Source organism: Gossypium hirsutum, chromosome D07 (genome assembly GCF_007990345.1).
Source record: "Gossypium hirsutum isolate 1008001.06 chromosome D07, Gossypium_hirsutum_v2.1, whole genome shotgun sequence".
Taxonomy (NCBI): Eukaryota; Viridiplantae; Streptophyta; class Magnoliopsida; order Malvales; family Malvaceae; genus Gossypium; species Gossypium hirsutum.
The window spans coordinates 31,850,126-31,922,214 of record NC_053443.1 but is presented as its reverse complement, the minus strand read 5'-3'; the positions used below and the strand labels follow the sequence as shown (position 1 = coordinate 31,922,214).

General features: G+C 33.8%; 1 protein-coding gene and 2 long non-coding RNA genes across 4 annotated transcripts; 2 read left to right on the top strand and 1 right to left on the bottom strand.

The window, feature by feature from the left end:
• Positions 1–33,534: 33,534 nt before the first annotated feature.
• On the bottom strand, positions 33,535–34,340 carry LOC121219054 (uncharacterized). The gene is made up of 2 exons (XR_005915610.1): positions 34,179–34,340; positions 33,535–33,911 (listed from the first exon to the last, which is right to left on the bottom strand). It is a non-coding gene; the product is annotated as an uncharacterized lncRNA (long non-coding RNA).
• A 6,186-nt stretch (positions 34,341–40,526) lies between these two features.
• On the top strand, positions 40,527–43,175 carry LOC107956157 (uncharacterized). The gene is made up of 4 exons (XM_016891891.1): positions 40,527–40,973; positions 41,061–42,139; positions 42,737–42,872; positions 43,041–43,175. Exons 1-4 carry the CDS (start codon positions 40,527–40,529, stop codon positions 43,173–43,175), a joined length of 1,797 nt encoding a protein of 598 aa, XP_016747380.1.
• A 12,455-nt stretch (positions 43,176–55,630) lies between these two features.
• On the top strand, positions 55,631–57,161 carry LOC107933958 (uncharacterized). Of its 2 annotated transcripts, none has more exons than XR_001693773.2 (4): positions 55,631–55,900; positions 55,981–56,156; positions 56,429–56,820; positions 56,928–57,161. It is a non-coding gene; the product is annotated as an uncharacterized lncRNA (long non-coding RNA). The 2 variants fall into 2 exon arrangements; XR_001693774.2 differs by having other exon boundaries at positions 55,634–55,900; positions 56,442–56,820.
• Positions 57,162–72,089: the final 14,928 nt, after the last annotated feature.

Below are 72,089 nucleotides of genomic sequence, written 5' to 3'. Positions count from 1 at the left end.
CTATATCTTTCCTAAGTTACACGTTGCATATCATTCAATAAGAAACAAAATCTCTCATCTGGTGGTCAGGAATGTGAGTAGAGTCTCATTATTGCATGTATAATACACAAATATATTGTGGTGTACTTTCAAGTAAATATTTTAGTATTAATTTTTTTGTTTATAAATAAAAACATATTTATATGTTTTTATTATTACCCCTACCTTCATATATAATTATTCTTTAATGCCGATGTGAAGCAAGTGATTTTAGGCATTGTTGAATATTATTAAAAAAAGATAGCATATTAAAGCATTAATAACATATTCATTGAGGAATATAGTTTTACTTCACCTAATTAATACAAAGTAGCATTGTTCAAAATAATAAGTAATTAACTTAATTAAAATAAATAAATTATTTTAATAATTAAAATATATTCCTAATAAAATATTTATAATATTTATTGAAGTATTTATGAAAAAATATAAAAATTGATATATTGTAAATTAAACCTTACATTATTAAATATTTATTTTTTTCTTAAAAGTAAAAAATTGACGATAATAATACGTAGATAATATATAATTACTATAAATATAATTATGTTAGATTATTTCAGATTATAAAAATATATTAATTATTCATAATTTTTTATATATGAAATATAAATGTAATTACATTACAAACACATTGAAAACAACCTCAAACACATTTAAATCATCTAAAAATTGCATACAACATCATATCTATTATACTTATCGAAAACTAGCTAGTTTTACCGAAAATGAGATATCACCACTCAAATCTAGTTCCTAAACTTTAATTTCGATTCCAAACATCCTAAATATCATCTAATTAATTATATAAATCATCGAATTACACTGATATATTTTTTTAGAAAAATCAAGCTTAAGTGATCATTAAATAAGGGAAAACATTCAATTTGCTTAAATTCATTAAGGATTTGTTAAATAAAGATAAAATAACTCTTAAATATATCAAAATGAGTTAGAAATAACTGTAAAACCGAAGCTTAGCCAAGAAATACGAGATCTACCATTTTCAAGCAAAAAATCAACTTAAAATCAATTAATATATTGAGATCTTGATTTAATCATTTAAATATCAAATTGAAATAACAACTCACTTAGTTTAATGAATAAAAAGTTTATATTAATTAATAAAAAGTGTAATACCCAATTTTAGCCCGGGCTCAAATATGGAAACATAATTTTTGAGGATATACAATCTTAGATATGATATGCAATCTTAGATATGATATATGCAATCTTAGATATGATATATACAATCTTAGAAGATATGATTTTGTAATCTTAGAGATTTAATTTGTAGATACCCTTTAATCTTAGCCATTGATGTAATTGATCTGTACCGTTGGATTTGGGGAGGCTTAGCTATAAATAGAGGCCTCTCCCTTCATTGCGAAAGAAAAGGAGAATCAATAAAAAAAATGGAGAACGATTGGCAGTTTTTTAAAGGTGGCTTACTGTTTTCTTTTTCTTCTTTTTCGATTATTTTTTACTTATTTACGATTTTAAAAAAGGGAGAAGGTGATACCACTGCGAATTTTATTTATTTATTTTATTTAGCTCTAATAAAGTGACGCGTTTCAAAGGATGGAGATATTGTCTCATTCGAGCCCTATGAGTTATTCGCGCCTTTTAATTGGGTCATTCATTTTTTTTAAATTATGTTGATTTTCAATTTAATCCTTAATCTTTCATTTTAGGTTTTTAGTCTATTTTATTAATTTTTTTATTTTTATTTTTATTATTATATTATATATTATTATTATACCTACATATATGTGCGCATATGCATGTTAATATATATACATATATATTTTAAACGTTTTAATATATATACATATTATATACCTACTTTATTATTATTTTATTTTCATAGTTTTTTATACATATATATATACACATTTATATTTCATAAAATTTATACGTTTGCCCATATTCTATGATTTTTATATGTTTATACATTTTTGTAATATATAGACATATATTTATACTCCATTCAAAGCTTATTATAAATATTTTCCACGTTTTATATTATACTTATATATTTCATTTTCTTGTAAATGCATGAATATATTTTATATGTATATATTTATATTTTCCTTGTTTTCATAAATGCATTATGTATTTTATATATATAACTTTTATAACCCAAAATTTTATGAGTAAATTATCTTTATGTCTTTTATTCTTCATAATTTCAAATGTATATATATTTTGTACCTTTTTCTCTTTATATTTTTTTTTGGTTTATTTCCTTCATTTGCTTATTGATTTATGTTTTCATTTATATTCATTTGATATTTTACATGTCGTTGTTTATGTACATCAATTTCATTTATTTCTATGTCATTCTTGTATTGATTATTACATTTTATATTTAATGTAGCATCACATCATTTTTTTTTCAATTTTAAAATTTTCAAAATTGATATAACACTCGTATTTAGGATTTTCAAGGAAATTGAGCCCTAACGTATTGGGTTCCGATTTTCTTCGTTAAATCCAACGATCGAGGGTCGCTCATTAATAAAAAATATATAAAATAAAAAGCTTGTTGTTGGGGAGTTAAATATGTTGTATCCTAATGTATTGGATGTGACGTATTGATTTCTCGAGATAAAATTTTTTGAAAAGATAATAATAAAGGAAATATTTCAAGTTTGGGATTTTGATGAATTGTGCCCTAACGTATTGGGCCGCGATTTCTTAAATCTTAAACAAATGAATATTCTTTTAAATTTTTATTACGCGAGTTTTAGACTAATTCATTTTTGAGGAAATTAGAATGTTGTGCCCTAACGCATTAGGTGTGACATTTTCTTTCTTCAAAATGATAAGGATCTTATTAAATAACGTTTTAAGTTTTTGCTAAGGATTATATTTTTCAAATTTTTGACATTAAGACACTAATTAATTAACTAGGTACCAATTTTGGGCGTTACGAGGGTGCTAATCCTTCCTCGTACGTAACTGACTCCCGGATCCGTTTTTCTAAAACTCGTAGACCAAAGACGTTTTTTTAGGTGATCCAATCACACCTTAATAAAAGATTGGTGATGACTCCCAATTTTCATTTTTTAAAGTCGACAACCTAAATTTTTTGTTTTTAAAAAATGGTTTCGACAGCTTGGCGACTTCGCTGGGAACTTTTTTAAAAAAATAAAAGAGTCGAGCCACAAAGTTGATTAATTTTTGTCTTATAGTCGAAAAAATAAAATTCGTTTTAAAAATCCTCTTGCATTCATGCTTAATTGATTTAAGTACTTTAAATTATTTTGCATTGTACATTACATATACTGGATAATTTTACCCTTTAAGTGGGAGCGAGAAACTACTCCTTCGTGAGGTTTTCACCACCGTATAGGATAGTGGATCGCTTTCGGAATACATCGGTACCTATGCCTTCGTGAGATTATCATCTCCGTATAGTCATATGGAAAATGTGTTCCCCTGAACCGAACTTGATCTATATGAGCCTATAATGGGTGAAGATCGAGGAATCTGCTGGTTCGGGTACCCTTACTTTAGAACCGAACCGCATATAATGAGCCTTAGGAGTCTACCCTAGGTAAAATCACACCGAATGCCTAGAGGTCACCCAAAAACTTGGTTTAAATTTATGATCATTTTGTTGTATTTTGTCCATTTTTGTTACGATTATAATTACTTCGGTTTGTAATTACTTTATTGGTTTGAATTTTGATGTTTTTGCATATTGCATTACATAACCACTCGATTATATCCTTTTAAGTGGGAGTGAGAAGCTATTTCCTTCGTGAGGTCTTCACCTCTGTGCAGGATAGCAGATTGCTTTTGAGATACATCCGTACCTATGTCTTTGTGAGATTTTCATCTCCGTGCAGCCATAGGAAAATGTATTCCCCTGAATTGAACTTGGTCCGTATGAGCCTATAATGGGTGAGGATCGAGGAATCTGCTAGTTCAGGTACCCTTACCTTAGAGCCAAACTACATATAGTGAACCGTAGTTGCCCACCTTAGGACTAATTACACCAAACCCTAGTGGTTTCCCGAGTAGGTACTTTATTCATTTGCTTTTACTTTGTACTAACTTGTTTTTTATGTTGTTTTTATTATGATTGCATTGTATTTACATCTTAAAAAGAGGTGTTGATTCATGTTCAGTTGCTAAATAGAGAGCTTGTCATAAGGAAATGGGTTTCTTGATAAAGGGGATGACAATATGGTTGTCCGAATATGGTCCAAGAACATGTGATAAGAGAAAGATGATAATTTAATGGAGGACTATACGACTATGGCTCTGTTGCCCAGGGATTCAAGATGACAAAGATTATTTGAGAGCTGCTAAACCTTCTTAACGAGAAGCCAACAAGCATCACGAGGATGAGTGAGCAATAAGTTACGGCCTGGATCGAGCAAAAAGGAGAAAGAAGACACGTTTTTTTGAAGAGTTAGTGAGATTTATCTTCACGCTCGAATGAAGAAGAGGATCGAATATCTTCGCCTATGAGGGCAAGGCCGTATAAATATCCACTTTATGTAAAGAGATTTGTTTTCTAGTAAAGTTTTCTAAATGGAATTGGATCAGAATCAACATCTCTTTATGCATTCATTGCATGCATTCGCGTTACATGACATCATACGCATTAAAATCCACTAAAAGAGCCTAATCGATTAAAATCATTCTTCAGCTAATTTGGAAACCAACCAACCTGCCAAACACCATTATAGTACCCGAGTAAAGTCAGGAGGCATGGACCAAAGATTGGAAAGAATAGAGCAAATGCAAGTACATATGCAAGAGCAATTAACCAAATTTCAACAAAATATGAAGGATCAGATGCTAGAATTCCAAAGCAATGTGATAAACCAATTAACCCAGTTATTGGCTAGAGGGTTAGAAGGAGAGGAAAACCCAGTGGTCCACTTTGGAGAGGATAAAGAAGACCCTAATTATCCCTCAAATTTTATCCCGATAAGTTTCCAGCTAGATATGCACCCACAAGGGGCACCCCTTACTATCAAATCCCAGCAATATCAGACCAATACCTTAACACCAATGAATCGCTCGACAGGCTCAAGATCCAATTTGAAGAATAATTTAGTTAATCCTATTGCTCTTGATAATCCAGCAGAAATAAAATAGGCGAGGGTAGAATACTCAGATACTATAAAGGCCCCAAAGAGAAAGGGGAATAAGGGGGATAATGCAGGCTGATATAACAAAGGCCACTCAAAACCAATCACTGTGGGCCGGCCAAAGACAGAAACCACCAGACATCAGAGTCCTTTAAAGCACGAATCTGGTGGGAAACCAGGTACTGAGAAACTCCAGTTCACACCAATTCTGATGGCGTATAAGGAGCTGTATCAAAGCTTATTCGATGCGCACGTTGTTGCACCTTTCTACTCAAAACCCCCACAACCTCCGTACCCTAAATGGTATGATACAAACACGCAATGTGATTATCATGCGGGAATTACGGGGCACTCAGTAGATAATTACATTACCTTCAAAAAGTTAGTTGAAAGACTCATCAATATAGGCGTTGTCAAATTTGATGGTTCATCCAGTGAAGAAAATCTGCTACCCAATCACATCGATGATAAGGTGAATGCAATGTATGAAGAAGTGTTAGGAAGCGTTCACATCAATGCCGTGCATGAAGACAACTGAAAAGGGTCCTTGTTAGATATTCGCCCTCATCAACTTGGAAGTGTTCTAAATAATTGGACTGAGAAAGAAATCCTTATAGTTTTTAGAGCTTATTTAGAGTAATACTCAAAACACTAGTTGCTTTTAGCCTAGAAGCAATGAGAACTTTTTGTGAAATAGGCTAATGTCTGAATGTTATTATTTTAATGAAAAACATCTTTGCATTTTGAGCAAATATTCTTCCATTCTTTTCATGTGAATAATTATTCTTTCATTCTTTTGAATCTTTCTTCCACATCATTCTTTCATTCATAATTATATTATATAAATAATTATTCGTAAATTCACACATTCTTTTGTATATTCTTTTGTGCTTACTATGGGTCCCTAGATATCAATGACATGAGTGATGCTGCTACTGACTCAGAATCTCCTTCTGAGCTAGACATGTGTTTAGAGGGATCTCATGACTTTGATGATGACATAGATCGTAGCCTATTTTTGGACCTGTTAAGGATGGTAGAACAAGTCGAGAACGGATCTTACCCTACAAAAACAAAAAAAAACTCCTCTGTCGGATTAATGCCTTTCTCCTAGGTCCATTGTGGAATTGCCTATTGAAGACAGGATTCTTTCTCTCTAAGTTTTTGGGTTAATTCCGATTGAAGAGGAATGTTCAAAGTTATCCATCATGGTCAAATGCGCCAAAAGCAAATGATGCTAGCTCACAAAAAAGGTCCGCCCTAGAGAATTCCTTGAGAGGGACCGGGTACTGAAGAAGATCCTTCCCATACAAAGAAGAACTTCATCCCAAGCTGCAAAAGATCTTATGTGGAAGGCCTAATCTAAAAAACGTCGATTTTGATCAGAAGGGATAACAGAGACATGCCTAATCCTATGAGTTCAGATTCAATTTTTTCAAAAAAAAAAAAGAAAGAAAAAGAAAGAAAAAGGAAAAGAAAAGCAAAAGGAGAGGCCAAGGTGAAAATTTGCAAAGGACGCCTTGAGACCAAAGAGGATTTGAGTTAAAAACCTGAAAAGGGCGGCTCAAATATTTGATCAGAATGGGACATGGGGTAATCAGAGCAGTTCAGATTTTGATTGGGGCATATGATGATCTTGCTATACTTGAATTAACAGGAAAGGGTAGGGGACATATTGGGGCATCGACAAAGAACTGTAGATCTCCTAAACACAGGTCAAACTCGGAATGGTCTTCAGAAAGTTTGTACAGAGAAGCTCAAACTGCGATATCTGGGGCATCCAATTTTTATACTATTTCTTGTTCTTGGAATACTTCATTATTTTCCAAAGATACATATTCCTAATCAATTTCTTTGTTTACTATTTTGAATAATCTATTCTTTTCGAGCTATGCTCAAAATTAACTTTATTCTTATCCATTGTTATGACCTTTTTGCAAGCATGTTGCATTGGAATAATGATTAATGGACTAATAAAACTTTCACAAGGGAAGTTTTGCATATTACTTTAGAAGTTTCTAAATAATACAGGAACCTAAAACAGGACTATTGTTTAGAATGCACCAAGTTTAAAGGTTGGAAATTTGAGAAGGAAAAGTCTAAATAAGGACTTTCTCTTCGGATTTTGTTGTCAAAAAGCATCGATTGAGCAAAATAACAAGATGTCGTGTCGGTGATAAGGCTTAAATAAACAATGATCACCAGGCAATAGGAAGAGGTTCCCTCGGAGAAGAAAGCCTTCATTTGAGCATAAGCCTTTGGTACAACACCATAGGCCTAGTGTAAAGGACCAAAGAACTTCACATTTTGTAGCCTTGAATTGTGATAAGAGTGAATTGAGAAGAAGTTGTATATGTCTACCCTCGGGTTGCAGTGGGAGAATAATGGCACAAAATTTGCGTCCTAGTGGATTGAACTTTGAAGTTTACAGTAGGGGCAATCTAACTAAATGGAAATGCCAGCTGAGCGAAGGCGTTACGGCGCGTCAGTGATAAAACCTTAATAAATGTCGAGCAATGATAAAGAAGGATTGCTGTAAAAAAATGACATTCCGTGTTCATGCAAACATCATTCATACATACCTAGTTAGGAGCATTTGACTCATTCTGATCATGACATCCTAATCAGTAGGCAAGATTAGGCTCATAAAATCAATTATACAGGTCATGTTCCCTAGAGAATAAACCGGTGAAACACCAAGCCCTGTCTCTCTGAGCAGCAGCGGAGAAGGTTGAAGATTGTAGATCTTATCTCCCTAAGTAGTAGTGGAGCAGATCGAAGACGACAAATCTTACTTTCCAAGATAGTGGGAAGCAGGTTTAAGCCACCAAGCCTTGCCTCCCTGAGCAATAGCGGAGTTGGTTGAAGATTGTAGATCTTTTCTCCCTAAGCAGTAGTGGAGCAAATCAAAGATGGCAAATCTTATCTTTCTAAGATAGTGGGAAGCAGATTTAAGTTACAAAGCCTTGTCTCTCTGAGCAGCAGTGGAGAAGGTTGAAGATTGTAGATCTTATCTCCCTAACCAATAGTGGAGCAGATCAAAGATGGCAAATCTTATCTTTCCAAGATAGCGGGAAGCAAATTTAAGCCACAAAGCCTAGTCTCTTTGAGCAGCAGTGGAGAAGGTTGAAGATTGTAGATCTTATCTCCCTATGCAGTAGTGGAGTAGATCAAAGACGGTAAATCTTATCTTTCCAACATAGTGGGAAGCAGATTTAAGCCACCAAGCCTTGTCTCCCTGAACAGCAGCGGAGTAGGTTGAAGATTGTAGATCTTATCTCCCTAAGCAGTAGTGAAGCAGATCAAAGATGGCAAATCTTATCTTTCCAAGACAGTGGGAAACAGATTTAAGCCACAAAGCCTTGTCTCTCTGAGCAGCAGTGGAGAAGGTTGAAGATTGTAGATCTTATCTCCCTAACCAGTAGTGGAGCAGATCAAAGATGGCAAATCTTATCTTTCCAAGATAGTGGGAAGCAGATTTAAGCCACAAAGCCTTGTCTCTCTGAGTAGCAGTGGAGAAGGTTGAAGATTGTAGATCTTATCTCCCTATGCAGGAGTGGAGTAGATCAAAGACGGCAAATTTTATTTTCCAAGATAGTGGGAAGCAGATTTAAGCCACCAAGTCTTGTCTCCCTGAACAGCAGCAGAGTAGGTTGAAGATTGTAGATTTTATCTCCCTAGGCAGTAGTGAAGCAGATCAAAGATGGTAAATCTTATCTTTCCAAGATAGTGGGAAGCAAATTTAAGCCACAAAGCCTTGTCTCTCTGAGCAGTAGCGGATAAGGTTGAAGATTGTAGATCTTATCTCCCGAAGCAGTAGTGGAGCAGATCAAAGATGGCAAATCTTATCTTCCCAAGATAGTGGGAAGCAGATTTAAGCCACAAAGCCTTGTCTCTCTGAGCAGCAGCGGGGAAGGTTGAAGATTGTACATCTTATCTCCCTAAGCAGTAGTGGAACAGATCGAAGACGACAAATCTTATCTTTCCAAGATAGTGGGAAGCAGATTTAAGCCACCAAGCATTGTCTCCCTGAGCAGCAGCGGAGTAGGTTGAGATTGTAGATCTTATCTCCCTAAGCAGTAGTGGAGCAGATTAAAGATGGCAAATCTTATCTTTCGAAGATAGTGGGAAGTAGATTTAAGCCACAAAGCCTTGTCTCTCTAAGCAGCAACAGAGAAGGTTGAAGATTGTAGATCTTATTTCCCTAAGCAGTAGTGGAGCAAATCAAAGTCGGCAAATCTTATCTTTCCAAGATAGTGGGAAGCAGATTTAAGCCACCAAGCCTTATCTACCTGAGCAGCAGCGGAGTAGGTTGAAGTTGCAGTGAAGCAAACTCAGCAAGCAAGTCTTATCCTCCTGAAGTTGCAGTAAAGTAGACTGAAGATGGCAAATCTTATCTCCCCGAAGTTACAGTGGAGCAGATTAGAGCCGATAATCCTATCTCCTCGAAGTTGCAGTGGAGCGGATCAAAACCTTGGATCTTATCTCTCTGAAGTTGCAGAGAGCAGATCGCGTCTAGTCTTATTTCCCTGAAGTTGCAATGGAGCAGACTAAGTAAACAAGTCTTATCCTCCTGAAGTTGTAGTGAAACAGACTGAATGAACCAATCCTATCTCTCCGATGTTGCGGTGGAGTGGATCGAGACACCAATTCCTATAACTTTAAAGATGCAGTAGGATGGATGTGGCTGCTTGAAGAAGAAGAGCACTAAGATCCAGCGTGACCGGGCAAAAATTGGCAATTTCTAAAGTCTTTGCTCCATTCCTGTTACATGACAACGAGCAAAGTAGGGCAGCTGTAATACCCAATTTTAGCCCGGGCTCACATATGGAAACATAATTTTCGAGGATATACAATCTTAGATATGATATGCAATCTTAGATATGATATATAAAATCTTAGAAGATATGATTTTGTCATCTTAGAGATTTAATTTGTAGATACGTTTTAATCTTAGTCGTTGATGTAATTGATCTGTACCGTTGGATTTGGGGAGACTCAACTATAAATAGAGGCCTCTCCCTTCATTGAGAAAGAAAAGGAGAATCAATAAAAAAAATGGAGAACGATTGGTAGTTTTTTAAAGGTGGCTTACTGTTTTCTTTTTTTTTTCTTTTTCGATTATTTTTTACTTATTTACGATTTTAAAAAAGGGAGAAGGTGATACCACTGCGAATTTTATTTATTTATTTTATTTAGCCCTAATAAAGTGACGCGTTTCACAGGATGGAGATATTTTCCCATTCGAGCCCTATGAGTTATTCGCGCCTTTTAATTGGGCCTTTCATTTTTTTAAATTATGTTGATTTTCAATTTAATCCTTAATCTTTCATTTTAGGTTTTTAGTCTATTTTATTAATTTTGTTATTATTATTTTTATTATTATATTATATACTATTATTATTATACCTACATATATGTGCGCATATGCATGTTAATATATATACATATATATTTTAAACGTTTTAATATATATACATATTATATACCTACTTTATTATTATTTTATTTTCATAGTTTTTTATACATATATAGATACACATTTGTCTTTCATAATATTTATACGTTTGCCCTATTCTATGATTTTTATATGTTTATACATTTTTGTAATATATACACGTATATTTATACTCCATTCAAAGCTTATTATAAATATTTTCCACGTTTTATATTATACTTATATATTTCATTTTTTTTGTAAATGCATGAATATATTTTATATGTATATATTTATATTTTCCTTGTTTTCATAAATGCATTATGTATTTTATATATATAATTTTTATAACCCAAAATTTTATGAGTAAATTATCTTTATGTCTTTTATTCTTCATAATTTCAAATGTATATATATTTTGTACCTTTTTCTCTTTATATTTTTTTGTTTATTTCCTTCATTTGCTTATTGATTTATGTTTTCATTTATATTCATTTGATATTTTACATGTCGTTGTTTATGTACATTAATTTCGTTTATTTCTATGCCATTGTTGTATTTATTATTACATTTTATATTTAATGTAGCATCACATCATTTTTTTTCGATTTTAAAATTTTCAAAATTGAGATAACACTCGTATTTAGGATTTTCAAGGAAATTGAGCCCTAACGTATTGGGTTCCGATTTTCTTCGTTAAATCCAACGATCGAGGGTTGCTCATTAATAAAAAATATATATAAAATAAAAAGCTTGTTGTTGGGGAGTTAAATATGTTGTATCCTAACGTATTGGATGTGACGTATTGATTTCTCGAGACAAAGATTTTTTGAAACTATAATAATAAAGGAAATATTTCAAGTTTGGGATTTTGAGGAATTGTGCCCTAACGTATTGGGCCGCGATTTCTTAAATCTTAAACAAATGAATATTCTTTTAAATTTTTATTACACGAGTTTTAGACTATTTCATTTTTTAGGAAATTAGAATGTTGTGCCCTAACGCATTGGGTGTGACATTTTCTTTCTTCGAAATGATAAGGGTCTTAATAAGTAACGTTTTAAGTTTTTGCTAAGGATTATATTTTTCAAAGTTTCGACATTAAGACACTAATTAATTAACTAGGTACCAATTTTGGGCGTTACGAGGGTGCTAATCCTTCCTCGTACGTAACTGACTCCCGGATCCGTTTTTCTAAAACTCGTAGACCAAAGCTATTTTTTTAGGTGATCCAATCACACCTTAATAAAAGATTGGTGGCGACTCCTAATTTTCATTTTTTAAAGTCGACAACCTAAATTTTTTGTTTTTAAAAAATGGTTTCGACAAAAAGTTAGAATTTCACCTAAATTTTGAAAAAATCGACGAGCTATGGATCGAATGCGAGCTAAAACGTGTGAGGATCTCTTAAGGATTTTAAGGATGATAACATGAGTGTTCCTCAATATTGAAAATAAATTTAGTGTTTACAGAGCTTAGGAATAAAAACGGATGAACTATCCTTTACCCATTTAACCCCCCGGTTTTCTCCCTTATCTGAATTGGTCCTTATTGTTCAATTAAAGCCAATTTCAAATTTATTTTCAAATCCAATCTCCTTTTTAAAATCCATTTTAACCAAATTAATTCTCGAACACTCAATTTTAATTTCTTAACCTAAAATTATAAATTCTATTTATTTTAAAATTTTGTTTAATTAATTCCTAATTATTTTAATTATATATCCCAATTCCAATTTCCAATTCACTAATCCCTGATTTACTTTCTCGACTTTTGGGATGTGACAATTCTACTGGGCCTAGGGGACGATGCCAGGACTACGCAAAGGAAGAGTGGTATCGGGTTATTATGTAAACAGTGGAAATGTGGCATAGTGTAGGATTACACCTTATGTGTATATTTTTATCAAACTTCTATTTTGTAATAAGCCGTGATAAGTCTATAGTAACAAGTTATTTTAAATATTTTCCGTTATTTTTGGATTTTAAGTCCTCCAGTTAAAGAAATAAATAAAATTAATATTTAAAGTGTTCAACTGATTTAAGTATTGTCTTTAATAACAACCAAGATCTGAGCTCGACGAATCAGGTTGGGTTAGGGTGTTACAAAACTCATGCCAAATGAGTGTTTAACACAAGCATTATTAACCACCGCTCCGTTCAAGTCAAGATATAAAGAAATAATTTAAGCAATTCATATCAATTCACAAATGATTTAAAAACTAATTTGTTCAAATGTGTATTAAAAAATAAATAATTTAAAGTAATCATATACTAATCCAAAATCAAATTGCAATCGTACATTAATACAAATCCTTTAAATAAAACATTTAAAAATAAAATAGAATAGTTGTTTTAAAAAGATATATAATTAAATTATTTTATTTTTTCAACCAAAAGAACTTGAATACGAAATTGACTAGTGAATCCACTTTTGAATCTAGTCTTTTCAAAAACACAAAATAAAATTATATATTCATTCAAGAGTAATATATATAATAAATAATTTTTTACAATCTTATTTAGTATGAAACTTATTTAGATAAATTTAACAGATCATTGTGAATGATAAAGACGAACAACATTGAAAAAGAAATTTCATTATACCTTTTTTTTTTGTTTCTAGAATTAGGCTTCATCTTCATGATTCCATGCAATGTTCCCCGACATTATAAAATTATTCTAAAGGTGAAGCTTACACTCTTCAACTTATAAGAGAATAAAAAGACATTAAAGTTGATATTGAACTAATTGATCCCTCTCAAAAACATTGGGGCAATTTAATACCTATTAAATTTGAAACTAAGTAACTAAGGAAAGTTAAGTATTAACCACTAAAATTAACATTTTCCATCAATTTACATAATTTTGATTGATATAATAAGAAATTAAACCCTCAACATTTACATATTCTAAAGACCAATATGTACGATACTTCATTGTATACTAGTTTAATATAGGTTTAAGATGTTGATTAAAAAAAATTAATACATATTGAACTCGCAGCACCACCAATACTCATTGATTACTATATTGCCGATTAATAGCATTTGTGAGATATGATAATTTGTGTATTTATATATATATTTTATAAATCCCTAACATATAATGATTGTGTTTATTGTAAAATATATTAATTCAAATTTTTGTAAGTTCGTAATTTATTCTATATTTCATTCAAAAAATAATTATATTATATTATATTAATTTTTAGTATATTTCATATAATATTCTATTTGCATTATTTTCTTATCTCTTAATATATTATATTTTAATTATATTAATTATATTATATTTACACATCATAATTGTATCAAAGTTACTAGATCTAGGATCGAGCAAAGACACAAAACCTTTGCGATCATGACAATGCAAAGCTAGATGATAAATCATGGTTAAGGCGAACCAAGTAGGTAAAAGGAGATAAAAAGTATTAATCATGTTGCCTTAATATGCAGAGCTTTCTACATTTATATAAGAAAGATACTGTCTTTCTACATTTCTTGTTGCTTAAACTGTAAAATGTGTTAATTTTTTTATAAAAAAATACATTTTAGAAATTGGACCAGGTAATCTAAGGTTTTTTTTCTCAATTAGTCGAATATTATGGAATGTGTGCACATCTGTGCACATCTGTGTTTGTGTTTTGGCAAAAAGAAAGACAGTTGAGCTCTAATCTCAATATGATACAATCTCAATTAGACTTGTAACGTTCTAGAATTTGGGCCTAGAAGTAGTGTGCCTTGAGCGTGGGAACTCATAAAAGTTTATGTGTGCGAGATAAAATCATAATTTAAGTGTAGCTTTGGTGGCTAAGTATTGGGCATATTTGGGAGTGCTTGTGAAGCATGGGTTCAAGTCTGAGTGTTTGCAAAATTTTAATTTGGGCTCTTAAGTGAACCTGGCTATTAACTTATAGGACTTATAATAATTAGTGGTTGTTTTATAAAAAAAAAAGAGAGAAGGGATCTAGTGGCAAGGTGGCAATACATGTGTAGGAAAGAGCCTGAGGTTCGAGGCATGGCGTGCGCAATTGTAAGATTTTGAAATGGGAAAAGTTGGAGTCGTTTGGGTGTGGTTGAATTGGTCATAAGAATTTGAATTGAATTTGAATGGGGAGTTGGAGTAAATCAAGGAGAAAATTTCGGTGGAGGGATTGGTGGAGTTTTTGAAGGATTTTAAAATGGGAGAAGTTGGAGCCGTTTGGAGGGAGTTTTGTTTAGGAAAATTCGGCTAGAGAGTGCATTGGGTGCATTTTCGACAACTGCTTTCCATTATGCCAATTTCTTTTATTTTCGCTCTTCTATCTATAGTGCCAAATATTGCCATAGACCTTTTTGGGTGTTTTTCCCGTTTTGGTTTTCTTTATTCTCCTCTCCCTGTTTCCTATTCTTCTTAATGTGAGCCGGATTCAACTTCTCTTTCTTTGCCTTCATTCTTTTTCCCTTCTCTATCGATCAAACGTTTCGACCTACAAGCGTTCTAACAAATGATTTCTCCAGCATCTGAAGTGCCGCATTTGTTCTTCTCTTGTGGGTTGATTGAGTTAATTCATTTAGTTGGCTCATTGTTAGGGGCAAGTGGTTATGTGCTTTCAAATACTGGCTGAATGTGCAGTTCTCTTGTTGGCCGTGTGTTTTCCTTAGGATAATAATTGTTTAACCTTTGTTATTGATATTGATGCTTAATAGATAATGTTGTGGTACAGATAAACCACAAGGAGGTGATATCGATTCATAACCAAACGACTTAGGAAGTATAAGTCAATTCAGTCAAGGTTCTACACTTGTGGGCTACTGTGTTTCTCTCCATCATGGTGTGTACACACACAATTCCCATTTTAGGGTGACAAAAGTCGAAATGCTGGGATGCCGAAATGCCGGATAGCCGACGATACGACAACGACTACTACATTGGCGCACGGACACTCGTATGGGGGAGTCGACACATTGAAAAAGGCCGCCATGAGCGATCTCGTGGACTTGACCGTTATTAGGCCTAATGGGCCGTTTTGGGTCGAGTGGGCTCGTGTGGGTAAATTTCGCTATTAAGTGAGAAATCGATAGACTTGACATGTCGCTGGTGGTCAGGAATGTGAGTAGAGTCTCATTATTCCATATATAATATACAAATATATTGTGGCGTACTTTCAAGTAAATATTTTTGTATTAATTTTTTTGTTTAAAAATAAAAACCTATTTATATATTTTTATTATTACCCCTACCTTCATATATAATTATTTTTTAATGTCGATGTGAAGCAAGTGATTTTAGGCATTATTGAATATTATTAAAAAAAGATAGCATATTAAAGCATTAATAACATATTCATTGAGGAATATAGTATTACTTCATCTGATTAATACAAAGTAGCATTGTTCAAAATAATAAGTAATTAACTTAATGAAAATAAATAAATTATTTTAATAATTAAAATATATTCCTAATAAAATATTTATAATATTTATTGAAGTATTTATGAAAATTATAAAAATTGACATAATGTAAATTAAACCTTACAATATTAAATATTTATTTATTTTTCTTAGAAGTAAATAATTGATGACAATAAGACGTAGATAATATATAATTAATATAAATGTAATTATGTTATATTATTTTAGATTATAAAAATATATTAATTATTCATAATTTTTTATATATGAAATATAAATGTAATTACATTACAAACACATTTAAATCATCAAAAAATGGCAGACCACATCACATCTATTATACTTCCCGGAAACTAGCTAGTTTTACCAAAAATGAGATTTCACCACTCAAATCTAGTCCCTAAACCTTAATTTTGATTCCAAACATCCTAAATATCATCTACTTACTGATATAAATCATCAGTTTTACCTAATTACACTGATATATTTTTTTAGAAAAATCAAGCTTAAGTGATCTTTAAATTAGGGAAAACATTCAATTTGCTTAAATTCATTATGGATTTGTTAAATTAAGATAAAATAACTCTTAAATATATCAAAATGAGTTATAAATAACTGTAAAACTGAAGCTTAGCCAAGAAATACGAGATTTACCATTTTCATGCCAAAAATCAACTTAAAATTAATTAATATATTGAGATCTTGATTCAATCATTTAAATATCAAATTGAAATAACAACTCACTTAGTTTAATCATAAAAAGTTAGAATCTCACCTAAATTTTAAAAAATCGACGAGCTATGGACCTAATTCGAGCTAAAACGTGTGAGGATCTCTTAAGGATTTTAAGGATGATAACATGAGTGTTCTTCAATATTGAAAAGAAATTTAGTGTTTAGAGACCTTAGGAATAAAAAAGGATGAACTAATTTCCAAAGAAAAACTTTAATTTGGTGTTTGGCAAATTTTTGAATGAATAATAGGAGGGAAGAAGAAGACTTGGAGGTTGTTAAATAGGCACCAAATTTTAAAAAATTTATCCTTTACCCGTTTAACCCCTTGGGTTTTCTCCCTTATCGGAATTGGTCCTTATTATTCAATTAGAGCCAATTTCAAATTTATTTTCAAATCCATTTTAACCAAATTAATTCTCGAACACTCAATTTCAATTTTTAACCTAAAATTATAAATTCTATTTATTTTAAAATTTTGTTTAATTAATTCCTAATTATTTTAATTATCTATCCCAATTACAATTTCCAATTCACTAATCCCTGATTTACTCTATCGACTATTGAGATGTGACAGTTCGACTGGGCCTAGGGGAGGATGCCATGACTATGCAAAGGAAGAGTCGTATCGGGTTAATATGCAAAGAGTGGAAATGTGGCATAGTCTAGGGTTACACCTTTTGTGTATATTTTTATCAAACTTCTACTTTGTAATAAGACGTGATAAGACTGTGGTAACAAGTTATTTTAAATATTTTCCTTTATTTTTGGATTTTAAGTCCTCCAGTTAAAGAAATAAATAAAATGTAATATTTAAAGTGTTCAACTGATTTAAGTATTGTGTTTAATAACAATCAAGATTTGAGCCCGACGAATCATGTCGGGTTAGGGTGTTACAAAACTCATGCCAAACGAGTGTTTAACACAAGCGTTATTAACCACCGCTCCATTCAAGTCAAGATATAAAGAAATAATTTAAATAATTCATATCAATCCACAAATGATTTAAAAACTAATTTGTTCAAATGTGTATTCAAAAATAAATAATCTAAAGTAATCATATACTAATCCAAAATCAAATTGCAACCGTACATTAATACAAATCCTTTAAATAAAACATTTAAAAATAAAATAGAATAGTTTTTTTTAAATATATATAATTAAATTATTTTGTTTTTTCAATCAAAAGAACCTGAATTCTAAATTGACTAGTAAATCCACTTATGAATCTACGCTTTTGAAAAACACAATATAATTATATATTCAGTCAGAGTAATATATATAATAAATAATTTTTTACAAAATTATTTAGATAAATTTAAAAGATCATTAAGAACCATAAAGACGAACAACATTGAAAAAGAAATTTCATGATTCTCTTTTTTTTTTTTTCTAGAATTAGGCTTCATCTTCATGATTTCATGCAATGTTCCCTTACATTATTAAGTTATTCTAAAGTTGAAGCTTGAACTCCTCAATTTATAAGAGAATATATTTGAAACTAAGTAACTAAGAAAAATTAAGTATTAACCACTAAAATTAACATTTTCCATCAATTTACATAATTTTGATTAATAGAATAACAAATTAAACCCTCAATATTTACATATTCTAAAGACCAATATGTACGGTACTTCATTGTATACTAGTTTAATATAGGTTTTAGATGTTGATTAAAAAAACTTCATACAAATTGATTGTGTATTTATATTTTTTTAATATAAATCCCTAACATATAATGATTGTGTTTATTGTAAAATATAATAATTCAAATTTTTGTAAGTTCGTAATTTAGTCTATATTTCTTTCAAAAAATAATTATATTATATTAATTTTCAGTATATTTCATATAATATTCTATTTGCATTATTTTCTTATCTCTTATTATATTATATATTGATTATATTAATTATATTATATTTACACATCATAATTGAATCAAAGTTACTAAATCTAGGATCGAGCAAAGACACAAAACCTTTGGGATCATGACAATGCAAAGCTAGATCATAAATCATGGTTAAGGCGAACCAAGTTAGGTAAAAGAAAGAGATAAAAAGTATTAATTATGTTGCCTGAATATGCAGAGCTTTCTACATTTATACACGAAAGATACCGTCACATATTATCAAAATATACTTTAACTTCGGCACCTGGCGAGTCTTGAGCAGCCACGATTCCAAGGATTAACAGCTTCTTGGAGAAGGCGACGGTAGGAAACAAGACCGGAGACCTCTGGATGGTGGATTGTCATTGCTGCATCAATTCGGATCACTTCTTCCATCACCACTATACCAATTAGAGCCAAACAAATTAACCATGTTTTCACGTTTGAGACTCCCATGATTGGTCTTTGGTTTCATTGGAATAATTTTCATATTACCTATTTATAGGGTTTTGGAATGAGACCGTATTTTAGAAATTACGTCAAATTAGGTGATATTGTTTTTATTTTTCTCTTTTCTTAATTTCTTGTTGCTTAAACTGTAAAATGTTTTACTTTTTTATAAAAAAATACATTTTATAAATTGGACCAGGTAATTTAAGGTGTTTTTTTCTCAATTAGTCGAATATTATGGAATGTGTTCGTGTGTGCACGTGTGTGTTTGTTTTTTGGCAAAAAGAAAGACAGTTGAGCTCTAATCTCAATATGATACAATCTCAATTAGACAATCTCAATCTGGTGGCTAGGAATTTGAGTAGAGTCTCATTATTCCATATATAATATACAAACATATTGTAGTGTACTTTCAAGTAAATATTTTAGTATTAAATTTTTTGTTTATATATAAAAACATATTTATATATTTTTATGATTATCCCTACCTTCATATATAATTACTTTTTTAATGCCGATGTGAAGCAAGTGATTTTAGGCATTGTCGAATATTATTAAAAAAAGATAGCATATTAAAGCATTAATAACATATTCATTAAGGAATATAGTTTTACTTCATCTAATTAATACAAAGTAGCATTCTTCAAAATAATAAGTAATTAACTTAATTAAAATAAATAAATTATTTTAACAATTAAAATATATTCCTAATAAAATATTTATAATATTTATTGAAGTATTTATGAAAAATATAAAAATTGACATATTGTAAATTAAACCTTATATTATTAAATATTTATTTTTTTCTTAACAGTAAATAATTGACGATAATGATACGTAGATAATATATAATTAATATAAATGTAATTATGTAAGATTATTTCAGATTATAAAAATATATTAATTATTCATAATTTTTTGTATATGAAATATAATTTTACTTATTACAAAAATAATTAAAATTTACTATTTTAAAAAGTAGTATATAATTTTTCTTTTACTCTTTCTGGTTAAGGGAAATACAACAGTTTAAATAGAGAATAACTCAATATAAAATTTGACCTTTTCATTTATTATTATATAAATTAATTTAAAAACTTTTATTACTAAAAAATAGTATTCTTATATAAATTTGATAACTTTTATTATCAAGTAAATTTTAAATTAATTATTTTAGAACACCAAACCACTCACCTTGCAATCTTGACTTTTAATAAGCCATTGTTTGCCTTTGTCCTTGCTTGTAGAATCTCTCAACGAGTTTGACACTTTTTCACACACACTAATTACATTAAAAACACATTATAAACAACCTCAAACACATTTAAATCATCTAAAAACTGCATACCACATCACATCTATCATACTTACTGGAAAGTAGCTAGTTTTGCCGAAAATGCGAGCTCACCACTCAAATCTAGTTCCTAAACCTTAATTTTGATTCCAAACATCCTAAATATCATCTAATTACTGATCTAAATCATCAATTTTACATAATTACACTGATATATTTTTTTAGAAAAATCAAGCTTAAGTGATCATTAAATAAGGGAAAACATTCAATTTGCTTAAATTCATTAAGGATTTGTCAAAATAAGATAAAATAACTCTTAAATATTTCAAAATGAGTTAGAAATAAATGCAAAACCGAAGATTAGCCAAGAAATACGAGATCTACCATTTTCAAGCCAAAAATCAACTTAAAATCAATTAATATATTGAGATCTTGATTCAATCATTTAAATATCAAATTGAAATAACAACTCACTTTGTTTAATCATAAAAAGTTAGAATCTCACCTAAATTTTAAAAAATGGACGAGCTATGGAGCTAATTCGAGCTAAGACGTGTGAGGATCTCTTAAGGATTTTAAGGATGATAACATGAGTGTTCCTTAATATTGAAAAGAAATTTGGTGTTTAGAGATCTTAGGAATAAAAAAGGATGAACTAATTTTCATAAACTGATCAAATCACTTGTACCACTGCCTCGGAGATTGTTTCAATCCATAAAGCGACTTTGTCAGCTTGCAAACCTAATTTTCTTTATCAGAAACCTTGAATCCATTTGGCTGAGTCATATAGATTTCCTCTTCCAAATCACCGTGTAAAAATGCGGTCTTCACATCGAGCTGGACTAGTTCAAGATCATATTGCACAACCAAGGCAAGCAAAATCCGAATAGACGAATGCTTCACAACTGGAGAAAACACTTCATTGTAGTATATTCCTTTTTTCTGAGCGTAACCCTTTGCTACCAATCTAGCCTTGTATCGAACTTCATTTTTACTAGGAAATCCTTCCTTCTTTGCATATACCCATTTGCATCCAATTGCCTTCTTTCCTTTGGGTAGTGTCACCAACTTCGAAGTTCTATTTTTATGAAGAGACTGCATTTCTTCATTCATAGCTTGCTTCCACTTTACACCATCAGGGTTACTTCTTGCTTCTGTGTAAGTTGAAGGAATATCATCATCTGCAATTAGAAGTGCATAGGCCACCATATCATCAAAGCGAGCAGGCATACGAATCTCTCTTATTGGCCTCCTATATGCAATTGAATCATGTTGCTGTAGAAGTTCTTGGGTCGAAACTTCTTCCTCTTTTGTTCCTTCAATATTAGCTGGATCATCATTAACCTTTTCAAGCTCCACCTACTGCAAAGTGCCACTGGTTTTGTTATCCTTTTGTGAATCCTTGTTCTTCATCATGGTTGATTCATCAAAAGTCACATCTCTACTGAAAACAATCTTCCTTCTATTAGGACACCAGAGACGGTATCCTTTTACTCCACCAGTTATACCCATGAATAATGCTTTCTTTGCTCTTGGGTCTAACTTAGATTCTTTTACATGATAATATGTAGTGGAACCAAAAACATGTAAAGAATCATAATCAGTAGCAGGTTTACTAGCCCACCTCTCCATAGGAGTTTTTCTATTTATTGCAGCTGATGGCAATCGGTTAATTAGATGGCACGCATATGCAACTACCTTAGCCCAAAATTCCTTGCCCAATCCAGCATTGGAAAACATACATCGAACTTTCTCCAGTATAGTCCGATTCATACGTTTTTCCACCCCATTCTGTTGTGGTGTATCTCAAATAGTGAAGTGTCGCACAATGCCCTCATCTTGAAATACTTGTAGAAATGGATCATTCTTGTACTCAGTACCATTTTCTGATCGAAGTCGTTTGACCTTTCGACCAGTCTGGGTCTCCACCATCTTCTTCCATTTCAGAAATGCATCCAAAACTTCATTTTTCCTTTTCATTAGATACACTCATACTTTTCTTGAATAATCATCAATAAAAGTAGCAAAATAGTGCATACCTCCCAAAGAAGCCAGTTTACTAGGTCCCCACACATCACTGTGAACGTAGTCTAGAATTCCTTTTGTATTGTGAATTGCTGAACCAAATTTGATCCTCGTCTGCTTGCCCAGAACACAATGTTCACAGAATTCCAATTTTTGCAAGAATTTGCACCTTTCAACAAGACTTGCTTCGCCAAACTCTGCAAACTTTTTCACCAGCATGTCCCAATCGCAAAGGCCATAACCTGGTAGCCTTTGAATCTGCATCTTTCGCAGATGCTGTTGGTGTTGATCCAATAAATGTACTTCCATTTAAATAGTACAGGTTATTCGTTCTTGTGCCTTTCATCACCGTCAATACCCCAGCTACTACCTTTAGTAATCCATCTCTCAAAGTGATTGTGAGCCCTTTAGATTCTAGGACCCCTAATGAGATGAGATTTTTCTTCAAGCTGGCTATGTAGCAAACATCTGTCAAGACTTGAACTGAGCCATCGTGATTCTTCAATTGGATTGTACCTACTCCAATTGTCTTACAAGCGCTGTCATTTCCCATAAAACCAACTCCACCTTCTAGTTCTTTAAGACTAAAAAACCAATCCTTATTATGACACATATGGTAAGTACATCCTAAATCCAAAATCTACTCATCTGTATGACATGCCATTGCCATGCCAACCAAGCTAAAGTCTGACTCATCATCATGCTCTGCTACACATGCATCAGGAATAGCCTTGCCCTTTTGTAACTTAGGACAATTCTTTTTTTCTCACGATAAAAAGCACATTCATCTTTGGCAGGTCTCCTTTTGGACTTACTCCTACCAAATTTGTTGTTGTGCGAACAACCTCTTACTGTTCACACTTCTGTAGTTGTATCTCTGTGATCTTTTTTATCTTTCTTTCGAGTCTCAGATCTATACAACGCACTACAGACTGCATCAAATGTGATTATATCCTTCCCATGAAGCAATGTGGTGGTAAGATGATCATATTCATCAGGAAGAGAATTCAACAACATTAATGTCTTGTCTTCATCTTCAAATTTCTCATCCAAATTTAGCAAGTCTGCTAAAATTTTATTGAATGAGTTCACATGGTCATTCATCGACATACCGGATGCATACGTGAATCGATAAAGTTTCTTTTTCATATAAAGCCTATTTTCAAGACTTTTTGTTAGAAACTTTTCTTCTAGTGTATCCCACAACTTCTTCGATGATGTCTCCCTCATGACACAGTACTTCTGCTCTTTGGCCAAACATAGGCGAATTGTTCCACATGCCTGTCTATTGATCTTGGCCCACTCCTTGCCATCCATCTTCTCAGGTTTTTCTTCAAGGGCTATATCCAGCTTTTGCTGACATAAGACATCTAGGATCTCACATTGCCACATACCAAAATTATTGGTACCATCAAATTTCTCTACTTCAAATTTTGCATTGGTCACAGTAGTTTTTCCTGATGACGATGCTTTTTCCATTTTTCTCCTCAATCCCAACTATTGTACGTGAACAGTGCCGTGAACAATCGTATTCCCCAAGTATGAATCTAGCTCTGATACCAATTGTTGTGCGGAAGCGTGTAAAAGAGTAAAATTATTGTACTAAAAAATCACACTAAGTTCGATTCCCAAGAAAGAGAGGTGGATCACAAGGATCTCTTAAGTACCAGGTCTTTCCTAGCTAGAATATCCCTCAATCGTAATTTAATAGCATAATAAATCATTACAATCACTCTCACAATTCATGTAGAATAATACAATAAAGAACACAAGAATTTAACGAGGTTCAGCAAATTTTGCCTACGTCCTTGGACACTACCAAATATATTTCAGTCTAAAATACAAGTGAGAATTTACAAAGAGAGAGAGAGAGAGAGAGAAAAAACAATGCCTTAAGTAGAGAAGGGCAAATTTGGGATGATGAAGAAGAGAAATGGTTAGGCCTATTTATAGTTGAGATTCAGGGATCAAAATTGCAATTAACTTATGCCAAATCTCAATCCCACTTTTGGTGCCTTAAATCCCAGATTTTGATACCCATATCTTTCTGATACCCATAACTTTCTGATACTCATATCTTTGACTTTTTATAAATATGGATGATTTCCACTACAAATTAATTCTCGAACACTCAACTTTAAGTTCTTAACCTAAAATTATAAATTCTATTTATTTTTAAATTTTGTTTAATTAATTCCTAATTATTTTAATTATCTATCCCAATTATGATTTCCAATTCACTAATCTCGGATTTACTCTCTCGACTTTTGGGATGTGACAATTCTACTGCGCCTAGGCGACGATGCCAAGACTACGCAAAGGAAGAGTCGTATCGGGTTATTATGCAAACAATGGAAATGTGGCATAGTCTAGGGTTACACCTTATGTGTATTTTTTTATCAAACTTCTACTTTGTAATAAGCCGTGATAACTCTATAATAACAAGTTATTTTAAATATTTTCCTTTATTTTTGGATTTTATGTCCTCTAGTTAAAGAAATAAATAAAATGTAATATTTAAAGTGTTCAACTGATTTAAGTATTGTGTTTAATAACAGCCAAGATCTAAGCTCGACTAATCAAGTCGGGCTAGGGTGTTACAAAATTCATGCCAAACGAGTGTTTAACACAAGCATTATTAACCACCACTCCATTCAAGTCAAGATATAAAGAAATAATTTAAATAATTCATACCAATCCACAAATGATTTAAAATCTAATTTGTTCAAAAGTGTATTAAAAAATAAATAATTTAAAGTAATCATATACTAATCCAAAATCAAATTGCAATCGTACATTAATACAAATCCTTTAAATAAAACATTTAAAAATAAAATAGAATAGTTTTTCAAAAATATATATAATTAAATTATTTTATTTTTTCAACCAAAAGAACCTGAATTTTAAATTGACTAGTGAATCCACTTATGAATCTACTCTTTTAAAAAACACAAAATATAATTATATATTCAGTCAAGAGTAATGCATATAATAAATAATTTTTTACAAACTTATTTAGTATGAAACTTATTTAGATAAATTTAACAGATCATTATGAATGATAAAGACGAACAACATTGAAAAAGATATTTCATGATTCTCTTTTTTGTTTTCTAGAATTAGGCTTTATCTTCATTATTTCATGCAATGTTCCCTTACATTATAAAATTATTCTAAAGGTGAAGCTTACACTCCTCAATTTATAAGAGAATAAAAAGGAATTAAAGTTGATATTGAACTAATTGATCCCCCCGAAAAACATTGGGGCAATTTAATACCTATTAAATTTGAAACTAAAATTAACATTTTCCATCAATTTACATAATTTTGATTGATATAGTAACAAATTAAACCCTCAACAATTACATATTCTAAAGACCAATATGTACGGTACTTCATTGTATACTAGTTTAATATAGGTTTTAGATGTTGATTAAAGAAACTTAATACAAATTGAACTAGCACCACCACCAATACTCACCGAATACTATATTGCCAATTGGTAGCATTGGTGAGATATGATAATATCTGTATTTATATATATTTTATAAATCCCTAACATATAATGATTGTGTTTATTGTAAAATATAATAATTCAAATTGTTGTAAGTTTGTAATTTATTCTATATTTCTTTCACAAAATAATTATATTATATTAATTTTCAGTATATTTCATATAATATTCTATTTGCATTATTTTTTTATCACTTATTATATTACATATTAATTATATTAATTATATTATATTTACACATCATAATTGTATCAAAGTTACTAGATCAAGGATCGAGCAAAGACACAAAACCTTTGGGATCGTGACAACGCAAAGCTAGATCATAAATCATGGTTAAGGCGAACCAAGTTAGGTAAAAGAAAGAGATAAAAAGTATTAATCATGTTGCCTTAATATGCAGAGCTTTCTACATTTATATAGGAAAGATACTGTCTTTCTACATTTCTTGTTGCTTAAATTGTAAAATGTGTTAATTTTTTTATAAAAAAATACATTTTAGAAATTGGACCAGGTAATCTAAGGGTTTTTTCTCAATTAGTCAAATATTATGGAATGTGTTTGTGTGTGTTTGTGTTTTGGCAAATAGAAAGGCAGTTGACCTCTAATCTCAATATGATACAATCTCAATTAGACTTGTAACGCCCTAGAATTTGGGCCTAGAAGTAGTAAGCCTTGAGCGTCGGAACTCATAAAAGTTTATGTGTGAGATAATATCATATATTAAGTGTAGCTTTGGTGGCTAAGTATTGGGTATATTTGGGAGTGCTTGAGAAACATGGGTTCAAGTATAGGTGTTTGCAAAATTTTAATTTGGGCTCTTAAGTGAACCTGGCTGTTAACTTATAGGACTTATAATAATTAGTGGTTGTTTTATATCATAAAGAGAGAAGGGATCTAGTGGCAAGGTGGCGATACATGTGTAGGAAGGAGTTTGAGGTTTGAAGCACGACATGCGCAATTGTATTTTTATTTTGTTGCTTGAGCTGGGGAGGTTTTGGAACTGGACTGGAACTCTGTGGTTGAATTGGTCATAAGAATTTGAATTGAATTTGAATGGGGAGTTGGAGTAAATCAAGGAGAAAATTTCGGTGGAGTGATTGGTGGAGTTTTTGAAGGATTTTGAAATGGGAGAAGTTGGAGCCGTTTGGGGGGAGTTTTGTTTAGGCAAATTTGGCTAGAGAGTGTATTGGGTGCATTTTCACGAATTGCTTTCCATTATGTAGATTTCTTTTATTTTCTCTCTTCTATCTATAGTGCCAAATATTGCCATAGACCTTTTTGGGTGTTTTTCCCGCTTCAGTTTTCTTTATTCTCCTCTCCCTGTTTCCTATTCTTCTTAATGTGAGCCGGATTCAACTTCTCTTTCTTTGCCTTCATTCTTTTTCCCTTCTCTATCGATCAAACGTTTCGACCTACAAGCGTTCTAACAAATGATTTCTCCAGCATCTGAAGTGCCGCATTTGTTCTTCTCTTGTGGGTTGATTGAGTTAATTCATTTAGTTGGCTCATTGTTAGGGGCAAGTGGTTATGTGCTTTCAAATACTGGCTGAATGTGTAGTTCTCTTGTTGGCCGTGTGTTTTCCTTAGGATAATAATTGTTTAACCTTTGTTATTGATATTGATGCTTAATAGATAATGTTGTGGTACAGATAAACCACAAGGAGGTGATATCGATTCATAATCAAACGGCTTAGGAAGTATAAGTTGAATCAGTCAAGGTTCTACGCTCGTGGGCTACTGCATTTCTCTTCATCAAGGTGTGTACACACACTATTCACATTTTAGAACGACAAATGTCGAAATGTCGGGATGCCGAAATGCCAGAAAGCCGATGATACGACAACGACTACTACATGGGCGCACGGACACTCGTGTGGGGGAGTCGACACATTGACAAAGGCCGTCATGAGTGATATTGTGGACTTGACCGTTATTAGGTCTAATGGGCCGTTTTGGGTCGAACGGGATCTCGTGGATAAATTTCACTGTTAAGTGAGAAATCGATATACTTGTCATGTCGCACACATGACTTTGGTAGTTCTGGGCTTCGCTGGGCCAAAATGGGCAGTGTGGGCCCAATGGGAACGTGGGCCCCACATAGAGAAAATCTACGATAAGTGGCTATTAATGAACCGGGTTATGGTGTATACATAGCCGTATCTAATTTTGGAATGTTCTGGGCCTCGTTGGGCTGAAATGGGCTGGTGGGCCCAGTGGGCTTGTGGGCCACATGGATAAAATGTATGTGATGTGGTAAGTGTTGTTAGACTGTGATGTTTTGCATAGCTGGGGCCGTTATGGGCCTCGATGGGTCAAAATGGGCTGTGTGGGCCTAATGGGCTTTTGGGCCCACACGGGTAAAATCCTCTATCAGTTAGCATTGATGGCTTGGTTTATGAGGCTCGCGATACCGTATGTGAATTTGGACTAAATGGGCCACACGAGCGTGTGGGCCCATTTGGGCCCAATAGTGAGTTTTGGGCCCATATACATTGTTCTAGCCGTGTAGGTTATCTGAGTCACTCGAAGCGACGATAGACCTTTTAGGAGGTCGTAATAAGTATCGAGACATCAATATTTGTAAAATGATCGTAATGCCCCTGTAGTGTAAAATGATCATAATGCCCCTGTAGGGTAAAATAACCGTGATGCCCCTGTAGGTAAAATTATTGTAATACCTCTGTTAGGTGAATTAACCGATATACCCTTAAAGGGTAAAATGACTATTTTGCCCTCGAGGTTAAATGATTGATTTATCTGTGATGTAAGTGATTGATTTGTCCGAGATGTAAATGACTGATTTGTCTGTGATTTAAATGACTGATTTGTCTGTGATTGGTATGACTTATTTGTCTATGAATTGTATGACAGATTTTGAGCATGGCATTCTGCATACACGACATACTGCATGGGGTTAGGATACTGTTATGGAGGAAGTACTGTACTGGTGGCTCTGCCACAATCACTGTTACTGGTGGCTTGGCTACATATACTGTTACTGGCAGCTTTGCTACGGTAATGTTGCTGGCAGCTTTGTTGCGATGCTACTGATGGCTTTGTGCCGATTATGTTACCGTTACTATAGGCTGTGTGCCGATCATATCACTTCTACTGATGGCTTTGTGCCAATCATATTACTACTACTGATGGCTTTGTGCCAATCATATTACTATACTTATGGCTAGTAGTTATTCAGTTTATAGCTTATAGCTATCCTGTTTACGGCTCTTAGCCATTCTAATCACTGGCAGCTTTGCTGCGATATTGGTGTGTTGGCTGGGTGGGTCGATTTTATCCCCACATGGTATGTTAGTTGGTACGGGTGGTGTGTTGGCTGGATTGGGATGGGTTGTAAGATTGCATTGTTGCATTTCTAATACTGATTCTGTCACTGTATTGGGCTTAGGCCCACACTACAGTTTTATTGTTTTGGGCTAAAGCACATATTGTTCTGTTACTATTAAAGGACTTAGACTAATTCTGTTTCTGTATACTTTCTATTTCTTTATTAAGGGGATTACACACTGAGTTTTTGTAAACTCACCCAGTTTTTAACCTTTCAGGTAATCCCCAGCGTTAGACGGTTCGGAGCTGCGAGGGACTCGGAGAGGGCCACACAACTGCACATGTTTTATATTGTTTTGCTCATTTACTAATGCACTTTGATTTTGTTTCGGGTTGTAATAAGGCCTCTATAATTTCTAGATTTTAAATTTGGGATTTGATGTGATTGTGATTTATATCTGCTAGAAGTAGAACACGATTTTCCAAATCAATAACTGTTTTCTAACACTACGTTTCCGCAACTCAATTTTTAATAACACGTTTTCGTAAATCGTTTGTTTTAAATTAAGCTTCTATAACAATAAGGTTTTGAAGGTAACAACGTTTCTTTAATAAACCTCAATTGAAAATAAGAAAAAGCAAACTAAGGTTTTGTACAAGTTTTAAATGGCAAGAAGTTTGAAATTTCAAGAAGGGTTTTCAATGAAAACATGGGTTTCGAAAAACACTTCAATGTGACACACCAGATTCGACAATAACGTCTAGGCCGGGTTTGGGGTGTTGCAAGACTATATCTTTCCTATGTTACACGTTGCATATCATTCAATAAGAAACAAAATCTATCATCTGGTGGTCAGGAATATGAGTAGTCTCATTATTCCATATATAATATACAAATATATTGTGGTGTACTTTCAAGTAAATACTTTGGTATTAATTTTTTTTGTTTATATATAAAAAACATATTTATATATTTTTATTATTACCCCTACCATCATATATAATTATTTTTTAATGCCAATGTGAAGCAAGTGATTTCAGGCATTGTTGAATATTATTAAAAAAAGATAGCATATTAAAGCATTAATAATATATTCATTGAGGAATATAGTTTTACTTCATCTGATTAATACAAAGTAGCATTGTTCAAAATAATAAGTAATTAAATTAATGAAAATAAATAAATTATTTTAATAATTAAAATATATTCCTAATAAAATATTTCTAATATTTATTAAAGTATTTATGAAAAATATAAAAAATGACATACTGTAAATTAAACCTTACATTATTAAATATTTGTTTTTTTTCTTAAATGTAAATAATTGACGATAATAATATGTAGATAATATATAAAAAAACATATTTATATATTTTTATTATTACCCCTACCTTCATATATATTATTTTTTAATGCCGATGTGAAGCAAGTGATTTTAGGCATTGTTGAATATTATTAAAAAAAGATAGCATATTAAAGCATTAATAACATATTCATTGAGGAATATAGTTTTACTTCATCTAATTAATACAAAGTAGCATTGTTCAAAATAATAAGTAATTAACTTAATTAAAATAATAAAATTATTTTAATAATTAAAATATATTCCTAATAAAATATTTATAATATTTATTGCAGTATTTATGAAAAATAAAAAAATTGACATATTGTAAATTAAACCTTACATTATTAAATATTTGTTTTTTTCTTAAAAGTAAATAATTGACGATAATAATACGTAGATAATATATAATTAATATAAATGTAATTATGTTAGATTATTTCAGATTATAAAAATGTTTTAATTATTCATAATTTTTTGTATATGAAATATAATGTTACTTATTACAAAAATAATTAAAATTTACTATTTTAAAAAGTAGTATATAATTTTTCTTTTACTCTTTTTGGTTAAGGGAAATACAATAGTTGAAATAGAGAATAACTCAATATAAAGTTTGACCTTTCCATTTATTATTATATAAATTAATTTAAAAACTTTTATTACTAAAAAATAGTATTCTTATATAAATATGATAACATTTATTATCCAGTAAATTTTAAATTAATTATTTTAGAACACCAAACCACTCACCTTGCAATCTTGACTTTTAATAAGCCATTGTTTGCCTTTGTCCTTGCTTGTAGAATCTCTCAACGAGTTTGGCACTTTCTCACACACATTAATTACATTACAAGCACATTATAAACAAACTAAAACCCATTTAAATCAACTAAAAATTGCATACCACATCACATCTATCATACTTACTGGAAACTAGCTAGTTTTGCTGAAAATGCAATTTCACCAGTCAAATCTAGTTCCTAAACCTTAATTTTGATTCCAAACATCCTAAATATCATCTAATTACTGATCTAAACCATCAATTTTACATAATTACATTGATTTATTTTTTTAGAAAAATCAAGCTGAAGTGATCTTTAAATGAGGGAAAGCATTCAATTTGCTTAGATTCATTAAGGATTTGTTAAATTAAGATGAAATAACTCTTAAATATATCAAAATGAGTTTAAAATAACTGTAAAACCGAAGCTTAGCCAAGAAATACGAGATCTACCATTTTCAAGCCAAAAATCAACTTAAAATCAATTAATATATTGAGCTCTTGAGTCAATCATTTAAATATCAAATTGAAATAACAACTCACTTAGTTTAATCATAAAAAGTTAGAATCTCACCTAAATTTTAAAAAATCGACGAGCTATGGACCTAATTCGAGCTAAAACATGTGAGGATCTCTTAAGGATTTTAAGGATGATAACATGAGTGTTCCTCAATATTGAAAAGAAATTTAGTGTTTAGAGAGCTTAGGAATAAAAAAGGATGAGCTAATTTCGAAAGAAAAACTTTAATTTGGTGTTTGGCAAATTTTTGAATGAATAATGGGAGGGAAGAACAAGACGTGGAGGTTTTTAAATAGGCACCAAATTTTAAAAAATTTATCCTTCACCCGTTTAACCCCCTCTGGGTTTTCTCCCTTATCCGGATTGGTCCTTATTGTTCAATTAAAGCCAATTTCAAATTTCTTTTCAAATCCAATCTCGTTTTTAAAATCCATTTTAACCAAATTAATTCTCGAACACTCAATTTTAATTTTTAACCTAAAATTATAAATTCTATTTATTTTAATTTTTTTTAATTAATTCATAAATATTTTAATTTTCTATCCCAATTACAATTTCCAATTCACTAATCCTTGATTTACTCTCTCGACTTTTGGGATGTGACAATTCTACTGCGCCTAGGGGACGATGCAAGGACTATGTAAAGGAAGAGTCGTATCGGGTTAATATGCAAACAGTGGAAATGTGGCATAGTCTAGGGTTACACCTTATGTGTATATTTTTATCAAACTTCTACTTTGTAATAAGCCGTGATAAGACTATAGTAACAAGTTATTTTAAATGTTTTCCTTTATTTTTGGATTTTAAGTCCTCCAGTTAAAGAAATAAATAAAATGTAATATTTAAAGTGTTCAACTGATTTAAGTATTATGTTTAATAACAACCAAGATCTGAGCCTGACGAATCATGTCGGGTTAGGGTGTTACAAAACTCTTGCCAAACGAGTGTTTAACACAAGCATTATTAACCACCGCTCCATTCAAGTCAAGATATAAAGAAATAATTTAACTAATTCATATCAATCCACAAATGATTTAAAAACTAATTTGTTCAAATGTGTATTCAAAAATAAATAATTTAAAGTAATCATATACTAATCCAAAATCAAATTGCAATCGTACATTAATACAAATCCTTTAAATAAAACATTAAAAATAAAATAGAATAGTTTTTTAAAAAATATATATAATTAAATTATTTTATTTTTTCAACCAAAAGAACTTGAATTCTAAATTCACTAATGAATCCACTTATGAATCTACGCTTTTGAAAAACACAATATAATTATATATTCAGTCAAGAGTAATATATATAATAAATAATTTTTTACAAACTTATTTAGATAAATTTAAAAGATCATTAACAACAATAAAGACGAACAACATTGAAAAAGAAATTTCATGATTCTCTTTTTTTTTCTCTAGAATTAGGCTTCATCTTCATGATTTCTCTAAAGGTGAAGCTTGCACTCCTCAATTTATGAGACAATAAAAAGAAATTAAAGTTGATATTGAACTAATTGATCCCTCTGAAAAACATTGGGGCAATTTAATACCTATTAAATTTGAAACTAAGTAACTAATGAAAATTAAGTATTAACCACTAAAATTAACATTTTATATCAATTTACATAATTTTGATTGATATAATAAAAAGTTAAACCCTCAACATTTACATATTCTAAAGACCAATATGTACGGTACTTCATTGTATACTAGTTTAATATAGGTTTTAGATGTTGATTAAAAAAACTTAATACAAATTGAGCTAGCAGCACCACCAATACTCACCGAATGCAATATTGCCGATTGGTAACATTGGTGAGATATGATAATTTGTGTATTTATATATTTTTTTATAAATCCCTAATGTAATACCCAATTTTAGGCCGGGCCCAAATAAATAAAGGTCTCCAGTCCATTTAAAAACATAATTTACGTTGCCCAATTACATTAGCCCAATAAACCCATAACAGAATCAAAGAACCCTTGCCCCTTCGCCTCAATGTCGCAGTAGCAAACAGCCTCCGCGCAGATGTCGCAGCAGGTCGCACGTTCTCCTTCCACGCCACGCACGTCTGTCTTTCATGCACCTACAATAAACCACGAACAGCACAAATAGGACCGAATATACAGCAAAATTGTAAAAGGATTTGGCTATAAAAAGCCGACGGATTTCTGTAATAGGGGTTAGCAAAATACTATATTGAAAAGTAAAAGAAAACACGAAAGTAAAAGAATCAGAAAAGCAAAAGTTTGAAGGTGATCTTTTTGTTTTTTTGGTTTTACTGTTTTTTGTTTCATTTTTCTATTGATTCTTTTCTTTTAAAAAATAAACGAAAAGAAAAGGAGAAAGTTACCTGTGTGGAGGAGACGACGGACTCTTCCCGAATCGAAGCCGGAGGGAGGCTTCAAGTCGCTGAGGTGGTTGCGACGGTTGAGGGGGTTTGGGTTAAGGAAAACCTAGCAGAGCACCCCCCTTTTCTTTTCTTTTGTTTTAAAACAGAAAAATGATTTTTTTTTAAAGAATAGATTTTTTTTTGTTTTTATAATGGAAGCAAAACGGCGCCATTCAATGTGGGCCGATCCACGCGTCGACCCGACCCACGGACAGGGTCCGCTCGTTTTTACCCTAAATGGACTATTTGCGCAATTAGTCCTCATGATTTTACAGTGTGTTTAAATTATTATTATTTATTTCTTTTAAATTTCGCAACATATTTTATTATTGTTTCAATTTAATCCGTGTTGCTGCCCAACGTTTTGGAGGGAGGGATTAATTTCCCTTTTGGTCCTCCACTGTTAATTGCATGTTCTATTTGATCCATTGGTGTTTTATTTATTTCAGATTTACCCCTGAAACTTCGATTATTTTCAATTTAATCTTTAATCTTTCATTTTAGGTTTTTTAAGTTTTTTTATTAATATTGTTATTATCATTATTATATTATATATTATTATTATTATTATTATACCTACATATATACACGCATATGTATTTTATAATATATATATGTATATATTTTAAATGTTTTAAATACATATACATATTTTATTATTATATTATTGTCTTATTTTCATAGTTTTTATATATATGTATTTATATTTATATTTTATAATATTTATACATTTTCCATATTTTATAATCTATATATATGTTTATACATTTTTTATAATATGTATATATATATATATATTCATACACTATACAAAATTATTATAAATATATTTTCCGCATTTTTTTATATAATTTACTAATATATTATACTTATACATTTTTACTTTTTGTAAATGCATGTATATATTTTATGTATATTTTATTATTTTTTTATTTTCATGACTTTTGTATCCATATATATATGCATTAACATTTTATAATACGTATGCATCTTTTATATTTAATAATCCATGCACATATACATGCATTTTCTATAATATATATATGTACCTTTTTGTAGGATTATTGTAAGTTTTTTGTTTGTTTTTTGTTTGGTGTATTTCATGTTTTTTACATATGTATACTTATATATACAAGTTTTAATATATGCATACACATATTTTCAAAACTCACTTATATATCATCCTTATATATATTTTGTAAATACGTATAATGTATAATTTAAATTAAAGTATTTGTTTCATATTGTACATTATTTTTTTAAAACATCCCTTTTGAAAATATATATTTTGGTTTCGTCAAAACATTAAAATCATTTTCTTTTGATTCAAAGGCTTTTAAAATAACGCAATATTCGATATTCAATATTTTCGAGGAAATTGAGCCCTAACGTATTGGGTTCCAATTTTCTTTATTAATCCTAAATAACCGAGAATATTCTTTATTCAAAATGCATAAGTATAAAAATCATTTTCGGGAACTTAACTTGTTGTGTCCTAATGTATTGGGCATGACATATTGCTTTTTCAAAATGAAGATTTTCTTATAAAATAAAAGCGATATTCAAAGTTTGAGATTTTGAGAAATTGTACCCTAACGTATTGGGTCTCGATTTCTTTGTTTGACTTAAACATTTGATTATCCTTTTCAGATTTCATCATTTGAGTTTTTTTTTTAAATCTGTTTAACCCTCGACACTAAGACATTAAATAATAAATTCAGTACCGATTTTGGGCGTTACGAGGGTGCTAACCCTTCATCGTGCGTAACTGACTCCCGAACTTGTTTTCTCAAATTTCGCAGACTAAAATCGGTTTTAAGGTGAGCCGATAACACCTCAATGAAGGATCGAAGGTGACTCCAATTTTTGTTTTTAAAGTCGACAACTAAATTTTTGTTTTCAAAAAATGGTTTCGACAGCTTGGCGACTCCACTGGGACTTCAAGAGAGTCGAGCCATGAATTGATTATTTGGTGTCTTTTTGCCGAAAATTAATGTTGTTTAAAATAATGATTTCCCCTTTTGCATTCATTGGTTTTCATTGTTATATGTTTGCTTGATTGGCTTAAGTCTGTTAGCTTATTTGCATTTTTGCATTTCATAAAGTCGGTCAATTTTTACCCCTCTAAGTGGGAGTGAAAAACTAGTCCTTCGTGAGGTTTTCATCTCCGTGGAGGATAGTGGATCACTTTCGGAATACATCCGTACCTATGTCTTTGTGAGATTTTCATCTCCGTGCAGCCATAGGGAAATGTGTTCCCCTAAACTGAACTTGGTCTATATGAGCCTATAATGGGTGAGGATCGAGGAATCTGCTGGTTCAAGTACCCTTGCCCTAGAAACCAAACCGCATATAGTGAACCTTAGGAACTCACCCTAGGTAGAATTACTCTTAACCTTAGTAGATACCTAATTAGGAATTTTTTACTATTTCTTGGTTGTATTGTATTTAATTGATATTGACTTTTTGTGTTTTACTCTGGTTCCATGGCATTACAATTACATGGCATTTCATTATAAAAAGGCGTTGGTTCATATTCAGTTGCTAGATAGAAAGCTTATCATGGGAAATGGGTTTCTTGATAGAGTGGAGGATAATACGGCTGTTCGAACTTGAGCTAAGATGACACAACGCGAAAAAGGTGATAGCTTGGCCGAGGGATACGTATCAGAATTATGGGACTTCACCTGCGTTAACGTAACCCAGAACAACTTGCAAGAGCTGAAGGAAATTTGGGAGCAGTGGAATAATGAGGTTAGACAGTTATTCTTTTCTAATTATGGGGATTTGCCTTATTTGCTTGATTTGAAGGTAAACAAGCGTCGCTTTCGGGCTCTTGCCCAGTTTTGGAACCCCGCTTATAGTTGCTTCACGTTTGGGAGGGTTGATTTGGTACCTACAATAGAAGAATACATGGCTTTACTTCGGTGTTCAAGGATTCAAGTGGACAAGGTCTACTTGAAAGCTGTAAATGTACCGACCTTTTCGAAGAGGTTGGTGAGTATAACAGGGATGAGTGAGCAGTGGGTTTGGCTCGGATCAAGCAAAAGGGGGATAGCAAGTGTCTTCCTTGGAAAAGTTTGAAGGACATCATTCTAGCGCACCCAAATGCGAATAAGAAGGTAGATATCTTTGCTTTAATTATATATGGTTTGGTGGTGTTCCCTAGGGCTTTGGAGCATGTTAACGAGGCGGTCACTAACTTATTTGATCAGCTTGATAAGAGAGTTACACCAGTCTTGGCAATTTTGGCAGAAACCTTCAGGTCACTGAATGCGTGCCGGAGAGAGGAAGAGGGTAGATTCATTGGATATGCATAGCTCCTATTTGCGTGGTTCCATAGTCACTTTTAGGAGGTTGATAAAGTTTCGTATTGGGTTTTCTCTGACAATTATTCACCATTGAAGGAGATAGTGGCTACACCAAGGAGGGATAACATCTCGGAAGAGAAATGGATGGCTATTCTTCAGAATTTGTAGGAGAAGGATATCGAGTGAAGATCTCCGTGGTTGCTTTCAGATGAGATCCTATATCGGTGTAGGGATTTTGACTGAGTTCCTTTGCTTGGAATTTGGGGAGCTGTATGTTATGCCCCATTACTGGTATTAAGGAAATACAGGTCAAGGCAGTTTGTGCCCGCAACTCAGGGACTAGCCGAGTGTGAATTCTCGTATAGGGGTGATGGATACAAAAAGATAATTCATGAGATAGTCAGTGCATGGGGCCAGACTCGTCGAATGAAGAGATTGGTTGTGGGTTCGATGACAACTTCGTAGTATAGTGAATGGTGGGTGAGGAGGATTAATGATAACATTCCTGGGCCAAGTTCAGAAAATAGTCAGTCGATAGAGGAGCATTTGTGTGTTGTCCCTATTGAGCTGGAAATCATAAAGTAGGACTTTGAAAGAAAAAATGGAGAATTAGAGAAGAAAATAGAGCAAATGGAGGAAGAAAAGGTGAATTTGAGATTGGATGTGGATGTTTAGAAGCTCGAGGTTGATAAACTAAGGAAGGGGAAGAATAAGGCTGAAGAGGAATTAGATAGTTTGAAGATGGATTACAAGAAGCTGCGTATGTCAATGAGAATTGTCGGGCTTGGAAAAAATTTAGAGCAGTGGCGTGAAGAGATTTGTGAAGAAAGAAACAAGTCAGACTGGTGGGAAAGGAAATTTGAAGAAGTGCAAGCACGAAATGAAGCCTTAGAGAAGAGCTTGCCAGAGAGCCAAAAGGAAAAGGGCGAACTAAAAGACAGAGTGGTTGAGTTAGAAGGGTCTCTTCGTCAACATAGAAGTCAAAATTCTGTAGTAGAGCTAAAGGCAAGTCTAAGCAAGATTGAAGAGATGAAGAGTAAAATAGAAGAGTTAGAAGTAGCATTGCGAAATTGTGAGGTTTGGATTGAGCATCTGGAGGCAAAGGAAGGTCGTCAGAATGAGCAACTTCATTATTTCCAAATACAAGTCAGAAACAGGGATCGTCTTATGGGAGAAGCTGTGGTTTAGATTCGAGAAGTAACAGATCACCTACAAACTTTGGCAGTACAAGCCGACATGTTGAGCATGAAGTATGAGTTGGAGTCAGATCGAGGACAAGAGTTAGCCTTGATGCTTAAAAAGATCAAGGTCTTAAGTAATAGGGCAAAGTCATATTTGTAGCTCATTCTATGTAAAGAGATTTATATTCTAATAAAGTTTTTCTGAAAGTAATTGAAATTAGAATTGACGCCTTTCTGCATTCATACATCGCATTACATGCATTAAAAACTATTAAAAGGTTCTGATTGATTAAAATCATTCTTTAGTTAACCTAGAATCTAACCAACCAACTCAATACCGTTACGGTACACGGGTGGAATCAAAAAGTATGGATCAAATATCAGAAAAGCTCGAACAGTTTCAAAAAGAAATGCAGGATTAGCTTCAGCAGCAAATGAAAGAACAACTAGAGAAGATTCAGCGAAATTTGATGGTTAAAATGACGGAATCCCAAGGGAGCATGATGACACAGTTAACGCGATTGTTGACTGAAGGGAAGGATAAAGGAAAGAGCCTTGTAGACAATATTGAAGAGGAAGGAGAGGATGGACTCCTGTATCCCGCAGGCTTTACTCCTCCACATGCGTAGCACCAAGTTGAAGTTTACCCGCGCAAATCTTCTGTTACAATTAGGCCTCAACAGTTTCAGACCGATGCTTCAAGGACAATGAATTTCCAAGCTGGATCAGGCTCTAGCCTTGAGAATAATCTTGTCAATCCTATTATTCTTGATTTCGATGAAGCAGTTGAAAAAGAGAAAACAAAAGAAGAATTACCAAAGCAATTGGAGGAAAGATGGAAGTGGATTGAAGAGAAGTTCAAAGCAATGGAAACTACTGAGAGATGTCATGGGATTGATGCTAAGGATTTAAGTTTGGTCCCAGATTTGGTGCTTCCTTACAATTTTAAAATGCCGGAATCGAGAAGTATAATGGGACCACTTGCCCTGAGGCCCACATTACCATGTTTTGTAGGCGAATGACGGGATATGTCAATAATGACCAGTTATTGATACACTACTTTCAGGATAGCCTTATGGGGGCAGCGTCTAAATGGTATAATCAATTAAGTCGTGCTAGGATTAGCTCCTGGAGGGATTTAGCACATGCTTTTATGAAACAGTACAGTCATGTGGCAGAAATGGTTCCTGATAGGATTACATTGCAGAACATGAAGAAAAAGTCGAATGAAGGTTTTAGAAAATATGCTCAGAGGTGGAGGGAGGTGGCAGTGCAGGTCCAACCACCGCTCATTGAAAGAGAAATGGCGATGCTCTTTATAAATACGCTGAAAGCCCCATTCATCACACACATGTTAGGAAGTGCCACAAAAAGCTTTTCTGACATAGTCATGAGTAGTGAGATGATTGAGAGTGCTATAAGGAGCGGGAAGATTTATTTTAGAGAGAACAATAGAAGGCAAGCCTCAAAGAAAAAAAGAAAGTGAGGTGAACAATGTGAATACATACAACAAATCAATTACGGTGAATCAACCCAGAAAGGTAGTGGCAAGTCAACAGGGTTCATCAAAACAGGAATCTGGTGTGAGGCCAAGTACTGAGAGGCCCCAATTCACACCCATTCCCATGTCATATAAGGAGTTGTATCAGAATTTATTTAATGCTCACGTTTTTTCCCCTTTTTACTTGACCCCTTTACAGCCTCCGTATCCCAAATGGTATGACACGAATGCACAATGCGATTACCATGCAGGAATTACGGGGCATTCCATAGAACATTGTACAGCTTTTAAAAAACTTGTTGAGAAGCTCATTAAGATGGGCGTTGTCAAGGTAGATGATTCATCAGGTACGAAAAATCCATTACCCAATCTTATTGATGCTGGGGTAAACATGATAGGTGAAAGTATGGGGAAAAAGGTCAAGGAGAATATTGTTGAGGTTAAAATCCCTTTGAAGAGGGTTTGGAAAGTAATGGTGGGAAGAGGTTTAATCGACTCGGATTTAGTGAGAGGTGGTGAGACCCAAAATTATTGTGAGTTCCATCATGAGGTGGGACACAAAATTCAGAGATGTGAGGAATTCAGAGCTCTAGTCCAGAGCATGATGGATAATGGAGAAATAGAGTTTTTTGAAGAGGTGGAAGGAAAAGGAAGTATATGTGCATCGGAGTCAGTGACGAGGATTCCGAAGGTTAATCATCCTGTGATTATCATCTTGCGCCCTAGGGTTAATAAGGTTAGGGCACAGGTGACGCTGAAGATTGTAATTCAGAAGCTGACAAAGTTTTCGTATAAGGATAGTAAAAAGGTCCCCTAGAATTATGAGTGTGATGTAACAGTCTCGGGAAAGGAAGCTTCGGTCAGTGTTGCAAAAGAAAACCAAAAGATAGGTTCTTATACGAATACTGAGAAGCACTACGGTTGGATAAATGCCCAAGCGGAATCGAAGGAGGGGAAAGTTTTTGCGGCAGAACAAAAGGAAGAGAAGACAGTTGAATCTAGGCCATTGATTAATGAGCCAATAAAGGAGGAAGAAGCCACCGAATTTTTGAAATTTCTGAAACACAATGAGTATAGCGTGGTAGAGCAGCTGCATAAGCAACCAGCTCGTATATATGTGTTAGCTTTACTCTTGAGTTCAGAGGTGCATCGAAATGCGCTAATGAAGGTGTTGAACGAAACATATGTGGCAAGTGATATTTCTGTCAACCAATTGGATCGGTTGGTCAATAATATAAATGCCGATAATTTTATCTTTTTCAATGATGACGAAATACCAACTGGAGGTATGGGGTCCACTAAAGCTCTGCACATTACTACTCGGTGTAAATGGTACATGCTGCCGAGAGTTTTGACTGATAATAGATCCGCATTGAATGTATTGCCCTTATCTACTCTCAATAGGATACCTATGGATAGCTCACATATGAAAACGTGTCAAAATGTAGTAAGGGCGTTCGATGGAATAGAAAGGAAGGTTTTGGGGAGAATTGAGATACCATTCCTGATTGGCCCAAATACTTATGGAGTGGATTTTATTGTAATGGATATTAAGCCTTCTTATAACTGTTTGTTAGGGAGACCTTGGATACACTCGGCAGGGGCTGTGCCTTCATCGCTGCATCAGAAGTTGAAATTAGTGTCAGAAGGACGGTTGGTGACAATAAATGCCAAGGAGGGTATTATTGCGTCAATAACTAGTAGTACACTATATGTGGAGACAGATGAGGAGGCGATGGAATGTTCTTTTTGGACCTTAGAGTTCGTGAATGCAACATTTATTGTCGAGGGGAATCGAATTCCAGTGCCGAAGATTTCCAAGACTACAATAATGGGTCTTCAATTAATGGTGAGAAGAGGAGCTGTACTGGGAAAAGGATTGGGAAGATATTTGCAAGGAGGAGTTGAGGCACCAGTGATGAAAGAAAAGTTTGATAGTTTTGGTTTAGGCTATAGACCAGACATAAAACAAAAGAGAAAGGAAATAGAAAAAAGATAGGAGAGAAGAAGGGCACGCCTGAATGGAAATAAAGTTAAGTGGGAGCCTATGGCTTTTCCTCACATATCCAGGACCTTCGTATCGGGGGAGTTCATCCATCCTGAGCGAAGAGTAATTAAAGTGAAAAGTATTGAGGAAATGCTGGGAGATGCCCTAATCAATGCCCAAGACACAATTGAGAGAGGGACATTGCTAGAGATTCGCCCTTACGAACCTGGAAGCGAGCTGAACAATTGGACTGCGGAAGAGATTCCTGTAGTTTTTAGAGCTTGTTCAGAGTAAATGTTCAGAACATCCTTGTTTTTTTTAACTTAAAAATAGGAATTTCTTTATGGAATATGCACATGTGAAATATTATGTTTCTAATAAATACGCTTTTCATATTCATTTTTTGAGACAGTAGTGTTTTCATTCTTTTTGGAGTAATTATTTTTTATTCTTTTTCCACATCATTCTTTTAGTCATTCATACTCATATTTGTTCATAAATTCATACATTCTTTGTATATTCCTTGGCACCTACCATAGGTCTCCGGATATCAATGATATGAATGATGCTGTTTCAGACTTAGAATCCCCTTTTGAACAAGACATGTGTTTAAAGGGATCACATGATTCTGAAGATGACGTAGACTGTGATGTGTCTCCGGACTTATTAAGAATGGTAGAGTAAGAAGATAAGCAAATCCTACCTCATAAAGAATCATTGGAGATTGTGAGCCTAGAGGAGGAAAATGAGGTAAAAATCAGAACCAACATTACCACAGAGACGAAACGAGACCTCATCGAATTACTTCATGAATTCAAAGATGTCTTTCCTTGGTCATACCAGGATATGCCTGGGTTAAGCACTAATATGGTGGTACACCGTCTTCCTATAAAAAAAGATTACAAGCCAGTTCAGCAGAAGCTCAGGAGAATGAGGCCAGACATTGTGCTAAAGATAAAGGAAGAAGTCAAAAAATAGTTTGATGCTGGGTTATTGCAAGATGTCAAATATTCAGAATGGGTAGCCAACGTTGTCCCTGTCCTTAAAAAAGATGGAAAGGTATGAATGTGTGTGGATTATAGGGATTTGAGCAGGGCCAGTCCAAAGAATAATTTTTCGTTTCCTCATATTGATACTTTGGTGGATAATACAGCAGGTTACTCACTGTTTTCTTTTATGGATGGCTTTTCGGGATACAATCAAATAAAAATGAATCTGGAAGATATGAGAAAGACCATATTTATCACTTTGTGGGGAACGTTCTATTATAAAGTGATGCCCTTTGGATTAAAGAATGCAGGGGCAACTTATCAAAGAGCCATGGTGACTTTGTTTCATGACATGATGCACAAGGAGATTGAGGTTTATGTTGATGATATGATTGCAAAATCCAGAACGGAAGAAGAGAATGTTCAAGTTCTGAGGAAGTTATTTTTAAGACTAAGAAATTTCCAGCTCAAGCTTAATCCAACAAATTGCACCTTTGGAGCCAGATCAGGAAAGTTGTTGGGCTTCATAGTCAGTGGGAAAGGAATTGAGGTTGACCCAGACAAAGTCAGGACAATATTGAATTACATTGCACAGTTTATTTCACAACTAACTGAGAAATGTGACCCATATTTCTTCTTTTGAAGAAGCATAATCCGGGTGTACGGGATGAAGAATATTAGGAGGCTTTTGACAAAATAATATAGTACTTGTCTAATCCTCCAGTACTATCACCACCTAGTCCGGATAGACCATTAATTCTATTTAATAGTGTTTTACAATTCCATGGGATACGTGTTAGGCCAGCATGATGAGATAGGAAGAAAAGAAAGGGCAATATACTATCTCAGCAAGAAATTCACTGATTGTGAAGCGAGGTACTCGTCTATCGAGAAGTTATGTCGTGCCCTAGTTTGGACAACTTGGAGATATATGTTGTATCATACAACTTAGCTAATTTCAAAGTTAGACCCCTTAAAATATATGATGGAGTCGACTGCTTTGAATGGAAGGACGACCAGATGATAAATCTTGCTTTTTGAATTTGACATAATGTATGTGAGTCAGAAGGCCGCGAAAGGGAGCGCAATAGCTGACTTTTTAGCTAGCAAAACCTTAGAGGATTATGAGCATTTGAATTTTTATTTTCCAAATGAGGATTTGATATATGTGGCAGCCACTGAAGAAAATTCTCAAATGGATCATGTGTGGAAGTTAAATTTTGATGGAGCCTCAAATACTTTGGGTAATGGAATTGGGGCGGTTCTGGTATCTCCAAGCGGAGATCATTATCCTATTGCTAGCAAATTGAATTTTGACTGTACGAACAATATGGCAGAATATGAAGCATACATTATGGGCATTCGTGTAGCTATTGAACTTAAAATCAAAGTGCTAAAAGTGTATGGGGATTCCGCATTGGTGATAGACCAACTCAAAGGAGAATGGGATACAAAAGACCCTAAACTGATCAGTTATCGAAAGATGGTTCTCGAATTGATGGACGAGTTTGATGACATCACATTTTGTTACCTTCCACGAGATAAGAACTAGATGGCTGATGCGTTGGCCACCCTAGCCTCTATGATCCGAGTGAACAAGTTAGAGGACATGAAGCCTATTCAGATGAGTATTTTTGAAACCCCAGCTCATTGCTATAATATTGAGGAAGAAGAGAAAGATGACCACTCCTGGTATCTGAATATATCGCAATATGTGAAAAATTGTGAGTATCCAGATTAGGCAACGAAGAATGATAAGAGAGCATTGAGAAGAACGGCCATTGACTATGTCCTAGATGGAGAGATCCTATACAAAAAAGGGAAGGATTAGGAATTTTTAAGATGTGTGGATGTAGTGGAAGCTAGAAAAATTCTAGAAGAGGTCCATGAGGGTATCTGCGGAACGCATGCAAATGATTTCACAATGGCCAGGAAGATCATGATATTTGTGTACTACTGGTCCAATATGGAAGGAGATTGCATCAATTATGCTAAGAAGTGCCATAAATGCCAAATTTATGGCGATAAAATGCATGCACCTCCTTCACCTCTTCATGTTATGACTTCTCCATGGCCTTTCTCTATGTGGGGTATGGACGTCATTGGGCCAATATCGCCAAAGGCTTCTAATGGGCATCACTTCATCTTTGCGGTTATTGACTACTTTACCAAATGGGTGAAAGCTACTTCATATGCAAATGTCACGAAGTCAGCAGTTAGCAGATTCTTAAAAAATAAGATCATATGTCGATATGGAATGCCTGAGAGGATCATATCTGATAATGCATTGAATTTGAACAATAGTGCGATAGCGGAGGTCTACAGTCAATTCAAGATCAGGCATCATAACTCGTCGCTATATCGCCAAAAGATGAATGGTGCAGTAGAAGCAGCGAATAAGAATATCAAGAAAATTGTGGGAAAGATGACTGAGACTTACAAAGACTGGCATGAGAAATTACTATTCGCCCTCTTTGCTTATAGAACGTCTGTCAGGACTTCGACCGGGGCAACACCTTTCTCTCTGGTTTTTGGGATGGAAGCAGTCATACCTATTGAGGTGGAAATTCCTTCTCTCCGGGTATTAGCTGAGTTGAAATTGGATGAGGCAGAATGTGTTCAATCTCGTTATGATCAGTTGAGCTTAATAGAAGGAAAAAGGCTAAAGCCTATTCAGCACGGTCAGATGTATCAAAGGCTAATGATGCGAGCCTACAATAAAAAGGTTCGTCCTAGAGAATTCCACGAGGGGGAGCTAGTGTTGAAAAAGATTCTTCCTATACAAAAGGATTTTAGAGGAAAATGGATGCCAAATTGGGAAGGTCCATACATTGTGCAGAAGGCCTTTTCAGGGGGAGCTTTGATCTTGAGTGAGATAGATGGCAAAGATTTGCCAAACCTTGTAAACTCAGACTTGGTTAAGAAGTACTTTTCTTAAAAAATAAAGAGAGAGAGAGAAAAAGAAAAAGGAGAGGCCAAGGTGACAACCCGCAAATGGCGCCTTGAGACCAAAGGGGATTTGAGTTGAAAACCTGAAAAAGGGCGGCTCAAATGTTGATCAAGTGGGGCATCCGGTGATCTTGCAATGATTGAATCAGTGGGAAAGGGGACGCAACATCTTGGGGCATCGACAGAGTACTGTAGATCTTCTAAGCACATGTAGAACTCAGAGTGGTCTTTAGAAAGTTTGCGCAGAGAAGTTTGAACTGCGATATCTGAGGTGCCTAGTCTTCTCAGTATTTATATCTTAGAATACTTTATTCTTTTTCAAGATTCGTGTTTCCAATCCATTTCTCTTTTATTCTTATTGTTCTTTATAATTTATTCATCTCGAGTTTTATTCTCAATAAATTTCATCTTGTCCATTGCGATAATCTTGTTCAAGCAACTTTTTTCATTAGAACAACATTAATGGGCTAATAATACTTTTACAAATGAAATTTTACATAATACTCTGGAAGTTTCTAAATAATATAGGGACCTGAAACAGGGCCATTGTTTAGAATACACCAAGTTCAAAGGTTGAAATGCCTAAAAAGGAAAATTATAAAAGTAAGATTATCCTTTTAATTTTTGTGTCGTTCAAACATTGACTGAACAAAATGGCGAGATATGGTGATGGTGACAAAGTTTGATCACCTTGTGGTAAGAAAAGGTTTCCTCGGAGAAGGAAATCCTTCATTTGTGCATAGGCATTTGGTATGACATCTTGAGAATGGTATAAATGACCAAAGTGCTTTACATTGCGATAAGTGAAGATTGTGAAAAGCCAGATTTTTCTACCCTTGAGTCACAGCGGGAGAAAGATGGTACAAAATTTTCATCCTAGTAGATTAAACTTTGAAGTTTACAGTGGGGGGCAATTAGATTAAGTGTTTTTTGGAGATGCTAGCCGAGCAGGAGGACGTTGTAGTGCTTCGGTGATACGACTTTAATAAACTTTGAGTAATGACAACCTAAGTGATAAAGAAGGATCATTCTCGAAAAATGACATTCTGCATTCATTCAAATGTCATTCATGCACGTCTAGTTAGGAGCATTTGATTCATTCTGATCATGACATCCTAATCACTAGGCATAATTAGGTTCATAAATTGAATTATATAGGTCATGTTCCCCAGAGAACAAACTGGTGAAACTTCAGCCTTATTTCCTTGAGCAGTAGTGGAGTAGGTTGAAAATAGCACATCTTGACTTCCTGTATTGGCAGCAAAACAGATCGAAGACATCAGTCTTATTGCCTTGACGTTGCAATGGAATAGATTGAAGCCACAACGGCGAATCTTACTTCCATTGTGTTGTAGCGGAGCAGATTGAAGCCACGACGGCGAATCTTATCTCCCTAGCATTAAGGCTTGGATTAGCTGAAGTGGAGCGGATTGAGGCTGTGGGCAGCGAATCCTATCTCTTTGGCATTACAGTAGAATAGATTGAAGCCACAACGGTGAATCTTACTTCCCTGGTAGTGTAGTGGAACAGATTGAAGCTATGACGACAAATCTTGTTTTCCCGACATTGTAGTTAAACATATTGAAGATGGCAAGTTTTATCTCCCTGAAGTCGCAGCGGAGCAGATGAAAGCAATTAATCCTATCTCCCTGAAGTTGCAATGGAGCGGATTAAAACCATAGATCTTATCTCTCTGAAGTTGCAGAGAGCAGATTGCATACAGTCTTGTCTCATTGAAGTTGCAGTGGAGCAGACAGAGGAAACCAATCCTATTTCCTTGATGTTGCAGTGCAGTGGATCGAAGCACTAGTTCTTATACCTCTGAAGATGCAGTAGGAATGAATGAGGCTATTTAAAGAAGAAGAAGAGCACTAAGGTCCAGCACGACTGGACAAAATTGGTTATTTTTAAGTCTTTGCTCTATTCCCGTTACACGACAATGAGCAAAGAGGGGCAGCTGTAATACCCAATTTTAGCCCAGGCCCAAATAAATAAAGGTTTCCAATCCATTTAAAAACCTAATTTATGTGGCCTAATTACATTAGCCCAATAAACCCATAACAGAATCAAAGAACCCTAGCCCCTTCGCCTTAGTGCCGCAGCAGCAGACAGCCTTCGCGCAGATGTCGCAGCATGTCGCATGTTCTCCTTCCACGCCGCGCACGTCTGTCTTCCATGCACCTGCAATAAACCACGGATAGCACAAATAGGACCGAATATACAACAAAATTTTAAAAAGATTTGGCTATAAAAAGCCAACTGATTTTTGTAATAGGGGTTAGCAAAATACTGTATTGAAAAGTAAAAGAAAACACGAATGTAAAAGAATCAAAAAAGCAAAATTTTGAAGGTGATCTTTTTGTTTTTTTGTTTCATTTTTCTATTGATTCTTTTCTTTTAAAAAATAAACGAAAAGAAAAGGAGAAAGTTACCTGTGTGGAGGAGACGACGGACTCTGCCCGAATCGAAGCTGGAGGGAGGATTCAAGCCGCTGAGGTGGTTACGGCGGTTGGGGGGTTTGGGTTAAGGAAAACCAGAGCACCCCCCCCCCCCCTTTTCTTTTCTTTTGTTTTAAAACAGAAAAATAATTTTTTTTAAAGAACAATTTTTTTTTGTTTTTATAATGGAAGCAAAACAGCGCCGTTCAATGTGGGCAGATCCGCGCGTCGACCCGACCCGCAGGTAGGGTCCGCGCGTTTTTGCCCTAAATGGACTATTTGCAGAATTAGTCCTCATGATTTTACAGTGTGTTTAAATTTTTTTTATTTCTTTTAAATTTCGCAACATATTTTATTACTGTTTCAATTTAATCCGTGTTGTTGCGCAGCGTTTTGGAGGGAGGGATTAATTTCCCTTTTGGTCCTCCACTGTTAATTGCATGTTCTATTTGATCCATTGGTGTTTTATTTATTTCAAATTTGCCCCAGAAACTTCGGTTATTTTCAATTTAATCCTTAATCTTTCATTTTAGGTTTTTTAAGTTTTTTTATTAATATTGTTATTATCATTATTATATTATATATTATTATACCTACATATATACACGCATATGTATTTTATAATATATATATGTATATATTTTAAATGTTTTAAATACATATACATATTTTATTATTATATTATTATTATCTTATTTTCATAGTTTTTATATATATATGTATTTATATTTATATTTTATAATATTTATACATTTTCCATATTTTATAATCTATATATATGTTTATACATTTTTTATAATATGTATATATATATTCATACACTATACAAAACTATTATAAATATATTTTCCGTATTTTTTTATATAATTTACTAATATATTATACTTATACATTTTTACTTTTTGTAAATGCATGTATATATTTTATGTATATTTTATTATTGTTTTATTTTCATAACTTTTGTATCCATATATATATGCATTAACATTTTATAATACGTATGCATCTTTTATATTTCATAATCCATGCACATATACATGCATTTTCTATAATATATATACGTACCTTTTTTGTAGAATTATTATAAGTTTTTTTTTGTTGTTGTTTTTTGTTTGGTGTATTTCATGTTTTTTACATATGTATACTTATATATACAAGTTTTAATATATGCATACACATATTGTCAAAATTCACTTATATATCATCCTTTTATATATTTTTTTGTAAATACGTATACATGTATAATTTAAATTAAAGTATTTATTTCATATTGTACATTATTTTTTTAAAACATCCCTTTTGAAAATATATATTTTGGTTTCGCCAAAACATTAAAATCATTTTCTTTTGATTCAAAGGCTTTTAAAATAACGCAATATTCGATCTTTGGGATTTTCGAGGAAATTGAGCCGTAACGTATTGAGTTCCGATTTTCTTTATTAATCTTGAATAACCGAGAATATTATTTATTGAAAATGCATAAGTATAAAAATCATTTTCGAGAACTTAACTTGTTGTGTCCTAATGTATTGGGCATGACATATTGCTTTCTCAAAATGAAGATTTTCTTATAAAATAAAAGCGATATTCAAAGTTTGGGGATTTTGAGAAATAGTACCCTAACGTACTGGGTCTCGATTTCTTCGTCTGACTTAAACATTTGATTATCCTTTTCAGATTTCATCATTTGAGTTTTTTTTAAATCTTTTTAACCCTCGACACTAAGGCATTAAACAATCAATTCGGTACCGATTTTGGGCGTTACGAGGGTGCTAACCCTTCCCGTACGTAACTGACTCCCGAACCTGTTTTCTCAAATTTCACAGACTAAAATCATTTTTAAGGTGATCCGATCACACCTCAATAAAGGATCGGTGGCGACTCCAATTTTTGTTTTTATAGTCGACAACTAAATTTTTGTTTTCACAAAATGGTTTCGACACCTAACATATAATGATTGTGTTTATTGTAAAATATAATAATTCAAATTTTTGTAAGTTCGTAATTTATTCTATATTTCTTTCAAAAAATATTTATATTATATTAATTTTCAATATATTTCATATAATATTCTATTTGCATTATTTTCTTATCTCTTATTATATTATATGTTAATTATATTAATTATATTATATTTACACATCATAATTGTATCAAAGTTACTAGATCTAGGATCGAGCAAAGACACAAAACCTTTGGGATCATAACAATGCTAAGCTAGATCATAAATCATGGTTAAGGCGAACCAAGTTAGGTAAAAGAAAGAGATAAAAAGTATTAATCATGTTGCCTTAATATGTAGAGCTTTCTACATTTATATAAGAAAGATACCGTCACATATTATGGAAATATACATTAACTTTGACACCTAGTGAGTCTTGAGCAACCACAATTCCAAGGATTAATAGCTTCTAGAAGAAGGCGACAGTAGGAAACAAGACCGGAGACCTCTGGATGGTGGATTGTCATTGCTGCATCAATTTGGATCACCTCTTCCATCACCACAATGCCAATTAGAGCCAAAAAAATTAACCATGTTTTCATGTTTGAGACTACCATGATTGGTCTTTGGTTTCATTGGAATCATTTTCATATCACCTATTTATAGGGTTTTGGAATGAGACCCTATTTTAGAAATTACGTCAAATTAGGTGATATTGTTTTTCTTTTTTCTTTTTTTTATTTCTTGTTGCTTAAACTGTAAAATGATTTTTTATTATAAAAAATACATTTTAGAAATTGGACCAAGTAATCTAAAGCTTTTTTTTCTCAATTAGTCGAATATTATGGAATGTGTTTGTGTGTGCACGTGTGTGTTTGTGTTTTCGCAAAAGGAATGACAGTTGAGCTCTAATCTCAATATGATACAATCTCAATTAGATTATATCTTTCCTATGTTACACGTTGCATATCATTCAATAAGAAACAAAATCTATCATCTGGTGGTCAGGAATGTGAGTAGAGTCTCATTATTCCATATATAATATACAAATATATTGTAGTGTACTTTCAAGTAAATAGTTTAGTATTAATTTTTTTGTTTATAAATAAAAACATTTTTATATATTTTTATTATTACCTCTACCTTCATATATAATTATTTTTTAATGCGGATGTGAAGCAAGTGATTTTAGACATTGTTGAATATTATTAAAAAAGATAGCATATTAAAGCATTAATAACATTTTCATTGAGGAATATAGTTTTACTTCATCTAATTAATACAAAGTAGCATTGTTCAAAATAATAAGTAATTAACTTAATTAAAATAAATAAATTATTTTAATAATTAAAATATATTCCTAGTAAAATATTTATAATATTTATTGAAATATTTATGAAAAATATAAAAATTGACGTATTGCAAATTAAACCTTACATTATTAAATATTTATTTTTTTCTTAAAAGTAAATAATTGACGATAATAATACGTATATAATATATAATTAATATAAATGTAATTATGTTAGATTACTTCAGATTATAAAAATATATTAATTATTCATAATTTTTTGTATATGAAATGTAAATGTAATTACATTACAAACACATTAAAAACAACCTCAAACACATTTAAATCATCTAAAAGCTGCATACCACATCACATCTATCATACTTACCAGAAACTAGCTAGTTTTACCAAAATGCGATTTCACCACTCAAATCTAGTTCCTAAACCTTAATTTTGATTCCAAACATCCTAAATATCATCTAATTACTGATATAAATCATCAATTTTACATAATTACACTAATATATTTTTTTAGAAAAATCAAGCTTAAGTGATCATTAAATAAGGGAAAACATTCAATTTGCTTAAATTCATTAAGGATTTGTTAAACTAAGATAAAATAACTCTTAAATATATCAAAATGAGTTAGAAATAACTGTAAAATAGAAGCTTAGTCAAGAAATACGAGATCTACCATTTTCAAGCCAAAAATCAACTTAAAATCAATTAATATATTCAGATCTTGATTTAATCATTTAAATATCAAATTGAAATAACAACTCAATTAGTTTAATCAATAAAAAGTTAGAATCTCACCTAAATTTAAAAAAATCAACGAGCTACGGACCTAATGCGAGCTAAAACGTGTGAGGATCTCTTAAGGATTTTAAGGATGATAACATGAGTGTTCCTCATATTGAAAAGAAATTTAGTGTTGACAGAGCTTATGAATAAAAAAGAATGAACTAATTTCGAAAGAAAAACTTTAATTTGGTGTTTGGCAAATTTTTGAATGAATAATGGGAGGGAAGAAGAAGACGCGGGGGTTGTTAAATAGGCACCAAATTTTAAAATATTTATCCTTTACCCATTTAAACCACTCGGTTTTCTCCCTTATCCGAATTGGTCCTTATTGTTCAATTAAAGCCAATTTCAAATTTATTTTCAAATCCAATCTCGTTTTTAAAATCCATTTTAACCAAATTAATTCTCGAACACTCAATTTTAATTTCTTAACCTAAAAATATAAATTCTATTTATTTTAAAATTTTTTTTAATTAATTCCTAATTATTTTAATTATCTATCCCAATTACGATTTCCAATTCACCAATCCCTAATTTACTCTCTCGACTTTTGGGATGTGACAATTCTACTGCGCCTAGGGGACGATGCCAGGACTACGCAAAGGAAGAGTCGTATCGGGTTATTATGCAAACTGTGGTTATTTTTATCAAACTTCTACTTTGTAATAAGCCGTGATAAGTCACTACACCAAAACAGGCTTTTAGCGGCGTTTGGATTCCAAACGCCGCTAAAGATTGAGCATTAGCGGCGCTTTTTGAAAAAGCCGTTAAAGATCTAGCATTAGCGGCGTATTATGAAAAACGCCGCCAAAAATAAGCATTAGCGGCATTTTCCAGAAAGCGCTGCAAAAAACCTAAGCCCAACGACGTCGTTTTCTGAGCTTTCGGGGATTTAGCGGCGTTTTTAATAAAGCGCCACTAATGCTCAACGATTTAGCGGCATTTTTAGAAAAGCACCGCTAATGCTTAGGGCTATAGCGGCGCTTTTGAGGAGGCGCCGCTAATGCTCGGGGCTTTAGCGGCGTTTTTGAGGAGGCGCCGCTAATGCTCGGGCTTTAGCGGCATTTTTGAGGAAGCGCTGATAATGCTTGGGGCTTTAGCAGTGTTTTTGAGGAAGCGCCGCTAATGCTCGTGGCTTTAGCGGCATTTTTTGAGAAAGCGCCGCTAATGCTCTATTTTTAGCGACATTTTCTAAAAAGCGCCACTAATGCTCAAGGATTTAAAATAATTAAAATATTTTTTAAAAATGGAAAATTTAAAATACTATTATTTAAAATAATTTTAAAGTTTTTTACGTACATTACTAATTTTTTAATTTATATATTAAATAATTTCTTATATAATCGTAAAAGAGATAGTATTAATTTTAAAATATTAAATTAATTATCACTGTAGTTTAGGGTTTTTGGTTTAGGGTATATGATTTAGAGTTTAAGGTTTAGGTGATACCATTTTAAGGTTTATGGATTATGGGTTTAGGGGTTATGGTTTATTAGTTTGATATTTTTAAATTTAAAAAAAAAACTTCATTTGGTAGACATGTAACAAAGAAATTTACAAAAAAAAATTGTAATAGAAGAATTAAATTCATTGAAATAAAAATAAGGGTAAACTACACCCAATGTCACTATACAATTAATGGATTTACATTTTGATCACTCAACTGCAAAAAGTTACAAAATAGCCACTTAACTATTTGAAAGTTTTCATGCAAATCACTAGAGTATTAAATTTTTTCCTTTATAAAGTTTGGCTAGTGAGTTCCAAGTAATGATTTGGTAATTAGTATGGTGGATCAATACCTATTGTCAAGTAGAAGAATATACCTTAGATCCAAGTTGATCTAACAGTTGGTGTCAGAGATCAAAGAAAAAGTTGGTTGGATATTGGTTTGCAGGTTCGTAATGTTCAAAGTTGTTTCATGAAAAAATTGAATTGTAGAAAAGGAAAAGAAGATTGGTACAGGTGGCGCGAACAAAGAAGGCTATACAATAATGATTTTCAATCCCAATGTTCTTTTTATAACTTCATTGCTTGTCTTACAGCAACATATAGTAATTTAGGATCAATTAAAGCTTCAATGAAGATATTGAGCTACAATGTTTGGTTTAGGGAAGATTTAGAGGTTCACAAGAGGATGAAAGCTATTGGTGACCTTATTCAACTTCATTCCCTTGATATCATTTGTTTTCAAGAGGTTACTTCGATGGTTTAGGGATTATGGTTTATGATTTATGGTTTAAAGGTTGGGGTTTAAGGTTTAAGGGTTAGGGGTTAAAGGTTAGGGGTTAGGGGTTAGAGATTTATGTTTTATAATTTAGGGTTTAGAGGATAAGGGTTAAGGGTTTAGGGTTTAGGTTTTAGATTAATTAGTGTTTTTTAATTTATATATTAAATAATTTCTTATATAATTGCAAAATAGATAATATTAATTTTAATATATTAACATTATGATTATAGTTTAAATTATTTAAGAGATAATAGATAAACTTTATATATATTAAATGGTTTAGGATTTAAGGTTTACTTAATTTCGTTAAATGATGAAATTTTATATAATTAATTAATGCTTTTATATTTAAAAAGATTTAATATAAACCATTTGATGTATTTATTTATTAGATTATAAAAAAATTGATAAATAAATAAAAAAAGTAACAGATTGATATGGATAAGTAATTATCTATTTTGGATATATAGGACCAAATTATAACAAATAAAAATGAAATACAAAAACTAAAAATTATAATTTTATCTAATTCTTTTAAATATTACTTAAAATTTTAAAAATTATTTATTTAAAATTATATGAAAGATACAATAATTTAATATAAAAATTGTAAAAAAGTTGAGCGTTAGTGGCGTTTATGAAAAAAAACGCCGCAAAAGGTATACAATAGCGGCGTTTTTGGTCTAAGCGCCGTTAAAAGTCGAGCAGTAGTGGCGTTTTTTTTCAAAACGCCACGAATATCTTTTGCGAAACGACGTTGTTTTGTATTTATATTTTTTATCCCAAATTTCAAATGAAATATTTTCTTTTTTTCCCCATTTTTCCCAAAATCGATCCCCCCAGAAATCGCGCCTGAAATTTCTTCTTCTTTTTTCCCCATTTTATTTTTTCCCAAACCATATTGTTGCAAACTCGTAAGAAGATTCAAAAGAAATTGAAGATAAGAGGATACAGCTTGAAGACGGATGGTCTTGATGAGATCTCTCATTCGTCAGTCGCTTCCAAGATGCTGAAGATGAAGCTATTGATCTCCTCCTCGACTAGCTCGATCACCAATCCTGTAATTTTCTTTATTTATGCTTTTCTAAGGTTTTTCTTATTTTTTAAATATTCTATTAGTATTTTTTTAATTGTAAGCAGTGAATTCTTCCATAATCGACAAGGAGGCGGTGCACCAAGTAGTCAATCTTCTATTGGATGTTGGAGCAGCTGAGGAGGAGATCTGTTTGAATATGCGGATGTAATTCTTGCAAAAATCTCCTTGTTGGAAATCCAGAGACTTAATTCGTTACGGAATACTTTGATAATTAGTAAAAGTAAGTAAGGAGGGAAAGACTGATGCTGGCTTTTTTTTGTTTCCAACCACCTAAAATTTCATCCATGATCCTCAGTCAACGTTTGTTTCTATGTCTATACACCACTGTGTTACAATCTCCTTGGATAGTATTAGTTTTCTAAAAAAGTATTGCAATCCTTATAACATTCATTCTATGGCTTTCTGTCTAATATGTTTGTCAGTTTCCTTTCTTTAGATCATGATTTATGAATGAAAAGCAATTCATTCTTGCCGAGGTGTGCTGATTTTCAGTGTTTGTTTACAGACCCTGGTTTTGATATATGGGGCATCAGTTAATTTGAATGTAAAGAAAATGGACCAACACAGGAAGTTTAAGACTTGTACTGGAGTTCTATTGGAGGTCTTGTAGATTCGTTGATTTTAGATGATAAGAGCTGGACGCAGCTTGTATAAGCTGCAGTTGAGAATGTTTATTATTTTCTGGCTGATATTCTATCATTCTTACGATGAGAAGTTTGTTCCTGTCAGTATCATACATTTCATGCTACAGTCTAGCAGTAAACCATATATGCAAGCTAGTGATCAAGCCTATGTCAGTACTGTAGACACCTCTATTTGGAGGTTGCTAGAACTACATTGACAAATTGTTGATTGCCATCTGCTACAACTGCAAGAATGGAAAGGTTTGTTCATTGTACTGCATTTAATATTGGTTAAATTTGTCAAGTTGTCATTTGAAGCTTGTATTTCTTTGTCACTATATATTTCTACTTTCTCTTTTGTCACTTAGGTATAAAATTTCGGAGGAGCTTGGAGATGGTACCTATGGTAGTGTGCTCAAAACCTTCAATATAGAAACATTTGAGATTGTAAGGAACTTGATCCAGTAGTTGCTTTTTTTTTATCTTTCAGTTTACATAACTACATGATTTATTTTATTTATGTGATGATTGAAATGACCTCAATGCCTTGGAGATAGCAAATGATGAATATAGGATCAATTTTGAAGTCACTTTCTGAACCATTATGTGAATTCTTTGTTTTTAATTGGTCAGTCTTTCATGTACCTACTGCTAATTTCTGGAGGTTACTTTAAAGCTTATATCTGATTTCCTGTATACCTTTCTCTATATGTATTCCTAATAAAATATTTATTATATTTATTGAAGTATTTATGAAAAATATAAAAATTGATATATTGTAAATTAAACCTTACATTATTAAATATTTATTTTTTTCTTAAAAGTAAATAATTGACGATAATGATACATATATTATATATAATTAATATAAATGTAATTATGTTAGATTATTTCAGATTATAAAAATATATTAATTATTCATAATTTTTTGTATATGAAATATAATGTTACTTATTACAAAAATAATTAAAATTTACTATTTTAAAATGTAGTATATAATTTTTCTTTTACTCTTTTTGGTTAAGGGAAATACAACAGTTTAAATAGAGAATAACTCTATAAAATTTGACATTTTCATTTGTAGCGACCAAAAAAATTTAGCACGGGCGCTAGTCGAATTGATTATTGAAAATTTGAAAACAGAGTCTCGATTTTATTTTAAAAAAGGGAGTCACCACCGACCTTTTTCTAGGTGTGATCAGACACCTACAAAATTCTCTTTTTAGAAGAAAAATCATTTTTTTAAAATTTTCTAAAAAAGAGTCCATTTTAGGTCCACGTTAAAAAGCCCGAGAAAATGAGGGTTCGGGAGTCAATTGCGCACGAGGAAGGTATTAGCACCCTCGTGACGCCCAAAAATTGGTATCTCGTTAAACGCGCATTGCCTTAATTTTCAAAAATACGAGTTCAATTTAATATTTAATCGTGATCCAATTGAAACACGAGAATTTTTTTTAAAACACGAGAATTTTGAAATACCATAATTTTTTTGAAAACACGGATATTTTTTAAACACGAGAATTTTTTTGAAACACTAAAATTTTTGAAACACGAAAATTTTTTGAAAACAATAAATTTTGATAAATTTTAAACATGAAATTTTGATAATTTACGAAAAATCACAAAAAATAAACATTTTATTTTTTAAAAAAACACGAGTTTTTTTTTGAAATTTTATATTTTAAGAAGGACGTTCCGTATTTAACAAAAATCAATGATATTCCCCTAACATAGCGATGAAATCAATGATGTAATGTTAAATCGACTCGTTGCCTTATGCATTAAAATGATTTTTTTATTTTAAAAATGCAAATAAAATACATGTAATAATATTTCTAAAAAAACTATTTTAAAAATGGGGCAATTTACCAATAAAAGCCCTTTTTTTCAAAATTTACCGAAATGGGCCCATTTTTTAATTATTTACTGGAATGGTCCTTTTTTGGGAAATCGAGCCCACGTCAGCGCGATGTCAGGGTACGCGCCAGGAAATCGTGTCCACGTCAGCGCGACTTGCTGACGTGGAAGGAAATCGCGCCCTCAAGGACACGATTTCCTTCCATGTCAGCAAGTCGCGCTGACGTGGACCCGATGTCGTCCGCGCGTGAACAGTACCCCAACGGTCAAAAATTTGACCGTTGCCCCCCTAACGGTGAAAAAAAAACTATAAATACCCCCACCCCTTTTTATTTTTTCACAAACAAATCTTCTCTAATATTTCCTCTCAATTTCCTTCCAAATTTCTCTCAATTTCCTTCTAAAATTCCCTCAAACTCATATTTCATTTCAATTTCCTCTCAATTTCCTTCTAAAATTATTTCAAATCCATATTTAATTTCTATTTTCTCTAAATTTCCGTTTTTAAAATAATTTTAAAATTTTTTTATATTTTTATAAATCGTAAACATTTGTACGATTTCATCAATGGCCGGATCATTGACTCGTCTTCATAGGCATCACGTATCGGTGGAACAAATGAAAATGGTAAGTATTAAATTTAATTTTTTATTTATGTATTTTTAGATAATTATTAATTTATTATTTGTTCTAAAAGTCTGAAGATCGGGTATTGGAATGTCATATCCGAAATATGCATGCTCCTCTATCACCGTTAGTAGAGAACTACCTGCGGGAAGTGGGTTTTTGGCACGTGGCGACGATAGGCCGGGGATGCAAGTTGGACCCGAGACTCGAGACCCGAGAGGTGGAGACCCGAGACGCACACATTCCATCTTCCATGTGGAGAGTGCACTATCACTCTAGAAGATGTCAGTCTGCAGTTGGGATTGCCGGTGGACGGGCACCCAGTCACCGGGTCTGCCCAATCGAGCAATTGGGAGGCAGTGTGCTACGAGCTTTTGGGCACTATTCCGGAGAAAATGGAGGGAGGTAAGGTCGAGATGGCCTGGTTACGTGACACATTCCTTGATCCGGATGAAGATTCAATTGAAATTGAAAGAATACAATATGCTCAGGCATACATTCTTCAATTAATTGGAGGTTATCTGATGCCTGACACGTCACGGAGCTGCGTACATCTAAGATGGCTGCTAAAACTCGTTGATTTTAGAGGAGCCAGTGAATTTAGTTGGAGGTCTGCCGTCTTGGCAACGTTGTATCGGGAGATGTGCGGGGCAACGCAATCGAGGAGAGCAAACATCGGAGGTTGCCTGTCACTACTGCAGTCATGGGCACGGTTTCGCTTTCCATTTCTACGTCCTCGAGTGAACCACCCATATACATTCCCACTCGTAATGAGGTAAATTTTATATTACATTTTACAATTATTATGTAGATTATTTAAAAATAAAAGTATCCTAAAAATTTATTTAATTAGGTGGAACCATCCGGCAAGTTATGCTCGATTACCGTCCACTCTTGAAGATATACGGCTTCTATTGGACCAACGGTCGGAAGCAGAAGTAAGTATTATTGCAAATAGATATTTTCATACATTCGCTAGCCGATTGATATTTAGTATTTAGTATTTAGTATTATGTATATAACTAATATTCCTATCATGTTCATATAGTTTCAATGGACACCATACGAGGATCCGGCAATTTGGGCAGTAATCCCGGAAGAGTTTTTACAAAATTCGAACGCTTGGCAAGTGAAAGTCGTGTTGATAAACTACGCAACCGTGGAGCCGCACCACACAGACAGAGTGCTACAACAGTTTGGATGTAGACAACCAATTCCAGTGGACCCTGAGGTGTTTGACGATCACCACAAAATCGACCTTCGGCTATTAGGTACGGATTGGCCTAGATACTGTCCGAGTTTACGAAAATGTGGGCAAATCGATATGAACATCTACCTACTCGGGAACCAATCATCGTTCCAGAGTTAGCGTGCGTTCCAGAATACATGCCATGGTTTAGGATCCATGGCAAGCCGTATTTACAGACGCCAGATGAGAGGCAGCGGCAAATACGTGTCGAAAGGGAAAGGCGCGGGCCTCTAAATCCAAGACGACAAAACGACGAAGGCAGCCCCTCAACGAGGCCCAGACATTCACCCAGCTCATCATCAGCATCCATGCAATCACCAGGCCCAACGAGAGCACCGACGCAATCACTCGACGCAGTAATTCAACCGATGATACCAACCCAACTGCCTTTTTCAGATGATGCCAGGTGCGTTTCCTAGCCCTTATATGTACCCTAACCCTTATATGTATCCTTTTCCAAGTCCTATGGCAGGTTGGAGCCAAATGCCCGGTTCAGCTCCATTTCCTATTATGCCGAGCGGACCACCGATGTATAGGCCAGTGGCACACGAGGGATCGCAAGGGAGGCCGTCGGGGAGCTCTCCTTTTTACCAATCCCCACCAACGTATGGGTTTCAGACACCGTCGCCATTCATGATACAAACACCTCCACATACACTATTCTTTGAAGGTGGATCATCGTCTCAAGTCCGACAACCAGATGCCGAACCGGAAGAACCAGAATCATCACCGGAGGAACAACAACCTCCGCCGGAAGCTAGAGGAAGGAGGAATCCAGCGCGTAACCGTCGATGGCTGCCATGTGGCACCGAATCCCCCGGGCATAGACATTGATTGCGGTATTTAAATATTATTTGATGTAATAAAATAGAAGTTTATTTGATGTAATAAAATAAAAAATTTTCGAGTTATTTTGATATTATTTGATGTAATAAAATAGAAGTTTATTTGATGTAATAAAAACTCTAACCTAATTAAATACCCTAATTAAAAACCCTAACCATAACCTAAATTAATTCAAAACCCTAATTAAAAACCCTAACCCTAACCATAACCTAAATTAATTCAAAATCTTAATTAAAAACCCTAACCCTAACCTTAACCTAAACCCTAATTCAAAACCCTAATTAAAAACCCTAACCTTACCCTAACCCTAACCCTAACCTAAATTAATTCAAAAACCTAATTAAATACCCTAATTAAAAACCCTAACCCTAACCCTAACCTAAATTAATTCAAAACCCTAATTAAAAACCCTAATTAAAAACCCTAACCCTAACCTAATTTAATTTAAAACACTAAAAACCCTAATCCTAATTTAATTAAAAACCCTAACCTAAACCCTAACCTAATTTAATTAAAAACCCTAAAAACCCTAATCCTAATTTAATTAAAACCCTTAACCTAATTGGATGTAGATTGCCACCCAATTCTTCTGCGCATTTGATAATGTCCCTAATTGGATGTAGATTGCCACCCACTAGAACTTGATGTCGTTCCCCAGTACGTATTTCCAGCATCAAACGTCGAGCCACTGACGTACATGTCCCATCCACCAATAGAGTGTCATGCGGGGGATGTGCATTCGACACCGCTACCAAACATAGGCTGTTCCGTATTTTGTAACTCGCTAACCGAGTGTCGACCAGGGGTCGTGTATACATCTCGAACACCGGTCGCAAGTACATCAGTTGGCGACGTAAATTGTACATATAAATCTATAAGCTGCTCCACTAGTAAGATGAGTCTGCACCATTGCCTCCAAGCTACGAGCACCTTTTATGTCGAACGAGTCATATGTCACCGGATCAATAGATGAACAAAATCGATATGTGATAGGCAGAACTTTCATTGGCATCGTTCCAAAAATTTTACGCCTAATTCTTTTACGAAGTTCTATCAAATCTATGTTCTGGTTAAAAACCAGTCGCACCGTATTATCCGACAAAAAAACAACACCATTCTCGGTGTGGCAAACCTCACCATCGTAGTAAATAACAACACTAATACGTTCACTCATATTTGAAACTCTAACCTTCTTAGCCTCTCTAAATTGTTTCTACTGTGACTTATGCATTCTGAGAACATTTGTTGCCTAATTTATAACCTCAGCCCAAACATGCTACTGCAGCAAAAGCGCGTCCACGAGGGCGCGATATCACAAATTCTTCTCAAATAGCATCCTGCTACAAGCGATTTTATACTATTTGCTCAAAAACGTCAAAAAAATAATTATTCCTTTCGGGACCTACTGTAGCAAAAGCGCGTCCACGAGAGCGCGATATCACAAATTCTTCTCAAATAGCATCCTGCTACAAGCGATTTTATACTATTTGCTAAAAAACGTCAAAAAAATAATTATTTCTTTCGTGACCTACTATAGCAAAAGCGCGTCCACGAGGGCGCGATTTCATAAATTATTCTCAAATAGCATCCTGCTAGAAGTGATTTTATACTATTTGATCAGAAACGTCAACTCGAAATTATTTATTCCAGGACCTAAAACCCTAAAAAGTCTGAACCCTAAACCTTAAAAGCCAAAAAAACATAAAGTGGGAAAATCGGCAAAATCGCGTCCCTCGGAACGCTATATGTGGCGCCAGGAAATCGCGTCCACGTCAGCAAGTTGTCTTCACGTGGACGCGATTTCTTGGCGCGTACCCTGACATCGCGCTGACGTTGACACGATTTCCTGGAAAAAGATCCATTTCGGTAAATAATTAAAAAATGGGCCCATTTCGATAAATTTTGAAAAAAAAGGGCTTTATTAGTAAATTGCCCTTAAAAATGCTAATGTAATTGAAATGAGATAACATTTAAATACATGGACTAAATTAAATTGGATTAAAAAATTACCAAAAGCCCAAAGTTTTGGGCTTAATCCAACGGGCTACACAATTCGGGGCTTTTTTTGTTTTTTTTTCTTTTTTCCTTTTCTTCTTTTTTTCTCTTTTTTTTGTAGTTGGACCTGCTGGGCGCTGGCCCTGGAGCCTGCTGCTACGCTGGGCCTGAATGCTGGCCTGTTGGCTGTTGCACGCTGGCCTTGGCTGCTAGGCTGCTGGAAGCGTGGGCCTACTACTGGACAGGCGTGTTGGGTGAATTGGGCCTTCTGCTGGACAGGCCTGCTGAGTATGCTGTTGGGCTGTGTGGGCCTGGACTGCTGGTGGCCTGCTAAGCTGCTGGGTGCTGGCTGCCAGTCGGGTCAGAAATCGGGTTGCGGGTTGGGTCGGGTCGACCCGACTATTCTAATTAATTTTTTTAAAATTTTTATTTTTTTTTCTATTTTCTATTTTTTTCTTTCTTCTTCTTCTTCCTCTTTCGAACCCTATCCCACTGCCACTTGCGCTACCGCTGCTATCTCAGCTTGGTGGTGCGACGATGGCCGGTCTCTCCTCTCCTCTTTTCTCTCTTCCTTCCTCTTTTCTTTTTTTTTCTCTTTTCTTTCTCTCCTTTCCTTTTTCTTTTTTTCTCCTCTCTTTTTCTTCTATTTTGACAACCCCAAAGTGGAAGGTACCGCCGTCGTGCTCGTCTTCGGCTCCTCTCTGCACTCGGTGGCTGACGACTCAAAGGTAAACGTTTTTTCCTCCCCAAAATTTGGTTCATGGCTACTGCTTCTTTGAATTCTTTTTTTTTTTGGTTTTCTTGAATTTTTTGGTTGCTTATTGATTGGCTTTTAGGTCGTGGTTTTGGCGATGGAATGGCGTTGGTGGTGGCGATGGCTTTGGCTACTGTTTCCTTAGTGTTTTGCTGCTGTTTTTTTAATTTTTTATCTTTTTCTTTGCTGCCCAAATCCACCTCCCCCTCTTCTTTTTCAATTTTCTTTTTAATCCTGCTGATTTTGTCTTCTTTCTCCTTATCTTCAGGTGACAGTGGAGGGTATCATGGCTTAGGCCATCTGCCGGAGTAGCTGGAGGTGGGGGGACCACGCCTGACTGCTGATTGGGGTGATTTGACAAGTCTAGAAGGACTAAATTGTAGAGGGCATAAAACTTCTGGGGCAAAAGTATAATTTTAGAAAAATACAAGGCCAAAAGGTAATTTCTAGAAAATTTAGGGGCCTGAATGTAATTTACAAAATATTAGGGGTCAAGATGTAATTTAGAAAAAATTTAAGGGTCAAAATGTAATTTTTGAAAAGTTTAAGGGCTAAAATGTAATTTATATTTTTTTGTATTTTTTTACAATTTTATTATTACTATTTTATTAATCTTTAAAATTATTATAAAAACAAAAATTAAAAATGAGCTAAAGCCCAAGGACAAAACCCAATTATCCCATCATAATGGGCTCAATCATTGGGTCCACATGAGACCAAACCGGCCTGTAATTCAGGAAAAATAATAAACACGACCCCCAGACAAAATTTAGTGCTTACAGCTGCCCCTCTTTGCTCATCCTGTGAAACAGGGATAGAGTAAAGACTTAAAAGTATTGAATTTTGTTCGATTGTCTAAAATTTATTATTATTCTTATTTGAAAAATAGAAATTGAAAATACCTCAGTGCGTGACCTGAGGTTCAACTCACCTCTCGGATTATGAGTTGATTTTTGAAAAACATAAATTGAAAATACCTCGGTGTGTGACCCGAGGCTCAACTCACGTCTCGCATTATGAGTCGATTTTTAAAAAAATAGAAATTTAAAATAACTCGGCACATGACCCGAGGCTCAACTCACCTCTCACATTATGAGTTGATTTTTCAAAAACAGAAATTAAAGATACCTCGGCATGTGACCCGAGGCTCAACTCACCTCTCGCAATATGATTTGATTTTTTTGAAAAACAGAAATTGAAAATACCTCGGTTTGCGGCCCAAGGCTCAACTCACTTATCGCATTATAAGTTGATTTTTGAAAAATAGAAATTAAAGATACCTCGGCATGTGACCCGAGGCTCAACTCACCTCTCGTATTATGAGTTGATTTTTGAAAGACAGAAATTAAAGATACCTCGGTTTGTGACCCGAGGCTCAACTCACCTCTCGCAATATGAGTTGATTTTTGAAAAACATAAATTAATGATACCTCGGTATGTGACCTGAGGCTCAATGCACCTCTCGCAATATGAGTTGATTTTTGAAAAACAGAAATTAAAGATACATCGGTATGTGACTGGAGGCTCAACTCACCTCTCACAATATGAGTTGATTTTTTGAAAAACAGAAATTGAAAAATATGATTCTTGAAAAATAAAGGGTTTCAAAAAACATCAGGTGAAACTAAAAGATTTCTTCTTCATTGATTCTGTACAGATTTCTCCCAAAATTTCTTGCTCTATTGGTATATCTGTATATGTCATGTATGATGTTATTATGATATGCACATGTTTGTCCTAAATGCTTTTATGTCTACATGATCATGTTATGCACCCTGCGTTGTTTGTCACATGCCCCCTTCTAATTTTTGTGAGGGCCTTCATTCATTGCCTCCATTCTTGACATTCTCTCAGGTTCTGTACTCATCTTCAAGTTTTGGGAGTAATCCACATTTCCTCATATATCACCATCCTACCCCCTGTTGAACTTTGTTCTTGCTTTGGGGCCCTCGTACTTATTGAGTTCTCATCTAGGTAATGCTCAATGTTCCTTTTGTTTAGAGTATGTCATCTTACTATTTATCCTTTAAATGAATCAAGCACGAGATGCATAAAAAAATGGCCAAATAGGCATGAAAGAAATACCTCACATTCATATTTATTTCAAAAGCAACAAACAAAGGAAATTGACTAGGAAAGTTTAATAAGTAAATCGTCATAAAGAAAGGAAAGCGAATTCAATGGCCACAAATGCTCTAGATATCCAACGCATGAACTTCCCCACGTTTCTTCATCCTGGATCTTTTCGAGCACGGCTTCTTGTGTAGAAGATTTTGAGCTTCTGAGAATGCTTTAAATATTACGACTTCATCATTCAACTCCCCGTTCAAGTAGTTTTGCTCCTTTAAGTTCGAGCCCATTTCATTAGGACGCCCTTTCGGGTTTTCATCCTAATCCTTTTTGTTTATCAAGACATCTTTTCCAGGTTTTCATCTTGATTTTTTTCCTTTTTTATTTTTTTATTCTTTTAGGCATAATATTTCTTCACAGCATTTGAGTTCACTGGATTAGGTAATTCTTTCATGTCCATCTCAGTGAGAATCAGGGCCCCTCTTGAGAATGTCTTTTTTACAACGTATGGCCCTTTCCAATTTGGTGACCATTTTCCTCGAAAGTCTTTTTGTATCGGGAGGATCTTTCTTAAAACGAGCTCCCCGTCACGAAATTCTCTTGGTCGTACCTTTTTATCATGGGCCATGATCATTCTCTTCTGATACATCTGTCCATGACAAATTCCCTTCAAGCGTTTTCCCTCAATAAGATTTACCTGATCATATCTAGCTCGAACCCATTCTGATTCTTCTAATTTTGATTCCATCAAGACACGTACTTCGATGGGCAGAATAGCTTCCATTACGTAGACTAGAGAAAAAGGAGTTGCCCCCGTGGATGTTCGCACAGAGGTGTGGTATGTGTACAAAACGAATGGTAGCTTCTCGTGCCGGTCTTTATATGTCTCAGTCATATTCCCAATAATTCTCTTAATTTCTTATTAGCTGCTTCTACTACTCCGATCATCTTCGGGTGATAGGGTGAAGAATTATGATACTTTATCTAAAATTGCTCACATATTTCTTTCATCATCTTGTTGTTCAGATTTAAAGCATTATCTGAAATGATTCTTTCAGGTAGACCATATCGATATATGATCTCTTTTTTTAGGAACCTACAGACTGTAGTCTTCGTCACATTAGCAAATGAAGTGGTTTCTACCCATTTTGTGAAGTAGTCTATAACCACAAAGATGAATCGGTGTCCATTAGAAGCCTTTGGTGAGGTTGGCCCTATAACATCCATGCCCCACATAGAAAAAGGCCACGGAGAAGTCATGACATGAAGGGGTGAAGGCGTTGCATGAATCTTATCACCGTAAATTTGACACTTGTGACACTTTCGTGCGTAGCTAATGCAATCATTTTCCATTGTCAGCCAATAATAACCGAGTCTCATAATTTTCCTAGCCATAGTGCAACCATTGACATGCATTCCACAAATTCGTTCATGGATCTCTTCAAGTATCTTTCTGGCTTCAACAACGTCCACGCATCTCAAGAGCACTTGATTGTTTCCTCTTTTGTTTAGGATATCTCCGTCAAGAACAAATCCTATCGCCATTCTCTTGATTGTTCTTTTGTCATTCTCGTTTGCTTACTCTGGATACCTTTGGTTCTTAATATACTCCAAGATGTCATGAAACCATGGTCGTCCATCTGACTCATTCTCAATGTTAAAACAATGTGTGGGGACCTCATATATGCTCATTTGAAGAGGCATTATTTCGATTTCTCTGTTTGCTTTGAACATTGAAGCCAAAGTGGCTAGGGCATCAGCCAATTGGTTTTCTTCTCGTGGGAAGTAGTGAAAAGTCACTTCTTCGAATTCTTTGACCAGTTCCGCAATGAGATCACGATACTTGACTGATTTTGAATCCCTCACTTCCCAAGCTCCATAGATTTGGTAAATGACTAATGCTGAGTCCTAGTGTACCTCTAAGATTTCGATTTTCCTCTCAATAGCTGCACGAAGTCCCATGATGCAAGCTTTATACTCTACTATATTATTGGTACAGAAGAAATTCAATCTGGCAGTGTACGGGTAATGGTCCCCTTCTGATGACACTAAGACTGCTCCGATCCCATGCCCCAATGCATTCAATGCACCATCAAAGCTCATCTTCCATGATTTCTCTTTTGATGACGCACCCTCTTTTTCTGAAATGCACATCAAGTCTGCATCTGGGAAATCAAATCTCAAAGGCTCGTATTCCTCCAAGAAGTCAGCTATTGCACTTCCCTTTATCGACTTTTGGCTCACATATGCGATGTCATACTCAATCAGTAGGATCTGTCATCGTGCCATTCTCCCTGAGAGTGCAGGTGACTCCATCATGTACTTTATTGGGTCCAGTTTTGAAATTAACCATGTCGTATGATACAACATGTATTTTCTGAGCCTCTAAACTACCCAGACCAATGCACAACAGAAATTTTCAATTGACAGGTACTTTGCTTCATATTCTGTAAACTTTTTGCTGAGGTAGTAAATCACCTTTTCTCTTTTCCCTGACTCATCATGCTGCCCCAATACGCAACCCATTGAGTTTTTGAATATGGTCAGATACAATATTAAAGGTTTTCCAAAGGTCAGCGGTACTAGCACCAGATGATTAGACAAATACTATTTTTTCTTATCAAAGGCCACTTGGCACTCCTCGTTCCATTCTCCCGGATTATATTTTCAAAAGAGTCAAAAAATTGGATCACATTGGTTGGTAAGTTGAGCAATGAATCGAGCAATGTAATTCAACCTTCCTAAAAATCCTCTGACTTCTTTTTGCGTACGCGAAGGTGGCAGTTCTTGTAGGACCTTTATCTTATCTAGATCAACCTCAATTCCCCTCTTGCTGACAATAAAACCTAGTAGTTTTCCTGAGGTAGCTCCAAACGTACACTTGGCTGGGTTAAGCTTTAACTGGAACTTTCTTAATCTTTCGAACAAGTTCCTGAAGTTCCCAACATGCTCTTCTTCTCCCCGAGATTTGGTAATCATATCATTGACATAAACTTCTATTTCTTTGTGCATCATGTCATGGAACAACATCACCATGGCTCACTGATATGTTGCCCCAGCATTCTTCAATCCAAATGGCATCACTTTGTAACAGAACGTTCCCCACATTGTTACGAATGTAGTTTTCTCCTTATCTTTGGGGGCCACCTTTATTTTATTGTAACCCGAGAAACCATCCATGAAAGAAAACAATAAATGCTTTGCCATATTATCCATCAAGGTATCGATGTGTGGCAAAGGGAAGTTATCCTTGGGGCTTGCTCGATTCAGATCACGATAATCCACGCACATTTGCACTTTACCATCTTTCTTTGATACTCTAACTATGTTAGATACCCACTCTGGATATTTAGAGACTTGTAGGAAGCCAGCATTGAATTGTTTCTTGACTTCTTCCTTTATCTTCAACAACATTTCAGGTCTCATCCTTCTCAAATTCTGTTGAACAAGTTTGCACTCTGGTTTCAGTGGGAGCCTATGGACCACAATATATGTGCTCAACCCTGGCATGTCTTGATAAGACCAGGAAAATACATCCTTGTACTCATGGAGCAAGGCGACCGAATCCTGCTTGGTGTTTTCTGAAATAGAAGTCCCAATCTTCACTTCTTGTTTCTTCTCTTCACTTCCCAAGTTCACTGTCTCAATAGATTCTTGATGGGGTAGAATCTGTTTCTCTTCTTGTTCTACCATTCTCAGTAAGTCAGGAGACGAGACAAAATCTTTAGCATCTTCCTCGGCTTTGAATTCTCCTAAACAAACAGCCTTCTCGAAATCGATTTCAGGACTTGTAACGGGATTGTTCATACAATGAATATCTGAGCACTTGAAAGGTGAATGGGAAAGAAAACTATAGAGGAGCATTAAAGTATTGGAATCAACACACACAATGTTATGGATGTTGGATCGCCGGAACCTCTACGGCGCAGCAGAAAAAAAATAAAATCGGCGACCCTAACCATGGATCCATGTGTGAGGAACGAATCGGGGTGATCAAGGTTACGAAATTACCTAATGTTTATTCAGAGTAGACAGCAACACCTTAACAACGAGTAGTCTGATCTATTGTCGAACCAAGCCGCAATCTATCGTGATCCCGACCTCTACGTAATCCACCCAGTTGACTACGAACGGAAGGAATCCCCAAAATAGTTTTGAGAGTTATTTTTCTTTGACGGCTGCTAGGCTCAAACAAAGAAAAATGAGATTATATATATCCTTTTGTTTTAGGGTTTTTAGGAATTAAATAAATATAATAATATTTTTAAACCAAAAATTATAATTACATTAATTATAATATAAGTTCGGTAAACCATATATTTATTTGAATTTTTATGCTAACCAAATTCATGCCCTCACTATACATACAACAACCTTGTACATAATGTGTTGGAAATTTGATTACCGAATTAAATTAATTCTATAATTAATTTAATTCAAGCGACCCCAAAAACAATACCAACTATGGTTTATTCCGTTTATTTCAACTATAAGGTGTGACCCTGTAGGTTCTTGTAACGTTAGCAGTAACACTAGAATGATTCTAATGCTACAAACAATGAGTGGCATCTAGCAATGCATCATTGCTACCTAAGTCACAAGAGATCATGATTCGACATAACCTTTATTTATGATTAACCTTTTATGCAATAATCCTTAAGTCCTTTATCTCTGGATTGGACACAAGTCATGGAATAGTCACACTTACATTGTTCATTCCATGTTCCTTGATATCTTAAGCAGACTACGATATACAAATAAGTATGACATCTAATATCAACTTATTTGAGCATGGCCATGCATTTCTAGTCTCACTTAATCAAGTGGCCTAAGATATTACTCCTCTTATGTAGGAGGGACTTATCCTATATCGACCAACCATATCCCTCTACATAGATTGTGGTATATCCAACATCAGTCTTTATAGAACAACCAGTTACGGTGTACGTTTGACTGTATCAAAATATACAACTCACGATGTCGGGAATATGATGATCTCAAGTCTGAGGATCATATAAATATTAATCATTATGAGTAATGTCGTGACAATTACATAATAATCCAAGAAACATACTCATAACGGGTCAGTCCAATATGTTGTTCTCTAACACACATATTCATGTAATGATTCTGACATTCCATATCAATGACAACTCTTTATCATCAATCAACTACATGTTAGTCTTAATGCATTATCGTTGTCCTATCCAACAATAATACTTGTCTAAGGAACTTTTAAGAATAATCATATTATTTTCAGGACATTATTATAAAACAGTTTATTTATATACACAGAAAAGAAACTGAAATAATAATGGTAACGCCTTATATTAATAAACATGATAAATCAAGTATGTTATTACAACCATCTCATGATTGATCTTTGGGCATACTCTAAAAATAGAGTGATATGATATATGTATAGGAAATAGCTATGAGAAGCGGGAATAATTACGACACTAATGGAAATGAAAAGACCATGACAAATTGCTTCTTCATTAATGTTCATTGAAATGATAAAGAACAAACATAAGCGCTTACAAAAGGAATCCCATTACTTAGGAACACACAAAATAATGGAGAATTAACATTGGGCATTACTCTAGAGAGGACTTAGAAACTACGAGGTCCACAGCAGTCCTGTTGTTCAAAACATATCCTGGAGGACAAGGGCGTATCATCTCGATTGCATCACCCTCATTGTCAACAACATTCACGTTGATGTTCTGAAATTCCTTTTCATTCAAAGCGCTTCGTGGATTGTCTTGCCCCTCGTCTTCATTTGTTACCGCATTCACATTCCCATCAGCATGGTTAGAAAGAGGATTTACAGCCACATTACTAACGCCATCAAATTGCAGAATGTCAGCATCGATGAGATCTTGAACCCTCCTTTTAAAGGCAAGGCAATTTTCTGTAGAATGCCCCTAATTTCCAATGTGATACATACAATTAGCATTAGGATCATACATTTTTGGATATGGGGGCTTTAAGGGTGCCATCTAATGTGGGGATATTAATTGCTTCTCCAACAATTTCGGGTATAACTCTCCGTATGACACGGGAATTTGGGTGAACTGAGGTTTTTGAGAATTGGGTCTCGCTGGTCTTTGCTCATTTTTGGGTTGGTTT

What these genes read in the sequence shown, in the direction of transcription:
- LOC107956157 (XM_016891891.1), top strand. Translation starts at nt 40,527, where the DNA reads ATGGGCGTTGTCAAGGTAGATGATTCATCAGGTACGAAAAATCCATTA. An exon ending in GCACCAGTGATGAAAGAAAA is followed by an intron (nt 42,140 to 42,736) that starts GTTTGATAGTTT and finishes CACCTACCATAG; the next exon opens with GTCTCCGGATATCAATGATA. An exon ending in CTCCGGACTTATTAAGAATG is followed by an intron (nt 42,873 to 43,040) that starts GTAGAGTAAGAA and finishes TGGTCATACCAG; the next exon opens with GATATGCCTGGGTTAAGCAC.